This window comes from Juglans regia, chromosome 3, assembly GCF_001411555.2.
Source record: "Juglans regia cultivar Chandler chromosome 3, Walnut 2.0, whole genome shotgun sequence".
In the NCBI taxonomy this organism is placed as follows: domain Eukaryota; kingdom Viridiplantae; phylum Streptophyta; class Magnoliopsida; order Fagales; family Juglandaceae; genus Juglans; species Juglans regia.
The window spans coordinates 1,770,967-1,842,169 of NC_049903.1; the positions used below are offsets into that span (position 1 = coordinate 1,770,967).

General features: G+C 35.7%; 7 protein-coding genes and 2 pseudogenes across 10 annotated transcripts; 1 reads left to right on the forward strand and 8 right to left on the reverse strand.

The window, feature by feature from the left end:
- Positions 1-6,995: 6,995 nt before the first annotated feature.
- Positions 6,996-8,090, reverse strand: LOC109009914 (NDR1/HIN1-like protein 26). The gene has a single exon (XM_018990582.2). The coding sequence runs from the start codon at positions 8,007-8,009 to the stop codon at positions 7,248-7,250; it is 762 nt and encodes a 253-aa protein (XP_018846127.1). The 5' UTR covers positions 8,010-8,090; the 3' UTR covers positions 6,996-7,247.
- Positions 8,091-10,097: 2,007 nt separating this feature from the next.
- On the reverse strand, positions 10,098-11,284 carry LOC109009913. Its single transcript, XM_018990581.2, has one exon. The coding sequence runs from the start codon at positions 11,044-11,046 to the stop codon at positions 10,192-10,194; it is 855 nt and encodes a 284-aa protein (XP_018846126.1). The 5' UTR covers positions 11,047-11,284; the 3' UTR covers positions 10,098-10,191.
- Positions 11,285-16,913: 5,629 nt separating this feature from the next.
- Positions 16,914-20,350, reverse strand: LOC108982159 (exocyst complex component EXO70A1-like). The gene is made up of 6 exons (XM_035688025.1): positions 20,146-20,350; positions 18,866-19,625; positions 18,715-18,776; positions 18,236-18,377; positions 17,934-18,024; positions 16,914-16,933 (listed from the first exon to the last, which is right to left on the reverse strand). The coding sequence occupies exons 2-5, from the start codon at positions 19,093-19,095 to the stop codon at positions 17,970-17,972; spliced, it is 489 nt and encodes a 162-aa protein (XP_035543918.1). The 5' UTR covers positions 19,096-19,625; positions 20,146-20,350; the 3' UTR covers positions 16,914-16,933; positions 17,934-17,969.
- LOC109009910 lies at positions 20,342-29,092 on the reverse strand (annotated as a pseudogene).
- A 2,111-nt stretch (positions 29,093-31,203) lies between these two features.
- On the reverse strand, positions 31,204-33,971 carry LOC109009915. 2 transcript variants are annotated; one of them, XM_035688014.1, is made up of 5 exons: positions 33,490-33,941; positions 33,209-33,388; positions 32,847-33,054; positions 32,674-32,719; positions 31,204-31,780 (listed from the first exon to the last, which is right to left on the reverse strand). In XM_035688014.1, exons 1-4 carry the CDS (start codon positions 33,694-33,696, stop codon positions 32,685-32,687), a joined length of 630 nt encoding a protein of 209 aa, XP_035543907.1. In that variant the 5' UTR covers positions 33,697-33,941; the 3' UTR covers positions 31,204-31,780; positions 32,674-32,684. The 2 variants fall into 2 exon arrangements, with proteins under 2 accessions (XP_035543907.1, XP_018846128.2); XM_018990583.2 differs by lacking the exon at positions 32,674-32,719 and having other exon boundaries at positions 33,490-33,971.
- Positions 33,972-38,121: 4,150 nt separating this feature from the next.
- On the reverse strand, positions 38,122-39,642 carry LOC118347905. Its single transcript, XM_035688047.1, has 2 exons — positions 38,542-39,642; positions 38,122-38,460 (listed from the first exon to the last, which is right to left on the reverse strand). Exon 1 carries the CDS (start codon positions 39,402-39,404, stop codon positions 38,640-38,642), a length of 765 nt encoding a protein of 254 aa, XP_035543940.1. The 5' UTR covers positions 39,405-39,642; the 3' UTR covers positions 38,122-38,460; positions 38,542-38,639.
- A 1,464-nt stretch (positions 39,643-41,106) lies between these two features.
- Positions 41,107-43,983, reverse strand: LOC109009912 (protein CHROMOSOME TRANSMISSION FIDELITY 7). The gene is made up of 6 exons (XM_018990579.2): positions 43,700-43,983; positions 43,056-43,326; positions 42,803-42,898; positions 42,590-42,658; positions 41,838-42,190; positions 41,107-41,353 (listed from the first exon to the last, which is right to left on the reverse strand). The coding sequence occupies exons 1-6, from the start codon at positions 43,858-43,860 to the stop codon at positions 41,200-41,202; spliced, it is 1,104 nt and encodes a 367-aa protein (XP_018846124.1). The 5' UTR covers positions 43,861-43,983; the 3' UTR covers positions 41,107-41,199.
- A 4,370-nt stretch (positions 43,984-48,353) lies between these two features.
- Positions 48,354-52,124, forward strand: LOC108982172 (annotated as a pseudogene).
- A 3,920-nt stretch (positions 52,125-56,044) lies between these two features.
- LOC108982174 (receptor protein kinase TMK1-like) lies at positions 56,045-60,378 on the reverse strand. Of its 3 annotated transcripts, XM_018953469.2 has the most exons (4): positions 60,263-60,378; positions 57,523-60,003; positions 56,987-57,077; positions 56,655-56,789 (listed from the first exon to the last, which is right to left on the reverse strand). In XM_018953469.2, the coding sequence occupies exons 2-4, from the start codon at positions 59,882-59,884 to the stop codon at positions 56,762-56,764; spliced, it is 2,481 nt and encodes an 826-aa protein (XP_018809014.1). In that variant the 5' UTR covers positions 59,885-60,003; positions 60,263-60,378; the 3' UTR covers positions 56,655-56,761. The 3 variants fall into 3 exon arrangements, with proteins under 3 accessions (XP_018809011.1, XP_018809013.1, XP_018809014.1); XM_018953466.2 differs by lacking the exon at positions 56,987-57,077 and having other exon boundaries at positions 56,045-56,789; XM_018953468.2 differs by lacking the exon at positions 56,987-57,077 and having other exon boundaries at positions 56,045-56,789; positions 57,523-60,077.
- Between the last annotated feature and the right edge of the window lie 10,825 nt (positions 60,379-71,203).

A 71,203-nucleotide genomic window follows, 5' to 3' on the forward strand; every position in this document is an offset into this window, starting at 1 on the left:
ATCACATTATTTAAAAAATTGATCTGTTCTTCAACATAAAAAGTTCTCTTTACGTAGCCGCCCACTTTGCTATATCATAATGTGATATAATGTAAATTAATATATATATATATATAATACCGACAAGCAAAGCCGAGTTTGCAACACGCACTCACCGTCCAATTAATCCGATGCAGATAGACTTTCAATTTCACATAGTTTTGGACAGATTCTCTTATAGCAGAAGCTTTTGCAGCACTGACAACAACTATTTTTAAAATTGAGTTAGGCTTGACGAAGACTACTAAGATGCAGTACCTCAGTTATTTTGATTTGTTAGGTGCGTTCGGAACATAAATTACTTTCAATTTATTATTATAATTTTTTTAAATTTTAATATAAAATATAAGAAATAATTTAATTTTTTTAAATCTTAAAATAATAATAATATTAAAAAATAATATTCTAATAATATTTTATCATCTCAACTCAACTCACTTCAACATCCAAACTCACAAATCTCAGACATTAGAGTTAATATGCAGTGCTTTGAAGATTGTTCTATCAGACATATCAAAAGAGAAGGAAATACAATTGCACATACAGTACTAGGAAATAATGCTCGGACTGTATCGTAGATATGGAGGAAACTCCTCAATGTGTAATGTCTCTTTTATAGAGAAGTTCATCAATGAAAAGTATGTTTTCACAAAAAAAAAATAAAAAAATAAAAATGTTTTGGCCGAATTGTCAACACACGCTAGTGTGAAATTAATAATTATCTGTGAGTCCAGTACTTCCTTTTTGAATATTGAACGTGTAATCTTTTTCCATTCAAATAAGTGGCCCACACGCTTTAGGAAGTTAGGATGCAGGTACTCGATCGATCACGTATATATATTAGCTAGATATATAATCTGCTACATGATCTTAAATGTTATTGATCACAACTAACTCGTTTGTTTTAGTAAAACATTTCATCTCATTTTATTTAATTATTATAATTTTTTTAACTTTTAATATAAAATAAAATAAATAATTTAATTTTTTAAAATTTTAAAATATAAATAATATTAAAAAATATATTCTAATAATATTTTATTTAATTTTTTAATTTTAATTCATCTTATCTTATCTCATTTTATCTACAAAAATAAACTAGACCTAATATAAATATTCCATATAAAACGATCCTGTTCACAAATATTATATTATATATATGATTCATCAGCATGCTGCGAGTCAAGTGTATACCAGCAAGGCAGTACTATTGTCGGTTTCCTTTTTCATTAAGTTTTTTTCTTTGGACGAATCCTTTTCCGATGGGCAAAAACCAGTCAAAAAAATCATAGATTATTAATCTCTACCTAATTCATACGTGAAGGCTTATAATAAACATTAATCTTGACTTTGTACGTGGAATATTTTATAAGTAAATCTCTTACTTTGTCCGAGATTTTCCATCTGATCAAATGATATGGCATTTAATTTATATAAATAGTCATCAATTTAAGAGTGTAAATCAATCTCGTCCAGTCCTGCCTGATGGATTGAAATTCAATCTATCATTTTTCTTGGACCAGATCGAACCGAATCGAGTATCCATAGAGACTAGACTAGACCAGTAGCTATTGATTCGGTCCGGCCCAATTATTTTTTATTTTTTTCTTCTTTTTTGTCAAAATATATATAAGAATTCGGTCCGGTTTGATCTAAAATTTATAGATTTCGAGATCGGACCGAATTTGTTCGGTCTGTAATTTATGGAACTAAGACTGACCGATCAAGAGTTCAGTCCGATTCTATCCAGACTGAATGGTTTGGTTCGATCAATTTTTCCGATTTGGACCAAAGTCCTTACACCCTTAGTCACCGTGTGAAGGCTAAAATTAATGATCTTGTTCCATCTGGTACTAACTAAGTTATTTATATATATACACATATACATATATAGTTACATAAGTACTGCTAACATACAAGAGAGATGGGGCTAATTAATGAGCACCACATTAGAGCATTTTCATTGGATTAATTAAAAATTAAATTCAATGAGTATTTAGCTATTAAAGAGTAAAATATGTTCATATTGAATTAGTCAAATTCTAAATATTTGAAATTTAGCTAAAGTGACTTCCAAAAGTTTTTTCAAATTTAAAGGTTACTATACTTACATTAAATACATATTTTATTAATTATTTCTCTCTCCCTTTCTTTCTATCACATATTTTATCACAATTAATATATTAAGTTGATTTAGTGATATATTAATTTAATAAGAACATGATTATTAATTAACATATAATAAGTAGAATAATAAAATATGATAAAATTAAATAAATTAATAATTAAAAAAATTAAATATTTTTGAAATTATTGATTATTCATTATCATATAATGAATAAATATATAATCTAATGTAAAGATTTAATGTGAATAACTAAAATCAAATTTATCTTATATTATTTTATTATTATATAACGAAAAAATAGCTATTCCAATGTAAAAATTTATATGAATGAAATAATTAAAAGTTAAATTTATTTTATATTCATCAAAACTATCCTTTAATTTTAATTAATCTAATGTGAGTGCTCTGATTATAAAGTATCCCCATTATGATTGTAAGCATATAGGAAAACAATCCACGTCACACGTATAAAGTTAGCTAGAGCATCTAAGGTTGGGTAGTCGTGATCATGTAAAAGTGAGTTTTGTACCCTCCAGACTCCAACAAAATAATAATAATGTTAAAAAATATTATAATTTTTTTAAATACATTTAGCATGTGCATTGAATATATACTCTATTTTTTATAATACATGATATATGTGTTCTGAGTGTCGGTAGAGGTAGACCCCCTTGGCCGGGGTGAAAATTATCTATATACCCTTTTACCAACATAGTAATCCACATCTGTTAGGGTCGACCTTTTAATTAAGAAAGTTTCATTTTTTTTTTCAAGCTTAAACCTATATGTATTTGACCCCTTAATTAATTATATACGATAGCACGCGCAAGTGTCACAGTCAAATACGAAAGGGGGGAAATATAAATTGGGGGTATAAAATATAAATTATAAATTAAAACAAAAAAAAGTAGCAAGTAATGTACAAATAGTAATTTTATAGGATGAATTCATTGAATTGATCCACGACGCAATGGTCCGAACAGCGAAAGTAAGGAAGGAAGGAGAATAATTGGATTTGGATAAGCACAGAAGAGGAAGATGAAGCCAAAAGGATATCCCCTCCACATGATGCATGTGGTGGTACTGTTTTGGAGGCTATGGCTGCTGCCCTAAACACCTATATATACATAAATATATATATATATATATATATGCACTGAAATTGAAGCTGATTCTTCATTCTTATCCCCACCCATTGCATGTCTGCTAGCTACAGTGATAAAAAGTCCCTACGAAGATCTTCTTCGAACCTCCAATTTAACTCTTCGATCATTAATTCTGCTTCAACATATATCTTCCTACCTTCCCGTCACTGGCTTTACCACATCCAGCTTGGACTTTATATTACTGTTTTATCTTTGTTTTTTTTTTTCGTTTTAAAACCCATTTCCTACAATATTCCCTGTACATGATTTTTGTTTGATTGGGCGCGTCTTGTACACATTCTCTTGGTCAGTACTGTAAGTCATGAAGTCAAGTAACTAGGGTCGGCGGTCCCTTCTGTTCTCTGAAAGTTTGGGTAATGGGGATTGGAATAAAGGCCGGTGGTATCGATTAGAGAACTCTACAGTGGTGGGGAAAAATTCCAAGAAAACAAAAACAAAGTATGAAAAAGAAGGTATCGATCGGAAAATGAAATAAAGGGATTTTTTTTTTTTTGATAGAATCAAACAGTGATATCTCGAGGCCTGGAATCGTGTAGATCATGTTACCGTCGCCGTGATTATAAAGGCAGTAGAAAGTGGGTGAGAAAGGAAGGTGGAAAGTCAGCTTCAGGTCTTATTTTGATAATTAGTATAATGAACAGTGCTTTCAAAGCAAGACAGCTAGATGCATGGGGCCTCCTAACAATGACATCCACGTTCTTACCAAGCTTGAGAAATATTTCAATGCGACTACCACACCAACTTTCTCTCTCCGACTCTCTTCATGTTTTCTTTAAAGTCCACTCGAAATGAATTTTGTGTTTGAATTTCCTAAAAATTAATACGTGGAATAAAAAAATTGTTTGAAGAAAAAGCTCTTCAGTTGAAAATTATTTAATTTGGTATTTTTTTTTTATTCAATGGAAGTACTTAAAGACACAATGCATGATCAAAAGAAAGAGGGTGAAGGGACATTTATATATATTAATTTCTATGTGATACACGTTTCCTGGATGCGATTGGTATTTTCCAGCATCATTTGATTAAACAACATTAGTACATGATGAACACAACTGGGGAAAATGGAAGTTTCCAATGAATTGTTTAGCCTTTGTAAGAAACATTAAGGAACAAAAACCTAAAACTATGCAAGTGGCCTCTCTCTCTCTCTCTCAACATCACCCACTTATAAGAATCTTTAATCATGTTCAATTAGGACAACGTAAGATGGTCCCCCGCATTTGGTGATTGGGGAATCTTATCAGGTTTGTATTATAACGCATAGGCTTCTAGTTATATATATCCAAATTAAATAAAGGTGAAGCCAGGTGACATTTTCTAATTAAATGCATGATGCTAATCATAATTCCAGAGGCTTTAAACATTTTAATTAATTCATGTGGGCTTTAAACAGCATGCATATCAAATTAAGCTCTAAGTTGGGAAGTTTTGTCTATCAACATTAACCCAATGTTTTGGTCTTATCCCTCAGTAAGGTTTGTTTTGCGTATTGAGAATTAAGTACACAACTTCTAGTGGGAATCTACCTCTAACAGTCTTCTCACCTTCAGAGAATAACCGAATGATAATCTACCTTTAACGTCGGTCCATTTCTATCCAAAGATTAGTACATGCACATCCACATTTCCAATTCAGACCTTACCCACCCAACCCCTTTTAATCAATAAGCGTTTCATTACAAGTAAAAAGCCCATTGAGTGAACTTTCGCGCATGGAATTGGCGTTTTCAGTGCGAAGACTACTGGCCGGAACCGGGAGGAAAATCCAGATGGTTGACCAAAGACGTTACTGACTGACGATAGGCATTACTTTAGGCTAAAATTAAGAAGAGGTTCAAAAAGGAAAAAAGTATGAAACTCCTACTACGTATAGAGGGATTGAGATCCCTAATGTTTCAGGGCCTTCAACACTATATATAAAGCAATGGAACGATAACTCTCGAATTATAAATCATAGGAAAACCTATATAGAAGTAGAGAAGAAAGATAGAAACCAGCCACTTACATGTTCCGAGCTGCAGTAAAATTAAAAGAACCATTCCATAGCAAAACATCTTTCCTACTCGCAAGATAGAATCATTCGCAGCCTCTTCATCCACCAAGTAAAAAGAACAATCTGATTTTTCTTACATTGTCAGAACTGGATGATGTACTTAACCAAAGAATTCCATTTGTATAATACGTTCTCGACACCAGAAACAAATGACTGAAGATAATAATCATAGTTTATTCCCCACTTATTAATGCAGGGTGTCAACAGGAGGATTGACAAACCCAATTGGCGGTCCGGCCTCTAAAAGCAAATGCACAATAGAGGAACTTCAGAGAATGGGATCAGCTTGAACTTCAAGGTTCAGAAGACAAGAGTATGAAATCTACAAAACCTGAAGGTATTTTCATGGAAATAGACATGAGTCATTCAATGCGGATCCAACCAATCTATTGAGCTATATGGCTAATGGCTATATGAAAAACACGCTCTAGTTGCATTCAGCACTGGATCAGCTGTTTCGTGTCTCTGATAACACTTACCTTACAAACCTCCGCAGCCCAGTAACATGACAAGGATACGACGACCACCACCTCCGATCAATCACCAAAACATCAGTAAGTGACCTCCCTAATAACATGACAAGGATCCTTCCACAGATGGATCCAAGCGAAAGTTAGAAACTGGGTATGTAAAAACTTAAGACTTGCACGACCACCTCAAATAAATGACCTCCCTTTGAAAAGCTAGGCCACCCAATAGCCTACCCTTCTTCTATTCATTCAATAGACATGCAAGAGACCATAGCCACTAACAGTAAGGCGTCAAATATGGTTGGAGCATATCTGCTAGCTTCTCTTTTTGTTTGGATTTCGAGAGCTGAAATTATAATCAAAACAGCCTGGATTATTATTTAATGTTCCATCCACCAAAAAGGCGGCAGTGCAGTAAGGAGAGAAAGAGATCATTTCGATTGTAATTTGAGCTAGCTCACACACATTTTAGTCATAGTTGATAATTTAAGGAAGAGTCATTGAGAAGGGAGACCTAAAGCGCCTGAATTCAGATTCGACAGTACTCTACGTACTGCAAATATAAGAATGGGATGATTTATTTAAGATTTCAAGTTTCTAATATAAAAAAGTGAACGCAATTAAAAGGGAATTTTTATTTATTTTTCTATTATTACAGTTAAGCATAACAAATGCAATTAAATGTAAAGCTACAAACCTACAAAAAAGGGGATAGCGTATAGTTGAAATGCAAAACTGTCCTGGCATAGAAGGTGCATCCATGCCTGGAGCATGATTTTCCCAAGGCGAAAGTTTACAATCATTTAAGATGCAAACATTAAAGACACTGTTTTCAGCTAGACCTCAACTCAAGAGTCAAGCCAGGCTAAAGCTCAAAAAGTACTGACCGGTCCGAAGACCAAGCAATGCAAAACTCAAAGTAGGAACACGAACAGTACCTTCGATTACAAACAATAATGATTTGTACAAAATAAGAGATGCCTCTAACTGATCGAATCTCCACTGAGTAAACTACGAACAAAGCCATTAACATTTTGAATCGCAGAATTGCATATTAACAAAACAGTACCGAAAACACATGCAACCCAGTTGGATTTCACGCCAGCACAATAGCATCCAACTTCCAACACAACAAATAAATGACTTTCTCAACTCAACATATATGTATTAGAGCACATATTATATACCACAGGAGATAGCACCGTTCCAGTTGAAAAAAAAAAAAAGAAATAGGAAAAAGTAATCATTTTATGAGTAACCTGTGAGATACGAAAGCAAGTGCTGTCTAATTTTATGTTTTTATCTCATTAATTTAAAACAATAACAATGTCTATCGCAGAAGACAGAAGTATGGTATACTATTGGAACCTTTATGTAGTAACTACTAGGCTGCTACTCAAGATCAACCTCGCAAGACCCGGGTTGACTCGTCAAAGATCCGGAAGCTTTACTCGGGTCGAACCCGATTTGAACCCGATCGCAGTAAACCCGAAGCAGAGATTGACTCGTTCTCCACCAAGATCCAGTCCTAAACCTCATCCAAGCAAACACTGTGATCCCGAAACCCACCGACCCACCAGCTCTCTCGTCCGAAATCTCTGTAGCCACGTCTTCACCCACGTACTGACCTACCACGCCGAGTTGGAACCTGACCCGAGTCTCGTTCCTCTTCGGTTGGAAGAAGGGCGGTAACGGCATCGTACTGATTTGGGACAAGTCCCTGTAGACAACAGAGGCCTGCAAACGGTCGTAGTAGATGCTGAGCTTGGTGTTGGGGTTACGGACCACGAGGGTTATGTTCCACGCGGCGGTTAACTGGGAGCCAGTCGTATTGAGAGGGGAGGCAGAGACCGAGTCGACCCGGAACTCCGGTAGACGGGGCTTGAGGACGAGCCAGGTGATCAAGAAGACTAGGCCGAGGATCGCGAACAGGACGGTCGCGGCGGCGATGAGACGGCAGAGGAAGGAGGGCCGACTGCCGCTATGGCGAGGGCCCACAGTACGGTAGGCTTGTGGGTAGGAGGAAGGAGGTGGAACCCCACACTGGTAGGCTGTCCCAGCTGCGACGTGGTTGTACAGAGCCGGGTAGCCGATGACCGTTTTGTCTGGGGCTCCGGTTGTTGTTGCTGCTGCTGCCGAAGCCATCGTATTCATGGAAGTAGGTGAAAGGAGGAGAAGAATGTGAAGATCAGTGATGCGAATTCGATACGGAGAGTATTGAAGAGAAGGTCAGTTGGGTGGCTATAACGGCACTCTTGTACACGTGGCGTGTGATAAATCCTATGGTTGGGTCTAACTTCTAAGTCAAATAGAAGTCCGTTGACGAGTTGACATTAAATTCAGAAGAGACAGGATTTACTGTGTAACGGTAAGCTAAGGCTGTGTTTGAATGAATTGATCTAAGGCTTCGTTTGGTTATCTAACTCCTCTTAATTCATCTCAACTCATCATTATAATTTTTTCAAATTTTAACACAAAATATAATAAACAATTCAATTTTTTCAAATCTTAAAATAATAATAATATTAAAAAATAATATTCTAATAATATTTTATCATCTCAACTCAATTCACTTTAACATCCAAACACAACTTTAATCTATCTTAAATTAATTATTAATGAAATTTATTATTTTGTTCAATCTCTTTTTGTTCACTACGCTTCATTTTTCTTCTCCTTCTTCCCATACAATATCCCATTTTTTTTCCAATTAATGAATCTCTTCGGCAATGTTATTTAAGTTTTATTCCCATAGATTGCAAATTTTAATTGTAGGGATTTTTCTTTATATAAAAAAAGATGAAGCCAAAAAGGTAATAAATCATAAGATTAAAGGTAAAATAAGGAGAATTGCGGTTGGGGCTAACGTTGCCAGAATTCATGAAACGAAAGTACAGTTGTCAAACTTTCCTATTTTCTTCTTTTGCAATCAAACAAGCAGTATTCTAAATAGAAAATGATACCATGTCCATGACTTTGTCTCTTTATTTAATATTTACAGATATTTAAAAAATGTGAAAAATAAAAAATAAAAAAGTGGCATTTAGGCTAAGGGGCAGTACGCTAGCCGACAAAATAGCAGCTCCCATTCTAAACAAAAAATTTTCACAATCTTCTAATACTCTACTCTCCATATTTTTTTTTAATTTTTATTAAATATTTATTATATAAATAATTAATAAATAATTTGAAATAATTTTAAAAAAATAAAATCAAAAAAAATTTTAAAAATTTTAAAAATTAAAAAAATGTGGAATGTGGAGTGTGGTGGAGGTTGTGTAGCAAAACTCCATTCTAAATATGATTAAAGTTCCTCAAGTAAAAAAAAAATAGATTATTTATTATTGTGATCTTTATAAATATTTGGCAGCATAAAATCATAAATATTGTAGAATACTGTTAGTTAACGTTTCCTCTCTCTAGAAGAGTTTTTTTTTCTCTACAAAAGACCCAGCCATCCCAGCATCTCCACCCAGTGGGGGATGAAGCTTCGGCTCCTCCCTCCCTCCCCCTGTTCAGCTAATGCCAAAAATGTACATCGATTTTTCTTTTTCGATTTTTACTTAATTTTCCATTTACAGCACCAAGATGCATTGATTTGCTGCTTACTGGCCTCCTATAACCACCACGCGTCCTACCATTAGATTCTTCAGCCGCCAAATCTATCGGATGACAAAAGAAAACTGACTAAACTATAGGCACATGCATCTCACGCACAGCTCACAATGCGCGTGAGTCTCACCAGCCACCATGCCATATGGAGTCTGCTGCCGCCAAGCGCACGGCACACGTGCCAACGTATCAACCCATCTTCCGATTGTTATTTCTCTATGTTCCCATTTTTCCTAACCAATGATCAAGATAAAGTGGTTGTGAAAGTCTAGCTTCTTCAGCCAGTCCAGACCAGCAATATGCAGCACATGATAATCTACTACAACTTTTAGTCGTAATTTTATAATCCGTTTATCAGACTATGCAAAAACTACTTCAAGCAAATTCCCCTTATTGGGAAATGGGTGGGAGCCAATTTTTTTGCTCCAGATCCCTCTTTTTTTATTTCTCTTGTGTTCCATTTGCTTGTTTTGAGATGACTGTTGAGAACTCCCACCCTATTGAATCTAGTATCTTGTAACTACTTAGTTTATCTTTGAAATGTTTGTTTTAAAAAAAATATATATTGTAGATCGATCCTATTTCATTTGTATGTATCTCTCAAAAGTCACTCTGGACAAGAACTGAGAAAAATATTTTTTGCCTTAAGTAGCGAGATATAAGGTGAAAAAAATCAAGAATAAAATGAAATAAAAATTGTATTAAAAAAAATATCTTATAATTGTCACACATAAACCGCACAGACCCTAGACTGGCCAGCAGGAAACGTTCCGTTGCCAGAGGCACCCACAAAACCAACATTCAGTTCATCACAAAAAACTCTGAGTGTTCTGTGCGTCGTCCACAATGATTTATGTCTGAATGCCGTCGGCACCACCATCCTGAAATTGAAGGTCATCGAGCCTGCGTTTTGGTCAAGGCTAATCTCCTTCAATACCAACTTATCCAGCACTGTGCGTGGATCCGACGGGTTATTCCTGGATAGCTTCACATGCAATACGCCTTGTCCCTTTGTATCCAGGAACAAAGGCTCCCCATACGAGGACGTCAAAAGTTCATCGTTGTAAAAGAGAAAATTCTCAATTTCATTCAAGTGAACTTTCAGTTTATGGTTGGGGTTCCAAACAGTAACGTTGGCTTCCCATGTAGCCTTCAAATCGAAATCCTCGGAGGCGTTGAAATTGGAAACGGTGAACGTGTCTATTCTGAAAACTGGGAATTCTGGACGTAGAACAAACCACATGACGAGACTGGTCAGGAACGAAAGGACTACGAATATAACCACCGCCACCAAACAACCACGAAAGAAGCCTGAGCCGCTCGAGGGATGGGATGACTGGGTATGATAATAGGCTGCTGGCGGTGGTTGAGAATTATAAGGGTAGGCAGCGTTGTTTGCATTGGGAGGGTAACCATGATAGGGTTGCCCATATGGGTTCGGGTATGGGTACCCCATAACGGGGGTATGACTCGTCGGAGGTTGGGGATGACCGTTGGGAGCAGTCGGAGTGTTGTTCTGGTTCGCATCCGAGGGCTGACCAGGTTCTTTATCGGGCTGGTCTTCGGAACGAGAAGCCATGATTAGCAATGATCTAGGTTCTCCGGTTTCTGATCTTTCGTAACAATAATTGAAATTTTCCAACAAAATGAATGGGAAATCAAAGAGAATAGAGAAGAAGATTATAAAATGCGGGAAGCGCGTCTGCCCATTGCATTTGTAGGGTTTTTCTATGTTAAGCAAAGCTGGCGAGAAATGGAAAGCAGACGTTGTCGATGAAATTGATTAATTTGATTTGGCAGGTTGTTAAAAGAGAGAGGACAACAGTTTTTCCTACGAAGCTAGCGATCCATACATGGCATTACCGTCATGGAGCTTTACATGATAATGATTGCCGCGGCCGTACGCTAAAATCCAACAAAACTGATACAAACAAGGATATACAACAAATGTTCTGTAATTCGTTAGATATTCGTCTGTCGGCAGCTGGCCCTGTTAATTCAATGATTTCTTGCCGCAGTTATTTTATTTTAGACTAGTGCTACTTTCACAAATGAGTAATGATTTAAATATAATATTATAAAATAAGATATTTTTGTAAAATTATATTATTTTTATAAGATGTTTTATAAAAATATTCTTCATTTAAGATATAATTGTATAAAGTATTGTAAAAAATATTATGTATAAATTATTTTCCTTACAAAAATAACAAGTCAGAGAGACATTTTGTTTACAATTTATTAATAAAATATTATTCGTATCAGAATAAGCAAAAAATATAAGATTTTCACAATTCTTTTCAACTCATATTATTTTTTCTCATCTAATAATTATAAATTTCTCAAGTTTTCATATAAAATAAAATAAAAAATTTAACTTTTTTAAATCTTAAAACAAAAATAATATTAAAAAAATATTTTAATAATATTTTATTTAATTTTTTAATTTTAATCTCAATTCTTCTTCTCTTATCAATAAAAAAGCATAAATCTTTGCCGTCGTGAAGAATACGATTAATACACCTGGCGCCTTGTGAGAGACAAATGACAATGCACATGGGAGAGGGTCTTCCTTGTAATACACAAAGCTCGGAAAAGGTTGAAAGAGACTCTTCAAGTTAACATCGCCGTTCCGTCGCCGTCCAATTTGGTAAACAGCTGTGAGTTGGGGACATTAAGCTTCAAGTTCATATTCAAAGTGCGTGCAAACGAAGCACAGACAAAGAGAGACCATGAGTGGAGATTTCTAATTATTTATGATCTTTTATTTTTCATTGTACGTTCCAGCAACTTTAATATATAACTTTCCTGTTTAGAGCCAATTCTCGATTCACATTCATAAATATACAGCTATCGATCGGTGGGGCCAAGTAATGCGGGAAAACAAAACATTACAAAGAGTTCTGCGAAGGAACAAATCATATACGAATATCAGCATATTTTTAAAGCGCTGTATACAATAAGAACGGAGATATTTCCAGAATATTTTTACTTAGGAAATCGGAAAATGTGGCGATCAGAGAGGATGCTGAATGTAAAAATTAGTTGAGACGAGCGTGGTAAGCACCAGGCACGGCAGGCAGTACGAGGAAACCAGTCCAGTACTTTTTTTAAGTTTCTGTCGATCCCAGACTACCTCTTCTCTCCTAATTTTCTCATCTCTGATCTTATCTCTTTCAAAGATGGATCTAAAAATGAATTTGGCGGGCACCCACAATAACACAAACGTATTAATATTCTAATTATATTGGGAAACAATAACATAAATCAGAAGGGGGAAAGAACGAAGAAAAGAGAAAAAAGTGTTGGAAGTTAATTTGTAATTTTGCATAGAAGTTTCTGGAGAAAATAACTTATAGTATTTCATATTTCCAGATAAGACTTTTGATATTCTCAAAGTTGACTAGATGTTCAAGTATAAATATATGTAGTTGTCAGCCTATGGTGTAGAAGAGAAAAAAAACGTTTAAAACTGCAGGTGCAGCAGCTCTGCATAAGTTAAAAAAACAGAGTTTTATTAATATACTTCACACCTTGCTTCTTGCTTCTTGCATACGCCAACAAATTTTGGTATCAGAGCAGGCTTATCCCACGCCTGAGTTTTTTCCAGTTAGCAACACTCTCCTGCAAGTCTCCAAGGCAGCAAATTGTGGAGACACCTTGTTTGCCTATACATCAAACCAAGTCCCTATTTTTAATGGAGAACACTATGACTACTGGAGCTCTCAAATGATGAAGATATTTATCTCCCAAGATTCTTTGGGAGTCGATAGAAGAGGGTTTCCAAGACCCACCAGTAGCTGGGAGTTCATCTTGGACAGAAGAAAATCAGAAGCAGTACAAGGAGGATATGAAGAGAAATACTACTCCCTTAAGGATTATTAATCAAGGGGTAAGCAAGTCTATTTATCCCAGAATATTGGGTGTAAAAACAGCAAAAGATGCATGGGAGATTCTACAAAAAGAATTTCAAGGCTCAAGCAAGGTCATCTCCATTAAGCTTCAAAACTTTTGGAGAGACTTTGACAACTTGGGAATGAAAGAAAGTGAATCTGTCAAAGATTTCCATTCAAGAGTTGCAGAAATAATTAATAAAATAAGAAGCTATGGAGATACCATTGAAGAAAAGAAGATAGTTGAAAAGGTTCTTAGAATCAAAAGTTTGAACATATAGTAGCAGCAGTAGAGGAATCAAAAGATTTATCAAAACTCACCATATTTGAGTTGATGGGATCCCTTGAAGCACATGTAGGAAGAATGAGCAGATTCTCAAGTCAGCCTTTGGAGCAAGCATTTCAGTCCAATCTTAATGTCACACAGAAGGATTTCATCAAAGAAAGAAAAAGAGAAGGCAGCAACCAAAAGAAAGATCAATATGGAAAAAGTCGTAGCAACTTCAAAGATGGGCAGAACAGAGGAAGAGGAAGAAATGGAGAAAAATATCAGCAAAAAACAGGTACCTCCAGTAATCAATGTTTCATTTGCAAAAAATCTGGTCATAGATCTAAAGAATGTCATTTTAGATGCACTAAATGCAAAATTCCTAATCATTCTAAACGAGGTTGCTGGTACCGTGATAAACAAGAAAAAAGTGATGCAAATTTTGTGAAAAATAACCAAGAGGATAAGCTATTTTACTCTTGCATGAATGCTGAACTAGAAACACAAAACACATGGTTTCTGGAATGTGGTTGCAGCAACCATATGGCAATGAATTCAGATTTTTTTGTGGAGCTTGACCGCAGCTTTTCTTCTCAAGTAAAGCTTGGAGATGGAAAGTTAAAAAAGGTTGAAGGTAAAGGTATCATTGCTGTCCACACTAATGGAGGTAGTAGAAAATTTATTCATGATGTTCTTTATGTTCCATGTTTATCCCAAAACCTCCTTAGTGTTGGTCAACTACTCAAAAGGGGTTATTCTTTACTATTTGATGATGGTGAATGCACAATATATGATAAGAAAAACAATTTGACTGTGGCCAAAGTGGGCATGTCTCAAAATAATGTTTTTCCTCTTAGCATGTCATCAAATGAGAAAATGGCATAAGTGAGAGTGTAGATGAATCTCGTCTTTGGCATCTAAGATATGGTCATTTGAATTATCAAGGCCTTCAATTGTTGACGCAAAGAAATATGGTGCTTGGCCTTCCTTCAATACAAAAAAAATGACAATATTTGTGAAGGATGCATTTATGGAAAAATGCATTGCCTTCCATTTACAAAGACAGCTTGGAGAGCTCGTGTTCCTTTAGAGTTTGTGCACTCTGATATATGTGGACCAACTAAAACTCCATCTTTAAATAACAAAAGGTATTTTCTTTTGTTTGTTGATGATTATACAAGGATGATGTGGATCTACTTTCTTGATCAAAAATCAGAAGCTTTTTCATTCTTTCTTCAATTTAAAGCTCTGGTATAAAGGCAAAGTGGCTATGAAATGAAGACAGTAAGAACAGATCGTGGTGGGGAGTTCATTTATAAGACATTTATGCAGCATTGCAAAGAAAATGACATTCAAAGGCAGTTGACAATTCAAAGAACTCCTCAACAGAACGGAGTTGCTGAGCTTAAAAATCAAACAATTGAAGAAATGGTTAGGAGTATGCTTGAAGGGAAAGCACTTCCCAAAAAACTTTGGGCTGAAGCTGTCAACACAGCAATTTACATTCTCAATCGCTCTCCAATAAAGGTTGTCCGTAATAAAACTCCATTTGAAGCTTGGCACAAGCAAAAGCCATCGGTAGATCAGCTCAGAGTGTTTGGATGCATCGCATATGCTCACATTCCCTCTCAAGAAAGAGAGAAGCTTATGAAAAGGGGAAAATTTTATTTTTATTGGCTATAGTGATGAATCTAAAGGTTATCGCCTTTTGAATCCAAATACAAACAAGTTGGTAATTTCAAGATATGTTATTTTTTATGAAATGGCGACTTGGGAGTGGGAAGATAATCTCCAACATACCACAAATTTCGAGCTTCCTTCATCAGAAAAGACTCAGGAAAATACAAGTTCTCTGCAAAGTCCAGATTTTGTCCAAACACCAATACATGTCACAACACCATCAAGATCTCCAAGCACATCCTCAACAAGTCTAGATTCATATGATTCAGATAGTCCTCCAAGAAAGGTACATTCATTGTTAGATGTGTACCAATCTTGTGAATTTGCATTTTTTGCTTGTGAGCCACAAACTTTTGAAGATGTTGTAAAAGAAAGTGTATGTACAAAGGCCATGGATGAGGAAATAGCTAGCATTGAAAGAAATAATACCTGGGAGTTAGTGAATCTGCCCAACGAAAGAAATGTGATTGGTTTGAAGTGGATCCATAAAACCAAGTTCAATGAAGATGGCTCAATTCAAAAGCACAAGGCACGTTTGGTTGCAAAAGGATATACACAGTAGCCTGGAGTGGATTTTCCTGAAATTTTTGCACCGGTAGTTCGCATGGAAACAATTAGAACTATTTTGGCTTTAGCTGCACAATTAGAGTTGCAAGTGTTTCAACTTGATGTTAAGTCAGCATTTTTAAATGGTGAATTAGAAGAAGAAATATATGTAGAACAACCAAAGGGCTATGTGAAGAAAGGTGAAGAAAACAAAGTGTACCGACTTCAAAAGGCATTATATGGCCTAAAACAAGCCCCAAGAGCATGGAACATCAAGATTGATAGCTATTTTCGCCAAAAAGGATTTCAAAAAAGCAAAAATGAGCCATCACTGTATGTTAAGCATGAAGGCAGGGAGATTTTTAATTGTTTGCTTATATGTTGATGATTTTATCTATATGGACACAAGTATGAAGATGGTTGAAGATTTTGAAATAGCTATGATGAAAGAATATGAGATGACTGATTTGGGATTGATGAGATACTTTCTTGGCATTCAAGTAAGACAAACAAAAGGTGAAGTTTTTATTTGTCAAGAAAAGTACATTGAGGACTTGCAGAAAAAATTTCATATGACAGGATGTAAGCCAGTATCCACACCTATGTCACCTAATGAAAAACTGCAGCAAAATGATGAAGCAGAGAAAGCAGATGCAAAGGCTTACAGAAGCCTTGTTCGTTCCTTGATTTATCTCAAAAATACAAGGCCAGATATTGTTCATTCTGTTAGTCTTATATCAAGGTTTATGAAACAGCCCAGCAAGTTTCATCATGCAGCAGCAAAAAGAATCATTCGTTACTTGCAAGGAACAAAGAAACTTGTCATTATGTACATGAAAGAAATTGACACCAAACTCTTTGGTTTGACAGTGATTGGGCTGGATCACTTGAGGATAGAAAAAGCACATCAGGCTACATTTTTTGTTTGGGTTCAAAAGTTATTGCTTGGAGTTCAAAGAAGCAAAAGACAGTTGCCTTATCCTCTGCAGAAGCCGAATACATTGCAGCAACAGATGCCACATGTGAAGCTGTATGGATAAGAAGGATACTTTCAGCCTTGAAGCAAAAGGTTGAAGAGCCTACGGTCATTTGTTGTGACAACATATCAGCAATTGCAATGACTAAAAATCCCATTTTTCACGGAAGAACAAAGCACATTGAACTCAGGCATCACTTTATTAGAGATCTGGTTAATTAAGGAGAAATTCAGTTGAAATTCATCAGTACAAATGATCAACCAGCTGACATTCTCACCAAAGCAACTACAGTTGACAAGTTTGAGCGATTCAAGGAGCATTTAAAAATTACAAATTAAGGCAGGTTTGGGGATGAGATGAGAATTTTATGTTTTGTTTTAGTGTTTAAAATATTATATTTTGGTATTATTATTATATTGGGATTTGAAAAAGTTGAATTGAAATTTAAAAAAGTTGAATTATTTATTATATTTTATATGGGGATTTAAAAAATATGTAATGATGAGATAAAATGGGATGAGAATTTTGTATCTCATCCCACCCCTCAAACCTATCCTAAGAAGGGGTGTTGGAAGTTAATTTGTAATTTTGCATAGAAGTTTCTCGAGAAAATAACTTCTAGTATTTCAAGATAAGACTTTTGATATTCTCAAAGTTGACTAGATGTATCTAGAATTCGCTTTCAAGTATAAATATATGTAGTTGTCAGCCTATGGTGTAGAAGAAAAAAAAACGTGTAAAACTGCAGGTGCAGCAGCTCTGCACAAGTAAAATTAAAAAAACAAACAGAGTTTTATTAATCCATTGTTATCTTTTCAATAAAAAAATATACTTCACACCTTGCTTCTTGCATACGCCAACATAAATCCGAATAACATAAATCAGAAGGGGGAAGAACGACGAAAAGAGAAAAAAGAAGCCTCAGAAGATGGAGCATGAATATACCCCATCTAATATATATATATATATATATATATATATATATATGTATGTATGTATGTATGTATGTATAGAATACAGTTAGCTATAATACGTCTAGATTTTAAATAAAAAAGAGATGTCCTACCATCCATTTACCGCTTTTGTTAATTCCAGGTCTTACCCTCAAAGAATTTCACCCAGCATGCGTTCAAGATCATCAGGATTTGAATCTGACGTACTTCTGTGGGTTCTTCCCATTCTCAATCATAGGCCTGTAACACAAAAACACATTTGTATATACCAAAAAGTATGAGGCAATAAATATAAGAAACATGCCCAAAACGTCTAAGAAAGGATCTAAAAGCAGGCAAGAGGATTTCAGCGACAGCCAGCCCTAGTGACTCTCGCAACTCACTATCAGGAACTGTCGACTGAGATTGCCTTTGGTGAAGTTCTTCAAATTGGGTATTAAATGTCTTGAACCTGTCTTTCACAGCTGCTCTAGAAAGCTCTGCTGGCATTACCATCACATCCAAGGGGGACCCCCTCCCACTCATTAGCGGACCCCGACTGGAATGCCACCTCCTGATGAAGTGGAACACTGAACGGAAAGACATTGAAGAATCTGTGGAGTAAAACACATAAGCAGATTAGCAAAATCATTGAGTAGATTACCTCAGAGAGATGAAAGACACCTCTAATATCCGTGATAAAATATTGTATAGGCATTACTAGCACCCATTCACAGTACAGTACAGTAAGCACCATTAAAGTTCAACAGGAGTTTCAAGAGGGTTTTATATGCTGCTAGAAACAAAGGATCATGCACGCTCAATATCTAGCATACAAGTTCATGTTTCCAGGACCAGCTTCAAGAATTGTCAGGAGAAAGCAAAGACATTCAGATGCAACAAGTTTAAATAAAAAATAAAACAAAACCTTTGCCCAAGAAACCCTCTTACACTGATTTGCATCCTGCTGAGTGTACCTGAACCCAGTCATCTCCCAAAGAGTCCTTTGCGACCTGTGAATATATCCTTTTTTAGAATTGCACATACAAGTATGAAGAAATGCCCATTGCTAAATGATAGACAAGCTAAACATATAACTAACCTCCGAACCGATCTCACTATGTAATGAATGTTGTTCATAAGAAACAACTGTGTCAATCCAGGATCTTTGTACTGCTTGGATTTTCCATCCAGGTTATACTGCACCGCCTGCATAATCCTTGTGGTTATGGATGATAACTGAGCTTCCGGATCAGAATCATTGAACTCCTGAAAAAGCAGCTTCAATGTCGATTGGTAGCTGAGCACATGAGATACCCAACAGTCATGCATTTTGTTTGACCAAAGCTACTACGACAATGACCAAAGACAATTGTAGCAGTGACACAACCAAGAAACCGGAAAAGAGGTTGATGTGTGTGTGCTGGGTGGGAGCAAAACTGGTCTCCGTAGAACATAAAGGAAACTGCTTGGAGTGATATTAGAATGAAATCGTACAGAATAAAGCCCATACATAGAAACAATATAGATAAGATATGTAGGCAAGACAACTTGTCTCACAGAAGGTAACCATTACAATTATAAATTAGAGAAAGACAACCTGTAATATTACTTGCACTAAACAATCAACTTCCGCTAAAAAAATTAAGGGCCATGAGCCCAACCAGCTACAGGAAGTGGAAAGCAGAGTGATTACAACTTATTCAAAAGAAACTTTACGTAATTTATCACATAGCTGGTCAAAGGATGAACAGTTCCATCAAGTACAGCAGTTTTGGTGGCATCTTTTTCAACTGCTTCTTCAAAATCACCAAAGGTCTCCTAGGCTGTCTGAGCTAGCCGCTTCCAAAAAGTGTTTCATTCTGCTCTGGCCATTACCCACAAAAAAATAGGGGAAAAAACAAAAATGGAAAATGTGAAGTGTCATTTTTCTGAGTTATTAAACAGAAAGCAGACCGATCTGAATATGCTTTTTTTGTGATGCATTGACTCCCTACCACAGTTTTTTTAGAGACAGTAATATAAATTTGATTAAAAAGCGCTCAGAAATGCAATACTATTTCATGGATAAGTGTGTGCCTGTCTGTATTAGCCTGTGAATGAATAAAAGAAAATAGTGAAATTTGACAAACTAAAATATTACACTACACAGCTAAGAGAAGGCATAACAATCAAAATGGATAAGCTTTAACCAGTAGAACTGGGGAAGCAAGGCAGCAATTCGAAAGTTTTTTTAGATATAATCCCCAAGTTATGAGGAGAAATTTTTATGTTTGTCGGTTGACAATTGAACTAATTAATTTTCATATGCTAATGTCGAACAGGATTTAGTATGATAGATGATTCAGTAATCATGGTCGGGCATAGTAAAATTTCTCATACCTCTGGCTGGAGTTCTCTCATTATCTGATACATGTCTAAAAGAACAAACAATTTTCGGTGATCTCTTGCTCTTGGAAATAGCCTCCCCAAAACTGAGGAGCAGAGACACACTGTTTGCAGTGATGTCGGCAAAACACTGATCCCTGAGAGAATCAATGCCATCGAATATTTGGTCACAGACTTTCTTTTCCCCAGCAAAGAGCAGCATGACCTGTTACATGTATTATTAATAGTTATGAAACCAACAGAAGTGCCAGTTCAGCTACAAATAAGTACTCACAGCAATTCGCATGTAATATATCCAATTGCCAATCCTCCAAAACCTCTGACTGCATTTTCTGGACATCATCCTTCACAAGATTTCCACACCTAATTTTCTAAGACTGTTCCAAAACCGAAGCATGAGTGTCCCTGATATTTTAAAAAAGTATATGATTGTAATCAATTAAACCATAATTCTTTTTTAATAATTAATACCTATTAAAAAGAGACGAAAAATTATAGTAAGCGGAAGAAAAAAAATAGAAAAAGCAAACTGTATCATTCCCTATGATAACAGAACACGTAATCACCTCTTAAATAAAAGAAACAACTGCCTCGATTTATTTTTCATTTGGAAATGAAAAAGGTGATATATATCATTTTTTTATAAGTGATATATATCATACCACATATCCGAAAATAAAGAAATCAACTTGAGTTGTGCAAAAACTCTATTTTCCTTTGCCATTCTACGAGTCTCTTCCCTTTTACATGTGGCATTGCCAACTCATTTGGCAGCATCCACTAATAAACGTTAGAAACATGTTTCAACCCTGAGGTTTTCACAAAAGCAGAGAACCTCACCAGCCTTTGTTTTATGAAAATTAGGCACAAGGCTTCAAAATGTAATAGGCATCCCAACTTCAATGTTATGATGGTTCCACCAACCATAAACTTAACAGGTGCATCATGTGCAGTAAACAATAGGAAAACAAGGTATACTGTTATTTTCTTTAGACATTTAATGACAAATCAAAGCTTATAGGTTGTCCATTCATAACTGCTTTCGTCCCACAAAAGATGAAAATTTAGAAATGGTATGTAGCTAAATGAAAAAAACATACCCATTTATATTTTCATTTGGAAGATCCCCTATATTTTTTTTTATTGGCACCAGGTGGACAATAACAATGTTTCGACTAATCAATTAAGAAATTGTCACTTACCGAAAGGTTTCAAAGATCAATTAAAAAGCTTTCATCTAAATTGTTTTCCTTTTCATCCGAGTGCATAAAGAGGAAAATGATGAGTTGATTTGCATCTCAGCTTAGAAATATCATACGCAAAAGTGAGGCAGCAAGGATTTAAAATTATCATAAATTCTTTACGGACCTATCCAATAGTACCATTACTGATCAAAAGATTCAAAATAAAACTGGTTTGAATAATAAAATAAAGTACACTTATGTGCTACTTGGTAAACCCAAACTCTAAAGTGAGTTAAATAGTGAAGTTATAGTACAGTCACTCGGCAGTTGGTAAACATAAGTTCTTTCAAATATCGTTATTTATGCTTTAAATCCTTCCATTTATTATTATTATTATTATTCTTATTTGTTTTTATCATATCTATTAAGCAATGTTGTGATTGCCAAATATAATTTATATAACTAGTCAAAGAAGAGAAAAGTCAGGTACCAGACCTAGTCTTCCCTGACGAAAAGTAAGAAACAAGAATAAAACATATAAAAACAAAATTTTGCTGGTTATATCTATCAGTCTTTACAGCTCAACACAAAAAAAATTTCATGAAGATGCCAAAGAAATAGTGAAAAGAATTATGTAACTAGAGCAGTTCCTAATATGATTAGAACACCATGACAGGTAATTGCAACACGGGGAAGTTTTGTTGGGGAAATCAACACAGCGGAAGGGATAAAAGCGGTAATAAAAGAGTACACTCATGCACTCAGTGACACCAAGAATTTAACGTGGTTCGGCAACTGCCTACATCCACAGAAAAGAGCTTCACTAATAAATAGTGGCACACAAGAAAATATTACAGAGGAGGAGGATCACACTCTACTCAACTCAACTCTCTTCTTTTCTCTCAGAGCTCTCTCGGCTCTCTCTCTTTTCTTTTCTTCTTTGGGTGTGTTTGATGCTCTCGTCTGAAGCTTCAATTTATAGGCGCATTACTTCACGTATGAACGCATTTATTGTTGCATTCATTAGGTGGTTGGGCGCTGGGGGTTGAGGGTTAAGCGCTGAGCAGTCAACAATGACTGCTCAGGGCATGGACTTCAACAATTCTCCCCCTCCATGCCCATTTACCTATATGTTCTCCATCCCAGCTATGTCTCTGCATAGCTCAAGCTTCTCACTTGTAACCACCTTCGTCAGCATGTCTGCTGGATTCTCTTTCGTATGGATCTTCACAAGCTTCAACAGCTGTTGTTCCATCGCTTCGCGTATCCAATGATAGCGGATGTCAATATGCTTGGTGCGGGAGTGGTACATTGAATTCTTGCTCAAGTCTAGAGCACTTTGACTATCACAATGTACCTTGTAGTCCTCTTGACTAACTCCTAGTTCTTGGAGAAAACGCTTCATCCACAGCATCTCTTTCCCAGCTTCCGCTGCGGCAATGTACTCTGCCTCTGTTGTGGATAAAGCAACACACTTTTGCAACTTGGACTGCCAAGAGACAGCTCCTCCTGCAAAGGTGAAGAGAAATCCCGAAGTAGATTTCCTGCTATCCAGATCTCCTGCCATATCTGAATCTGTATAGCCTTCCAAAACTGGTTTAGCTCCCCCAAAACACAAGCACATATTCGATGTACCTTTCAGGTACCTGAGAATCCACTTGACTGCTTCCCAATGATCCTTTCCTGGATTTGAAAGGAATCTGCTCACCATGCCTACAGCATGAGCAATATCTGGTCTGGTACAAACCATTGCATACATCAGGCTTCCTACTGCTGAAGAGTAGGGGATTGCTTCCATTTCTTCAATCTCTTTCTTTGAAGAAGGACACGAGCTCTTGCTCAATTTGAAGTGGTTTGCAAGTGGAGTTTTGACTGGCTTAGCATCTCCCATGTTGAAACGTCTAATGACCTGTTCAACATATTTTTGTTGTGATAGCCACACCCTTTTGACTTTCCTATCACGAACAATCTTCATGCCCAAAATTTGCTGTGCTGGGCCTAAGTCCTTCATGTCAAAGGACTTGGATAGTTCCTTCTTTAGTTTGTTAGTCATGGACCTATCCTCACCAACGATTAACATATCATCAACATAAAGAAGGAGTATGACAAACTTGTCATTCTGGAACCTTCGAACATAGACACACTGATCTGCAACAAGTCTCTTGTAACCATGACTCATCATGAATGAGTCGAACTTCTTGTACCATTGCCTCGGCGCTTGCTTGAGGCCATAGAGACTCTTCTTCAGCCTGCAGACTAAGTGATCTTTCCCTGGAGCTGCAAACCCTTCTGGTTGCTCCATATAGATCTCCTCCTCCAAATCTCCATGGAGAAAGGCTGTCTTCACATCCATCTGTTCGAGTTCCAAATTCAAGCTGGCTACCAATCCGAGTATGACTCGGATCGACATCATTTTCACCACCGGAGAAAATATCTCGTCAAAGTCGATTCCCTTCTTCTGTTGGAATCCTTTGACAACCAATCTGGCCTTGTGCTTCATCAGCTTTCCTTGGCCATCTTTCTTCAGCTTGAATACCCATTTGTTCTTTAGGGCTTTCTTTCCTTCAGGAAGTTTCACCAACTCATAGGTCTGATTTTTCTGCAAAGAACTCATCTCTTCTTGCATTGCCTGCACCCATAGGTTTCTATCAGCATGAGTTTGAACTTCCTGGAAACTCTCTGGCTCCCCCTCATCAGTAAGCAGAATATAGTCTGATTCCGGATATCTCCTCGACGGAATCAGTAGGCGGCCTCTTGCCGATCTTCTTGGTTCATCAACCAAAGGAGGTTCATCACCATCTAACCCTTGTGGTGGTACACCAGCTGCTGGTGGAGAGGATTCTTGCTCCCCCTGCTCGACACCCTGAGCTTCTTATTCTGCTTCTGGATCTCGATCCTGCATTTTCTCATTATCTGTGGAGGTCTGTAATGGTGCAGGATTTAGAGTATCGGAACTAAGCTCTCTTGATGAAGCTTCAGTTCCTATGTTCTGGTTTTCATAGAACACAACGTCCCTACTTCTGACAATTTTCTTTGTCACTGGATCCCATAACTTGTATCCGAATTCTTCATCTCCATATCCAACAAAGATACATGGAGTTGACTTGACATCGAGCTTCTGTCTCAGCTCCTTGGATACGTGTGCAAAGGCTTTGCACCCAAACACTCTCAGGTGAGAGTAAGAGACATCTTTTCCAGACCAAACCTTCTCAGGAATTTCAAATTCCAGTGGTGCAGAAGGTGATCTGTTGATCAGGTAACAGGCAGCTAGAACAGCTTCACCCCAGAATGGCTTTGGTAACTTGGCCATACTGAGCATGCATCTTGTTCTTTCAATGATGGTCCGGTTCATTCTTTCGGCTACACCATTGTGCTGAGGGGTATATGGGACCGTCTTCTCATGTCGAATACCGCGATCAGCGCAGTATGCAGCGAACCTTTTGGAGACATATTCTCCTCCGTTGTCCGTTCGCAGGCACTTCAACTTCTTTCCCGTCTCTCTTTCCACTAGGGTGTGGAAATTCTTGAAGTGCTCGAAGACCTGATCCTTTGACTTCAAAACATATACCCAGACCTTTCGTGAAGCATCATCAATGAATGTCACGAAATATCTGTTACCTCCCAATGACTCTTCTTCCATGGGACCACATACATCAGAGTGTACCAGACTCAACAACTCTGATCTTCTCTTCGTAGAGGATTTAAACGAGACTCTACATTGTTTGCCAAACAAACAGTACTCACAAGGGTTTAACGCTGTTCCTTTGGCAACTTTGATAAGTGCCTTCTTTGCAAGCGTATTAACCCTTTCTCACCCATGTGTCCGAGTCTCTTGTGCCACAGATTCGGTGATGCCTCGTCTTCCACTGCATTGAGGCTATCAGAACCGATCTTCACATGGGTCTTGTACAACGTACCGCAAATATGTCCTCGGGCGACAACCATGGCACCTTGTGACAGCTTCCAAGTGCCTTTGCTGAAGTAGCTGTCATAGCCCTGTCGATCAAGGGCTGTCCCGGAAATCAGGTTGAGCCGAAGGTCAGGAATGTGTCGAACATCTTTCAACACCATGGTGCAACCAACGTTGGTTTTTATCTGCACTTCGCCAACACCCACGATCTTCGAGGAACTGGCATTCCCCATCCTTACCGTACCAAAGTCTCCTGCTTTGTACGTAGTGAAAAATTCACTGTGGGAAGTGGCGTGGTATGATGCTGCTGTGTCTACCACCCACTCAACATCATGGCTTGCAACGTGCAGACACGTCTCGTCACTGGTGGAGAGTATTGCCACATCTCCAGAAAGAGTGACAAGGGTTTCACCATCTTCTTTCTTCAGCTTACTGCTTTGACCTTGCTCCCTTAAAAACTTGCGGCAGTGTTTCCTCATGTGGCCTTCTTTGCCACAGTGGTAACATTTCATGTTACCCGTCTGCTGGTTCCTGCTACTGCTGGACCTTCCACGTGGTTGAGGCTTCCCTCTGTTTCTGCCTCCACTTCTCCCTCTATCATTACCTTGAGGCCTTTCTCTACTCTCGGTGACAAGGGCATGAGTTTGATTCATGCTTGTCTCTTTTCGTCTGGCCTCCTCATTAAACAGGGCATCCTTAACCATCGTCATGGTAAGTTTGCCATCTGGAGTAGAGTTACTTAGGGAGACCACCAGCGTCTCCCAACTGTCTGGTAATGAACTGAGAAGTAGCAGGGCTTGTTCTTCATCGCCAAGATTCAGGTTGACGGACCCGAGCTGGTTAACTAGGTTTTGAAACTCGCTAGTATGCTCGGCAACAGAGGTATCGCTTTTCAACTTCAAGTTAACAAGCCGTCTCATCAAGAGGGCCTTGTTTCGAGCAGTTTTAGCCTGATACATATCCTCTAACTTTTTCCAGAGGTTATATGCATCCGTCTCCTGGGCCACGTGGTGAAAAACACTATGGTCAATCCATTGCCTGATCTGACCAATAGTCTTCTTGTGCATCTTTTTCCACACTTGATCCGTAACTTCATCTGGCTTCTTCCCTTCATCTTCCAAAGGGTCAAACAGATCTTTACAGTTCAAGAGATCCTCCATTCGAGGTCTCCAAAGACTGTAGTTTGAGGCAGTCAGCTTTATCATGGCGCCTGATGCTGAATCCTCCATGGATTTAGACTGTTCTAAATACAAAATACAAGTACAGGATCTTTGAGGTGGAATATCACAAAACGGACAGCACCGTTGTGTCCGGAACGTCTGATTTTGTTGGAAACGAGTCTTGTTTCGTCAAAATCGGACTCAGATAGCACAAGGAATGAGCAAAAGAACCAAAACAGGAACTCTGTCGCGCGTGAAGTGCGTGGCGCGACAAACAGCGCGTAGGCGCGTGTAACTCACGCGCCTGAACTCCTCTGGTGCGCGTGGAACGCGTAGGCGCGTGTCTCTCACGCGCTTTATGGAGTCAAGAACACGTCAGGGCGCGTGAACTTCACGCGCAAGTCTTCTCTGGAGCGCGTGTGGCGCGTGTATGCGCGTGGGAATCACGCGCTAGAGACTCTACTTGGCGCGTGGGACGCGTGTCGAGAGTGGGTCTCACTCTCCGATCTTCAGACGGCGCGTGGGAGCGCGTGCGGCATCCGTTTGGCCTCTGGTTTCCACAGCTTTTCTTGTCTGGATGAGACGAACACAGTGGTATGCTCAAATTTGAAAACTGAGCTACACACTAAAACCGAGTTTTCTTTAAAAAACTTCTTCCAACAAACGCTCTGATACCACTTGTTGGGGAAATCAACACAGCGGAAGGGATAAAAGCGGTAATAAAAGAGTACACTCATGCACTCAGTGACACCAAGAATTTAACGTGGTTCGGAAACTGCCTACATCCACAGAAAAGAGCTTCACTAATAAATAGTGGCACACAAGAAAATATTACAGAGGAGGAGGATCACACTCTACTCAACTCAACTCTCTTCTTTTCTCTCAGAGCTCTCTCGGCTCTCTCTCTTTTCTTTTCTTCTTTGGGTGTGTTTGATGCTCTCGTCTGAAGTTTCAATTTATAGGCGCATTACTTCACGTATGAACGCATTTATTGTTGCATTCATTAGGTGGTTGGGCGCTGGGGGTTGAGGGTTAAGCGCTGAGCAGTCAACAATGACTGCTCAGGGCATGGACTTCAACAAGTTTTAATAGATTAGGCTGATTAACTGCCCCATAAGACAAAATTAACGCAGCAGTAGTTATCTAAGAAAATGAACCTGTAATTTGTTAACTGCTGTCTGAACTCATCTTCTAGTTTTGAGATAGCTTTTGCAAGCAAGGTATTTGTCTGGTTAAGGAGGCCTCCACTACTCTTAAAACTTCTATTGCTGCTGAAAAAACGAACAATGCTTCTCAGCCGATCAATTGCTTCCAGATAACTTTCAAGGTCCTCTGAGTATCTTCGCCTCTGCCTACGTATTTATATTGAACAGAAAATCAGCATAAAAAATCAGAATTACGTGTTAAAAAGAATTGCAAGACACTCTTTTATTTCTAAAATTCTCTGCGTTATCCATGGAGACAATCGGCTCCAAATTATGTGTTGTTTGGATAGTGAGTCAAGATAAAAGTTAAATAAGTTATTATTAAAATATTATTTTTTAATATTATTATTATTTTAAAATTTAACAAAATTAAATTATTTATTATATTTTATATAAAAATTTAATAAAATTGTAATGATTGTTCACTATCCAAACGCTTTCAAATTTTGTATTCCAAAGAGATTTTTTCTTTTCTAAGTAAGATGGCTATTTTATTGATCATATAATTTTACAGCTCATGGTGGATCAAAAATCTCATTCGGCAGATTGGAACAATGCGATTCCTTTTTGCACTTGAGTATACATCACTTTCACATAAAACATACAATCTGACTACGTTCCAAAATGGTCTAAACAAAGACCATACACGTCCCCCAAAAAAAGGGACGGACTTGCTATCGTCAAATAATTAATCAAGTTTTTAGACTAAACAAAGATACGTCCATCGTAAAAAGTGGCTGAAACATTATTTATTTTCCTGTCATCACACTTACTGCTCACTCAGAACGAAAAGAGAGACCAACCTTGCATGTGAGGTCGAATTTCCCCAATATAACCTCTGCAGCCTTTGTCTTATCGATTTTCTCATGCGCCCTCCGGATCGAATGCGTTCGAATCTACCATAGCCACAGAAAATGCACACATATATAACTAAAAATCAAAACGCTTTGCATGAGAATTCATCATGTAGATCTCATTAGGAGCATTAGAGAGCAGAGACATCGCAAAAACCATTTCAACAAATTGCATTGCATTTCTCCATCGTTTAAAACATTTGTAAAGGAAAAGTGTTGAAAACATGAAACTCGTAGGCTTTTCTATCATTTTCTTTTCGCTCGCACTGGAGATTTTTTCCTCTATTTTCCTCAGCAGCCAAACAGGGAATAGGAAAAAGTGTACTTGAGAGGCGGTGGTCGAAGGAACCGAGAATGGAGATCATGTTGTCCCTGATGGTCTGGTTCTGCAGCAGCGACTCTCTGATGGATCTGCTCTAGCGCTCAAGGCCTCTATTGCTGTGGTAACCCCATTTTTCTGTAGTCACCGGATTTTGCACCACTCTCTCTCTCTCTCTGTCTGGTAGGAGAGAAAATGTAAAACGAAATACGCAAAATTTAAGAATTCGCGATTTTGGGACTGTAAATCAGTTTCCTCCGTTGTTTTTGGGACTGTCATCGGAATACATGGAGGTGATGATTGATGAAAGAAAATGGTTACTCATCTTTTCTACACACCTGACATCACTTTCTTTTTTTTTTTTTAATTTTACTTTTTTTAAACTTAAATTCTTTTACTTTATCATCTATATAACACATATTTAATTAAAAAATAATATATAGTATATGATATTTGAAATTGAATACGATGAATAGAATTTTTCATCATTATAACTTACTTATAAAGGATGGTCAATGGGCTTGCAAACTTTCAATACTCACCCTCAACCACGAGTGGGACCACCTCCTGCTTTACCCTTCACTATAATTAGTTTTAATTTCTTATTTTAAAAAATGAAAATTACTTTATTGATTTATAAAAATGCAACTTGGGTATGTTATATAATATAAATATGAAATTTTTGTAAATTTAATAGTTTACAAATATTTATATAAAATAAATGATAAAATCACTTCTTCTATAAACTTTTAAGACAAGTGACTCGTGATTTCATATAATATCATAACAGAAATATTAAATTTGAACATTAACTTTATACTATACCTCATTTAATTAAATATTTTATATGTTAAGCCACCTATTGAAAAAAGTTTGATCAACACATGAAGAAAAGTATTAAGATATAAAATAAATAATAAAATCAAAATCTTTTCATCAGTTAAAAATTATCTTTAACATATTTTTAGGTAACATTATAAGCATTTACAATAAGCATTTTAGGCTTCGTTTGGTTACTAAACTCATCTTAACTTAACTCAACTCATCATTACAACTTTTTTAAATTCTAACATAAAATATAATAAACAATTCAAATTTTTTAAATTTTAAAATAATAATAATATTAAAAAATAATATTCTAACAATATTTTATCATCTCAACTCAACTCAACTCACTTCAACGTCCAAACATAACCTTACTATACTGCACAGAATTGAGAACAAAATTTTCCTAATAAGAAAATTCCTAGATGTCACAACTTCGTGTTAATAAACCGAATCTGCTTCTACACGCGGAGTCCCATGGAGTTACGTACTGCTAGAGCCACCGCTGGTGGCTCTAGCATATATTTTTTTCTGTTTTTTTTATCAGTTATTTTTGACAAAAAAAATTTTAATACTTTTAAATATTTAAAAAATAAATAAATTTAAAATATTATTAAAAAATACTTCTTTAATCATAAAGTAAAAAAAATTATTAAAAAATATTTTATTAATCACGAAGTAAAATAAAATAATAATTTTTTAATTTACTTCGTGATTAAAAAAGTATTTTTTAATAATATTATAAATTCTTTTATTTTTTAAAAATATTTAAAATTATTAAAAAAATCAAAATAAAAAAAAAAAACTAAAAAAAACACATGTTAGAATTAGCGATATCTCCCAACGATGACTGTAGCATTATTCTACCCTCGTATGCATTTAAGGTAAACGAGGTTGGCTGTCTCCTTTCTTTGTTTAGTTCATGAGCAAAGAGGTCCACTGCTGCGCAAACTAATAGCATAGGATGCCCATGTCTAACATAATAGATAAGGATGGCCGAAGGGTTTTTTTTCAGAAAAAATGGACATATTACAATTGGATAAATCTAAAACTGACCTAAAAAAGTTTACTTTATTAACTGTAGATCTTCCTTTATGTGAAAGACTTGCGCGCACTATCTAAGCACATTACCCTTTTCTCAATAAGCATGCTGATTAGATGAAAATTGCCAAGGGAAAAAAGGGGAAATTTTGGGAGTCGCATTTGATTCAAAGCAAAAACAAAGAGGAGTTTGATTTTCAAGTACCATTCCCATGCAGAATGGGCCATTATTGTTTTCCTCTTGTCTTTCACCCAAGAGTTATGGGAATGGTCCATTCTGCATGGGAATGGTACTTGAAAGTTGAAAATCAAACTCCTCTTTGTTTTGCTTGAAGAGTTATGCTAATCCACCGAAAAAGTGGCCCGAAATATATCCCGAATAGTATATTTCATTTTTTTTTTATTTTTTTATATATTTTTTAATCATCATAAATATTTTTAAAAAAAATAAAAAATTTATAATATTATTAAAAAATACTTCATTAATTATTAAATAAATAAATAAAAGCCATGGGACACATTCGGAACCAAAGCATTTCTGTTCACCCAAAGTCTGTAAACCAAACGAAAAGGCAAAAAGAGCTTTTGGGGGGCATGTCCACTCCCCCATCTGTCATTAACATTAAATGCCACAAAAGATAAATCACTAACAAACAGAATAAAGGGAGGGTCTTCCAAGAAATATCAAATTATTACACTAATTTATGATTTTCCTACTAATATACTATTAGCCTACTAATAAACTACCCAGCTGAGGAAACAGTTCAATTTCCTACGTACAAAGACAACCTTCCAAGCACTCTTATTTATTTATTTCAACAAAAGGTAAGCATCGGGAAGAAAAGCAAACCTAAGTTCTCTGAACTTCCATTTTTTTAGCTTTACTGCACGATACCCAAAAGATTATTTTGACCTTCCATTCTTCTTTCCTTGAGCTCTACTTAATATCATCCTCAAGCCAGAAGATCACTTTACAGCAAAAACGAGTTTGTAGTAGATGAGTTCAGTAAGTCCAGTCCTGAGGCAAACTCATCTCAGGAGGAAGATAGCGATGACTTTCCCTTTGCTTGGCTACATCAATTCCTTTGAGGGAGGTCCCCGTTACCTGAATCTCCTGTTCATTTCTCATAACTGGAATAGATATATAAACATGAACTCCATCAAAACAAAGAAGATGGTGTCAGGGGATTTGGGAACGAGATGAGCCGAAAATATTGTGAATAATACTACCATAGTTTGTAAATAATAACGATAATTTGAGTTATTGTTTACCAGAGTTTTGGAAGAGGAGATAAAAAAATTAAATAAAAAGTATTATAAAATTGAAATATTATTATAATATAATTTTTTACTATTATTTTTATTTTAAAATTTAAAAAAATTCCATTTTTTTTTATTTGAAAGTAAAAATGTAATAATTAGTTTAAAAGTATTTTTGTTTAAGTAATATTTGGAAAACACGTGGGACGAGACAAAAATAATTTCCAAACATCCCTCAAAAGAACACAACCCTTTCCCCCATTTTCAGTGCATTTTGAAAAATCAAAGAGTTCTCTACATTCTCCGGCAGGCAGGATAATACAATAGTAGATACTCAACATGTCACTATCCAAACATACAAATCCAATGCAGATCACCGGACAATTCATTTCGTATACAAACAGGAAACAGTAAAAGCACACTCATTTGTTTCTATTATTACTTGCATAAGGAATCCGATATGAAATGAAACGATGGTAGGTACACAAAAATAAAAGCAGGATGCACTTATGTCTCACATTGTTTCTTTGATCACTTGCAAAAGGAATCCGATATGATGTGAAACAAAACGTTTGGAATTAGAACTTCATGTTAAAATCAGCCAGTCACCTGGCGTCTGAATTTGTAAGACACAGAACGGGCTTCACCAATTGAAAAAATAAGGGTTTCAAAACCAAGAATAATGTCAAGAACTAAATACAAGCCCAAATGATGCCTGTACAAACACCATGTACAATCAGACTAATTATTAGTTGATTACCCACCTATGCTTTCCTTATTTCCCAGCAAACCCTTCATGCTTTACCTCCACTGTTTGAACGCAAGTGCAAAGAAAAAAATAACCCATAATGCAGATTTAAAGAAACACACAAGCGTAAAACAGCTGGAAGTAAACAAAAAAAGATAAAAAAGTTCAAGCGTAGGTTTGATAACTCACCCTTTCGCTTTCTTGTATCACTAGCGACGGCACTTGTGGTGGCGGAGGTGTTCAAAATACGGGGAATGAAGACACCTGTCCCACCAGACTCTTTTACGAAGCCACCACTAAGCCCAAACCCAGTACTTCCCTGAAACGGCAAAAGGCGATTTTGAAGGCGGTTTTGCCGATTCCGCAGGACCCTCGCGCTTAAGCCGTCAACAACAGCCTAGAAATGACGAACATTAAATTCTTGTTTTAGAAACTTGATCTGAAGCCCTCATTTATTAAAGCAAAAAGCAAAAACTTCTAAAGACGGCTAATAAAAGAACTGGTTTTTCTAAACAATCGGTTCTTGTTTTTCTTGTTTCATTTTTCTTTACCTTAGGTTGAGATGGTTGCAGGAGCTGGTACTCGTAGAGCAGTTTGTTTACGGGAGAGTAGGGCCTGGCTCCGCACCCGCATAGACCGCGACTGGTGTTTTCATAACCGCCGTTGGGGCTCATATATTCCTGTGGCACACGACTAATCGTACCGAACTTTTGAACCTCTGGTCTGAACCACTGCAAAATACAAAAAACAACCAAAAGAAGTGTTAGATAGCCATGCAAGTTGGTTCAATAGCACAAGTATAAACACTTAAAAGGAAAGGGAGTGGAGGGACCTCCAAGTTTGGGGACAGATTGCGGGGAGCATTGAAAACGCTTCGGCGATGCTGGAGCAACGCGAAAGCAGCGAAACGTTCAGCGAGGTCGTCCACGCAAGATAAGTTACGGTGGCTGAGACTGGAAGCCGGCACTACTTCGTTGAGAAAAATATCGGAGGGAAGCCACACTTCTCCATCGTCCAAATTCGGAGGAAACTCCGCCATACAAAAAGGGCTTGCTTTGGGGGATTACAGTCACAAAATAAACAAAAGCTAAAAGAAGAAGCAAGGATTTGAGTTTTCTTGCAAACGAAACCCAAAATAGCAGAGAAACATCGGGAAAAATAGATAGAATTCCAAGGTCTGAGACAGGCTAGAGACTTGAGACTAGAGAGGGAGGGGGCTCTGCTTTCAAAACGACGTTATAAGTTCGTCTCTTTTATCTAGAAATAAATAGACAAAGGAGAAGAAACATTGCTAAGGGCCGTTTGGTTCGTGTTGTCTTATCCAAAACAAAGAAACCGATTTTATAGTAACTACGAAACGAATCAGACCTCGACTTTTCAAAACCGTAAAACAAACATGGTCTAGGGTTCCTTTCGGCCGAGACAGCCGTACTTATGTCACGTGACCACTCGGCACTCACCTTTTTTGCCTCGGAGCGGAATCGGGGGCCGTATAGATCGGCTCCTCGCTGGCCACTACTCGGTCGTTTGCTTCAGTCCCGAGCCCAAAACTCTCCACGTCTAGGAATTAGGCTGTGTGCGTTACGGAGGTGAGCCATGAGACCATTTGAACACGTGTCTCTTTCATAGGGCGAATATAAGAAGTATGTACGAATAGAAGCGTGAGATAAAAGCCTGTAAAGTTTGATACGTTGGCAGGGAAGAAGATCAACGCAACGGATGCGACCTGCCATGGACTCGATAAGGAGTCGTCCAGTCGTCCTACGTGATTACACGTGTCAGCCCGGAGATGACTTCAGAAGATATTCTACCAATGATACATCCAAAGGGCACTTTTACTGTGTTTACTATGAGCACCCTCCCGGATTGGAAGCCGAGGCGCAACATACAAGTATTTTAGGGTGCGTTTGGAACTCAAACCACTCTCAACTCATCTCAACTCATCATTACAACTTTTTCAAATCCCAACATAAAATATAATAAATAATTCAACTTTTTCAAATTCCAAAATAATAATAATATTAAAAAATAATATTCTAACAATATTTTATCATCTCAACTCAACTCAACTCAACTCACTTCAACATCCAAACACAACCTTAAAGTTTGCCGTAACGAGAGTATTGATAATAGACTAGTTAAATGTTAATGTAAGTCTAAATTTCAGTTAGACGTGAGAAAAAAATTTTATATTAAATTAGTTAATGGTCTAAAACTTAAGACTTGATGAATAATAAATTTTAAGTCCTCTCCAAATATGACTAGTTACTATTTACAATAGAAAGCAATATTTAATTATTTCATCACTTTCCTCTATTTTTGAATGGTAAAACATGTATGGCATGCACATTATTTCTATTTATTGATAGAATAGACACATTATTTCTACAAAGCATGAAGATCTAAGAAATATATAAATTGTATTTACAAATAAAAAAATAAAAAAAAATAATATTATATTATTATTTTAACTTTATAATGGCTAGTCCAATGTGGACTCACCTAGTCAAAAATTGATATTATAACTAAAAATTAAGATTCTAGCCAAACTTTAGATTTGGTAATGACTAGACCATTGCCAATGCTCTGAAGTATGAAAAAATTTAAAAATTAGCCTCATATTTTTATACACCATTTAAATATGAAATATAAGTATAAAAAAATAAAATTATATATTTTTAAATAGTATGTAAGAATATGAAATTTCTGTATAGCACAACTCATGAAGTATTTATAAATATTATGTAAATAGTAATATAATAAAAAAAATATTAAATAATAATAAATAATAAATAAATGCTTCAATACTTAAATTATATTAAAGAGGCAAGTGTTACATAGAAAAGAGAAATAATAAATTATCGCTAAATAATAATTTGTATATAATTATGTAATAAAATAATATTTTATTATTATTTTAATATATTTAAATTCAATAAGATTATTATATTTAAAATTATCTACAAATTATGAATAGATTGTTAGCCCTGTCAGTACTTCTTTTATTATCATTTTTTTAATATTTTTTTATATAGTCACCATTGAACCGACCTACTTTTTGCTCCATAAATAAATAATTAAAGGAATCCCTTTAAATCAAGAAAAATATTATAGACATAGGAACTTCACACGCTAATGTGTCACACTGTGTGCCACGTCTCTCATTTTTTCTTTCTTCTTCTCTTTGTCCCCCCTTTCTTTGTGCCTCTCCCCTCCTCCCCATCCTCTCAGCCCAATCGAGAAAATAGAGAGATCTCGTACCTATCGATGAGGGGCGACAGCAACGACAACGACATTCCGACTTTGGTGATGGAGGTGAAGAAGATGATTGGACTGCAGTGAAGGGCAATATCATTGAGGGTCGAAGAAGGTAAGGGGTGCAACAATGACGTCAACAATGGGCAAAGAAGATTCAATAAGGATGTTGTGGGAGGCTAGGCAGCAATGTCAATGAGGGGTTTGGAATGGGGGAGGAGAGGAGAGACGTGGCAAACGCTACATCAATGTGTAAGATCATTTTATGGAATTAGAATTATTTTATATCTCTAGCAGCCCTCTTAAATTAAACACTTTTTAGTTTTTTTGTTTTTTGAAAAATCAAAGGCTTATTAGTTGAAAGTATAGATAGTATATGTGCTTCAAAAACTATTACTTATAATTTGGTTTACCTGAAATAACAACTGAAAATAATTTTATGGTTGAGTTTAGACAAACTGCTAATAAGACTTAGAAGCTAACTAATTGAGGTTGCGTTTGGAAATTAAACTAATCTCAACTCATCATTACAATTTTTTCAAATTCCAACACAAAATATAATAAATAATTTAACTTTTTCAAATCTCAAAATAATAATAATAATAAACAATAATATTCTAATAATATTTTATCATATCAACTCAGTTTAATATCCAAACACACACAATCTACACAATTGTTCTCATATTAATAGATAGGGTTGTAATCGAGCCGAGCCGAGCCGATTTTTGACTTGCCGAGCTTAGCTCGACTCAAAATACTCGAGCCCGAGCTCAAGATTTTTTTTTTAAATTTTTTATTCGAGCTCGACTCGATAAGCTAAACATTTAACTCGAGCTCGAGCTTATCCCACAAACGAGTTTGAGTTGAGCCGAGCTCGAATTGTGATTTTTTTTTAATAAGATTTAATAATTAATAAATATTAAATTTAATATTAAATTTATACAACTAACAAGTAGAATCTCTATTGAATTATAAAATTTATAAATAATTAATATATAACTAGTTGATATTTATCCAAAATAACAAGATATTATATGTCTACAAATATTATTAGTATATACACTTAATATGATAGCATATATCTATTTCATATATAGTTCCCGCATACTAATATATTAAATTATTAAGTTTTATCAATTAATTATTATACAAATTATAAAATATACTTATGAAGTATATTCACTATATAGATATAAATAATTAGATTACATATTATATATTTAATTATAAAAGTAGTTTGCTTATATTATTAGTTACTACATATATATATGTATATATATTATTAGTGTATATATATACATAGGTGTGTATATATATTTATCAATATATGATTAAATTTTAATCGAGTCGAGCTAACAAATCAACTCGAGAGTATAAACGAACAAGCCTTAATGAGTCTTCGCCAATTCGAGTCGAGTTTCGTCGGATATATGTCATTTACAATTCGAGCGAGTATCTACTTGCACGAGCGAGTTTTTTTTTTTCACGAGTCAAGTTCAATTTTAGTTTAACCAAACGAATAATAAGCGGGCTATCTGTTTATCAAACAGATTGATTCATTTACAACTCTATTAATGGGATTGTAAGAGTTGAGCTAGCATTTATAATAAATCCATATGATTTCATTTAGATCCGTTAAAATTTAGAGATGAGTTGAGATAGTTTTAAAACATATATAATTTCATTTAGACCTTATTTAAATTCAGAGATGAGTTGAAATGATTTTAAATTAGTTGAATAAAATATTATTTTTAATATTATTATTATTTTAAAATTTTAAAAAATTAAAGTATTTATTATATTTTATATAAAAATATAATAATAAGATAAAACAAATTGAAGCGAATCTCAAATACAAATAAGTCATTAATGATCGTAGATATTAGCGGGGACTATCGTTCCAAATACACGTGAACAGACACATAAATGTCAGATTAACGTGGTTTGACTAAAAAAGAGGATTTTTTTTAATTGCTTGTACGGAATAACTTGAGGGGAAAACAGAACAAAAGAACAAAGAAAAAAGAGAGAAAAAAAGGGTGCTCTAATTTTCTCTCTTCCAGGCTTCCAGCAAGAAAAGTATAGTGGACCGCATGGTAACATAAGAATGGAACTTCCAATTTGCCCAGTGGGAAGAGTAGGAGGCCCTCATCCAATCTTAATAGAAGGAAAGAAAGAAGTCTCAGAACGAATAATATTAGGCATATTTAGGTATATTGAACCTGTCAATGGTCATTCAAGCAAAGCAAAGGTGTGTGAATCATTGCACCCAAAAGGAAAAGAAAAAAAAAAGAAGACGACATATTCCATGCCACACATAACCCACGTGGGTACACCAGCTTGGAAACACTCACAAATGTAACCCGTCCGTTACATTCAGCAAAATCTAAACGGTAACAGATAATTCAAGGGTCCATTATAGCATTCCTTTCTCATTTATTTCAATCTCCACAATGACACTCTCTCTGTCTTCAATTTGAAGACCCAAAACGGTATGTCGTGGGATACAGAACAGTCCTTCTACTGCCTACCCCACCCTCTCGTCCTAATAGGGAAAAAAAAAAAAAAGGCTATAATCATATATCGTCTATAAAGTATAAACATTTCCGTTAACACGGCAGCTTACCTCACTTGTGGTATGCCAGCTTCGTCCTCCTCCTTCCCCCTTCTATACATCAATCCTTATAAACACTCCAAGGGCAAAAAAGACAAAAGATTCAAACTTCAAGAGGATCCTTTGACGGGCCGGGCAATCGGACCCGCCGGAGACCTGAACCCTACAGTCACAGTATCGTACACGCACCCATGAAACCCAACTTCGTCTCCTATTTGCTTGGCTCTCATACATTCCTCGCACTCGACATCAACGACACCGTTTCTTGCAACCCCTCTCTCGCCCACACCACCGTTATCTTCCTTCTCCAAAGACAAGCCGCTCAGACCCATATTAATCAAATACCTCTCTCTTTCCATCTGCAGCTCCTTTACCCGCTTCTCGTATCCGTCCCGATCCACGATCGGGGATACGTAACCTGGAAAGGCTTGGCCCTCAGTCCCGGCGTCCCGCCGCAGGAGCATCACGTTTACTGGGACCTTCTTGTTCCTTCTCTGCACAACGCTCATCGAAGAAGCGTAGTATTCTTCCTCCTGAAATTCCTTCCGAGTCCTTCGCTTCCTCTCGCGCCTCGATCGCTTCAGGATCACCAGGAAGAAGCAGTCCTTCTCGCGAGAGATCGCCGCAAAATTGACCTTCCCGGTGATGGGGATCTTCCGAAGCGTCTCCGACCGGTACTTCACTGCGAGGTAGACCGAGAACTGATGCGGAGAGATTCCGATCTTGCGGCTCAAGATTGATTGGAAGTTCTTGAATCCCAACGACGGGTGAACGACGACGTCGCCGATGCTCGTCTCGCGTTCGCCGTCAAAGAAAACGACAGGGAAGGAGACGCCGTCGGCGATCCCCACCATTCTCGATTCGATCTCTGGCATGACTACTTCAGATTCCGCAAGATTGAGACGGACTGCCCAAGGGGGCTTGTAACGGAGTAAACAGGGAAAAGGTGCGGACAGGGGTTTATATAAAAGGTTCAGAGAGAGTGGTGGGGTTTTGGGTGCAAAACGGTAAATATATTAAGGCGGTGGGGGATATTTATGGAATGATATTTAGTACCATATCAAGTAATCCGCAGCTTGGCGCCCAAGTTAACCAGTAAAGTAAAACGATGTGTATTCTTGCTATCAAGTGGGAAAAGTTCCCTATTTCATCGGTCGAGCCGATCGAAATTGCATTTATAATCAGGTAAATTTTCGCGCTTGCCATAATTACATAAATATATATATAATTTATTGTTGAGAGAATATTATTTATGAAGGGATTTTTGTCCCTTTATTATTGACATGCTGACATGAAATCTTCAATTTCAATACAAGGAATAGGAAATATAGGCCTTATTTGAATTGAGATGGACATCTCAATTTATTTTATTTAGATTAACTGTGTTAAGATGATAAGATATTATTAAAATATTATTATTTTTTTAAATTTTAAAAAAATTAAATTATTTATTATATTTTTTATTAAAATTTAAAAAAATTATAATGATGAATTGAGATAAATTTAAAACCAAACCAAACCTTAATCATTACAGTTTTCTTAAATTTAATTAAAAGGATTGTTCTATTTGGATGAATCGCATCGCAATGTCTATGAGTTAATGTCCCAAATACCGTTTGGAATGGAGTAATAAATATTCAATGTCTATGAGTTAATGTTTCCTTATCTTGTCACTACTTTTATAGTTATATATGAATAAATTTTGTTTATGAAAAAGTTCCCTTATAGTTGTCTAACCAAACTTCATGATGAAAGCAATTAATGATAGCAACACATTTACCTAGCATGACTAAGCTAAGCAGAACAGTAGGAATTAGGAAACCCTTCCACCAGATCAATCCATCAGGAATAGTTTCCCCCCTGAAGAAGAGTATATTGCAAAAAGTCTCCCTAGGAACAACAAGTTCCATCCGCCACCATGCTGCGTAGATTAGCTTTTACTTGAAACGGCAAACGTATCAGACTAACATTTTTTCATCCCAAATAATTAAAAGATATGGTCAAAAAAGTTTCACTTGCAATGTGTATCATCTCACATGTACATAAACTCTACAAAGGTGCTCTAGAACTAACTTGATGAATTTACTAGAAATCGCATGAAACCTGCGATTCACCTGGAGATGAATTGCAGAATAGTAGGAATTCCAAACGAGAAGATACCTTAAAAGTTCACAAGAACTTCGAACTTGACATAGATATAATATATATAAGTCAAGGAAAAATACACAAATTACCCTTAAATTACGACCCAATTTACAATCATCCCACTATCAATTTTGGCAATGATTACTTTAGCATAACTTTTATTTAAATTCTTTTTTAATTTAATGTTTGCCTTTTATGAGTTCCTTTAAAGGTAAATTGTCTTTTTAGAGGAAAATGTATAAATTGGATAATTTGGAAGGTAATTACAAATTGAGCAGAGTGGATTGGTTTTATCTCCTACTGAAATCCTTGGCACCCAACTTTGTGATTTGGACAACAGCCAGATAATATTTGGTTAACTAGGAAGAACTAGAAGTTGCACGATTCTCTGAAACCTAGAAAAAAAGAGAAACTCTACTTTCTGTAGTTTTGAATGATTTCCACAGTACAGCCTAATTTCAAATCAACTACTGAAATACGTTCCGTTGTTCTCAAAGTGATGGAACTAAGCCGACATATTTATAATTAAATTACTCTCGATGAGTCCAGATTGTTGGTTTTGTATACCAAGAAAGATCCAGTGCCAATATACCTGGATGCCAACGCCTTTCCAGCTGAGGTTGGTTGGGAGAATGCCAACTGAGAGTGTTCAAGGACAAAACCCATGCAGAAACTTTTCCTGCAATACGCACAAAAGTAAGAGAGCAGCCCAGTGCAAAACACATTGGCAACCCATTGAGAAAAAGCAATGAGTCCCGTCTTCTAATTCAAGGAATGCAAATGATGAGAAGATTAAAGGCTTTATTATCCTTTTTGGGAAAGAGACTCGGGCAATACATGTACAGTCTTCACACATTTGTCACCAAAAAGAAAAAAAAAAAAGTGTGAAGCTCTGAAAGAAACCTAATAAACCCTACTTATTACATTACAGTAACCAAAAAAGAAAAAGGAAGATAGCTTTTTAATCATCCAAGGTTCCAACTACTGCCTATAACCACAAGAACAGGGCATATCCGATTCATAATTGTGATTAAGATGGATAGGCCCAAGTCATTTAGTAGATCTAGCTACCTTTATTTCGCTCACATGAGTTGCCTACATTTGAAGGAAATAGCATATGAGACCCTAATAGCCTTAAAATTGTAAAATGCCCAAGAACTTACCTCACAGCATCCAGTAATTGGCTGGCTATGTGTTTTCTTCTGTTTGAGGGAGTGACCCATACAGCCCTAATTCCACAAACCGCAGGTACAGCTTTATTTTCACAGAAAATTGCTCCATTGAGATGACCATCCACCACCTCAGAACAATCAAGAGAAGGGACTCTTTTATTTATTTCCCTTTTCAAACTAATAACCCCAAATTGGAGGGTGGTCAATTTCCGGCTTGCTATTCCCTTTGTAGCAGTACCATCAGATCGCCCATCCTCTGAGCATGTGAGAAGTTTAAATGCTTTTTTTATCGGTTCTGCAAGTAGACATCCTATAATCCTTTGAGAGGAAATAAACAGATACACCTGTCATCATATAGGTGGCAACACCAAAGAAATGTAGTCAACACCTCAATTCTAAATTTATTAGATATTTTAGTTAGAGGCATCATCTCCTACTCTAGCATTGTTCAACTTCAGATAGCAAACAGCAAGAATCAAATGATGAGAAGCCAATGCATATGGAAAGCCAGTAGAAATCTTAACAAAAATCCACCAGATGTAAGCTGAGACGATAAGGCATTCTATCATTGCAGAGTTACATGGAGCCATCAAAAAATCTACATAAAAAGTTTACGTTATTCAAGATGCATGCACAAAATTCATGCGTTTATCAACTTTTTTAGAAGGATTCAGTTACTATTCAAGAATCTTCAAGAAATTTCATACAGAAGATCCGGGAAACAAATCTTCTGAGACAATTACCTTACAGCTCCTATGGGAAATCCATCCACTTCCAAGCTCTGTCTCCATCATCTTTACCACTTCCTCAACCTGCAAATACAATAATGTCTCAATTCAATACTTGAGGAACACTAACCGAAGAAGTCTCTATGTGCACACCCACCGACATAGCCTGACAAATTGTAGACCATCTTATTATCAATTTCTAACCATCAAAATTAAATAAATACGAACCTTGTTCCTATGAGCTGGAGGGTCACAATCTAACACCAAAATGATTCGATCCCCTTCAGTACAAGGCATATGAATAACCCTTTCATTGCACCAACCCTGTAGATTACCATAGGAATGTTAGATTACCATAATACATGACAATGTTAGAATACTTTGCAATATGATGCGGTGGCTTTATAATGTTACTTACAAAACCATAGTATTCCAACGCCAAATAAACACAAATGGACTTGAACTTTAGCGATATATATACCTTGAACGGGATCCCATGGGTATAGTCCCTATGAAATGCCTTGTGAGCCTTCTCATCGTCTTCCTCTCCAGCAGCGTACTTGAGCCCACATTCGGAACATGTGTGTAGGATAAAATCAGACTGACCCAAATCTAAATGGAACTGCGCATAGCTTCTCTTCTTCTTCTTGTTAATTGGTCTTCCAGATGCCGTTGATTGCGGCTTTAGACACGAATCATCGCAAATGGGTTTCTTCAGCGTTTGGCTGACTGACCCTAAAGTGCTGGATTCACTTCGTTTGACAACACGCCCAACCCCAAAAAGAATACCAGAAATTTCGTCAAAATCAATATTGTCGAGAGTTCAACGTTTATTTTCGAAACAAACTCATCTGCGGAAATAAATTCGCGTATTGTTTGGTTGCTGAGAAACGGTGGGAAAAATGAATGTTTAATTTTCTCTTCGTGAAACAACTCAGATATCAAGATCACCGCTCAGCTGCATAACTTAAATAATAAATGTTATTATCTGAACAAGTATTTTTCACCAACTTTCTCAGCAGCCAAACAAACGGGCTCGTCCCAATTAAACGGGCACGACAGATGAAGATCCAGTTTCTTGGACTGAAACCATGAAAATCGAAACACTCAGACATCGTAGAATACCTGTGTGGTTTTTGAGCTCTACGCGAGTACGTACTGAAAAAATGATGTTCTTTCTTCTCCCAATACGTCAATTCGTCGTCATCGTCGTCGCCGTCAGAAATCAGCGACTTGGGTCCAATAGAAGCAGATGGTTTGAAGAATGAACTGATCTTGGATTGCATGAATAAAACGAATGATGCCTTTTGGTTCTTTGGATTGCTGCCTCTTCGTGTTTTCGTTTATGGTTTTTGGCCGTTTGGCGTTTTGGCTTTGGGGCGCCATCTGAATTTGGTCAATTAGCTTTCTGCAGGTAATTCCCGCCCCCTTTTTTGGTCGAATGGTCTAGGGTGGCAAATTAAATTAGGGCTTGATTTTGTAATCAAAGTATCTATTTTATTTTGAATAATTATTATAATTTTTTTAAATTTATATATAAAATATAATAAATAATTTAACTGTTTCAAATCTCAAAATAAAAATTATATTATTACAATATTTTATCTAAATTTTAACAAAATATTTCATCTCATCTGAATTGCATAACCAAACGAAATCTTAATCTATACCTCTACAATTTTAATAAGAAAAACGCTACTTAGCTCCTCAATATTATCGGTTAAAGTTATCATTTGAGTGTTTTAATCTCTTAATTTTAATTCTTTTTACTTAGTGGTTAATAGAGTAATTATTAATGAAATTATTTTTTTTATTTATTTTTTTCTTAACGAATAAAGATCCTAAAAAAATATTTAAAAGAAAATGACAAAAAAAAACTATAAGTTTGTGCTAGCACTAGCACCATCCTTTAAAAAAGCTTATTGCAACCAAATTGAGGAACTGCCACGCAATCGTTTCTCACGTCGAAAAAATAAAACGATACGTTTTGTTTGCAATTAAAGTGTGTTTTCTAGAGAGCAATCAAGAGTGGACTATGTAGCAATTTCAGTGAGTTGGCGAAAAAGCTCCGACGATTTAGGGAAATTTCGTGTAACTGTCATTAACTGCTTTTCACCTTAGTTCATCTTGGTTCAAGTTGTTTCTTCTATCTTTGCATGAGAGTGTATTTCTCTCTTAATAAGAGTCTTTTTTATAGTTGAAGTGCTTGGGTATGAGTTTCAGTTCATGAATCACAATTGTTTGTTGCTTGTTCATCGATTTTTCATTGCAATGATGGAAGATATTTATGAGAAATGGAAGGAATTGTCATTGTCTGAACACGAGAAAACAACGGTTAATTTATTTGATCATTGGGACTTGAATAAAACTTTTGCAACAGATCAATGCTTCCTTTTCAAACTTCTAACTGGGAAGTTTTACAACAAATAGGCCTTCAGGACAATGATGTAGAACTTATGGTGCCCTTCTATTAGGTTCAAAATTTATGATATGGATGATAATTTATTATTGGCTTCTTTTGCAAAACAAGGAGAAAATGAGCGTATTATGAATAATGGTCTATGGATGTTCAATGACAATTTGGTGGTATTGGCAGAGTATGATGGTTCGTTACAGCTGTCAAAGGTTACTCTATCTATGGCTTATTTCTAAGTACGGTTCTATGATCTTCCAATGGATGGGATGAATGCTAGGGCAGCAAGGAAGATTGCAGAGACTTTGGGTCCAGTTGAGGATATCGACTTAAAGTAGTCTCAACTAGGGTGGGGAGAATTTGTACGAGTAAGGATCTCATTGGATATTAATCAGCCATTACCACGTGGTAAGAGAGTTTCTATGGGAAGCCAAGATTACGCATGGATTCATTTTAAATATGAGAGGTTACCACAATTCTATTATTGTTGTGGTTTATTTGGGCATGGTGATCAAAATTGTTTGTTATGGAACAAAAACAAGGAGAAGTTTGAAACTGATGGATTTCCCTATGGTCCTTGGTTACGGGTTGGAGGAGAATTAATTCATAATAAACCTATAGGTGAATTTAAACAGAATATGACTAAAGGATCTTTGTCTGGTGAGGCAGCGCTTGCTGAACATGATGGTACTCCATCTTTGGCGAAGTCTTTGGTGGGCTTGAATTCCTCAATTTTTCCATCACAAGAGGTGGGAAGCAATTACAAGATGTCTCAAAATCGTCGTTGATAATGCCTGATTCAGTGGAGAAAATTTTGGGGCTTAAATCATGTTCAAGTGGGCCTTGTTTGGAGCCTGGCCTAGCGTTACCTTTTGAAGCCCTAGCAGAATCACAACTCTGTGTTAAGCCTAAATCGCGAAGGGGGAAAGGGAAAGCAGTGCAGCTTGGCGATCGAGTTCAGCGAGGGGTATCACGGCAAGTACTGGTAGTTCCATCCAAGTGGCACCACAACCACGATGATTCCGTCTCACTAACTTCGATTACTTTGAGTCCTATTAAGAAACTAAAGTGTATTGATGAGGAAGTTATGGTGGAGATTTCGATTATATCAGCGGAGGCTGAGGCTGAGGTTGAGGCTGAGCCTCCAAACGCCACGAGGATAAAATGTTGGAACTCTCGAGAGCTTGGGAACCCTCAGGGAGTTCGTGTACTCTGTGAACCCTCGGGGGAGTCGCCAATGGTGTTGGCCTAGCCCTTCTTCGCTCACTTGGTCTCAAGTCCTCCGGCGACCAACTCCACGTCCTTCTAGCCAACATGGACGCCAACAACAATGTCACATTCGAGTTCAACGAGCTTGTCCCAGACATCTTGCCCGACATGAGCGAGCAAGTGCTCATCAACCAGGAGTAGATCTTAGAGGTTTTCAGGTCCATTGACTGGGACGATAATGACTACATCATGGTAGCCAAACTCGCCGACTCCATGGCCATAATGGGTCACCCTTTGATGTACCGCGAGCTCTTCAAAATGATGTGTGAGGCCAACACCACTGGCAACAACATCATTAGCTTTAACAAATTCTTGACCCTCGTGGCCAAATTCACCTTCGATTTTCTTGCCTTGCAGTCGCATAGAAACATGATTGTCGTGAGAGATAATGGATGGTTTGACTTGGTCTCATTGACCATAATTTCTCTATTTTTAATTGATTAATTAAATTTTCTGTCTCTATGGGTTTGGGCATTTTTCTTCTGTCTCCTTCCTTTCTGTTGAAATGGGTTTCCACATTTGTGAATGCAAATTTCGGTCCGATGTCTTCTTCCCGAGTTTCATTCGAAGAATGAGAAATAAAAGATAGAAATAACGAAATACTTCTTCTCGAGTTTCACTCAAAGAACGAAAAACTTTAGTAATGCCTCTTTTCACGTGTCTTCTTCCCGAGTTTATAGATGCTAAAGTGGCAAAAGGCCACATCAGTCAGTTACATACAGTTGCACACACAAGTTATATGTAGCAAAATTGTTTTAATAATGCGCAACAAAAGTATATGGCATCACCTATACACAATATTTAGGGTGTAGGAAATAAAATTTTTCACAATAGCACTTTTAGTCGTGGAGTTTTCCTAAAAATTGATATTATTAAGATGTTATTTAATGTTTAATAAACATGTAACTAAAAGACTTTTAAAGTCAGTTAAGGTGAGTTTTTAAAATTCTACCATTAGCTACAAATGCTTTTCAACAAAAGCTTTAATTTTGTATTTTTTAAAAAAGTAGATTTTCAATTTTTTTTAAAAATAGTTAAAATACTTTTTATAAATTTATCAAACATATTATTTTTCCAAAATAGCTTTTAGGAAGCTAGTGGAAATACTCCACTATTATTTATAATTTATTTATTTTTCTACTATTTACTACTATTTAATATCTATCATTATTTTTTAATTATTTTTTATTATTATTCATAGAATATTTGAAATTACCTCACTATTCAAATACAACCTTAATTACCTGTTTGAATTTGGATTTGGTAAATTGGTAAAAACTGCTTTAAATTATTTATAAAAAACTTATAAAACACCGAATTGAGTTTTTTTTTAAAACTCCTATGAATAATACTATTTTTAAAAAAAATTATTATAATTAACTTTAAAAATGTTTTAACTGCTTATGTACAAAACAGTAAAAACCTTTTAATAGTAGAGTTTTTTGAAAAGTTCTACAATAAAAATTTTACTAAGAAAAACTAAACTATATTTCATTATGTAAATAACGAGTGAGTACATTTGGATGTTAAGATGAGCTGAGTTAAATTGTAAATAATAATATTTGTGGATTCTATTGAGATGAATTTAAATTTTTATGTTGAAATGTATAAATTAAGTTGAGATGAGTTTAAGTCATTTATTGAAAATTAAAAAAGTAGTGGATCGTATCAATGATTGGTTTGATATGATTTGAATTTAATTCAAAAACCATAAAAAAATCATAAACTCACGTCTCATATCTCATGTCAAAGTGAATTTATTTATACAATGAAACATTTTTGAATGGATGCCTGGACAATGAGACGAGGTAAGAATTTTGTGAATAATAGTAAGATAATTTAAATTTAGTATTTATTGAATTTTGGAAAATGAGAAAAAAAAATTGAATAAAAAAAATTATAAATTATAAATTAAAAATTAAAAAATTATAAAAATATTATTTTTATTTTAAAATTTTAAAAAGATTATTATTTTATTATTTTTTGTTTAAAAATTTAGAAAGGTTTTAAAAATTAATTTGAAAATTTTATAATAATTAGTTTAAAAATATTTATATTTAAATAATATTTAAAAAAAAATGTGTTGAAATGGATGCGATGGGTAAACTGTTTCCAATCATCCCCGTCGTGACTCGCATTTCAAACTGGGCAATTACCAATCGGCCAGTGGCTACAAACTACAAAGTACAGTGTTCAACACAACATGACCTATGAGCCTGACCTTTTCCAACAACCCATCTTTTATTTTTTTAAAATTTGACGACATTTAATTATTAAAATGAGTTGAATTGAAATAAAAATTACAATTGAAATAAAATATTAATAAAATATTGTTTTTTAATATTATTATTATTTTAAAATTTTAAAGAATTAAATTATTTATTATATTTTATATTAAAAATTAAAAAAACTATAATAATTAAATAAAATAAATTTTGATGTATTTGGACTGGCCAATGTAGCCAACTTATCTCCAGAAAAAAGTCCGCCCCCAACGTTCCACACACTTTGACCCCTCGAGCAATGCGGCTACATCAGCCGTAGCAGCAGCAACCTCAGGTGGCGGAGGCGGTGACGGCTACGTCAACGCCGGTTTCGGGTCCCTCTCTGTCTGCGGAGGCGCCGCCGAAGCTGGTGGCTCTAGTCATTGACAGGCTGGGCCATGCCGCTCACCTCATTGCTGACATCGGGCTCGGTGCCGACCGTCTCTTCGAAGCCCTCTTTGTCGCCGCCCAGTCTCACCAAAGCACCAAACCTCTGCAGTTGTTCTTCAAAGAAGATGCCTCCATGCATCAACACCTCCAAGAGCTCCGATCCGTTGGTACGTATCATAGCACACACGGTCCTGAGTCACAATTACAGTCCCTTTCTCGCTCCCTAGGGTCAGGGTTTAGGAAGAATCTTCTTCCATTGTAATCAGTTTATTAGCATTGTAAAATCTTCTGACTATTTCTTAGCCACTTTCGGTAGGAAGGCAACTTGAGGAGTTTGGGGTTCTGGACGAGTCACTTCGGTCTCAAAGTAATTCGTGGGGCTGCACATGCCCCTGGTCTGTCCAGACGGTGCTGTGGTTGCATATGCTTGGAAACGCCAACTAGCCGGCCAGGCTGGTGCTTCTGCGGTCGACAGGACGAGGTTTGTTTTTATTTCAGTTCTGCCGGAGTGACATTTGTGAATTTTTTTATTTTTTTTACATTGACAGGTGATTATTTATGTGGAGATTAGTTCTTGTTTTTTTGGGCAAACATTTATGTAGGGTTAGTTGATGTTGAAGGATTCTTTGAAAAACTACATGTATGATTTGATTGAACGTGGACGGTTACTAGGTTTTTGATTGACTGAAATATTGACTTGTACTGGTTTTGGTCTTCCTAACAAAATTGTTTGAGGAAAAGTAAAAGGGATTTGCATGTTTATCTTGCTCTACTAAAGATGCAGCAATTGTTTGAAGAGTTCATCTGATCAATGTATTGCTTAACACATTGAGGGATTCTTCTAGCCTTCAACAATTGTATTCAATAAATTTCTCCTGCTGGTTGATGTTTGTAGCACATGCTATGGCTTTAAGATGTTTTTTAATCTTTTCAGGTTAGCTCTCAAGGCCCTCACTGATCAGAAAAGACGGTTTTTCCCTCACCTTGATGATGGATTAGATGGTCAGAGTATCGAATCCACTTCAAAGAAACGTTGTGGTCCCCAGGTACAGATGGAAAATCATCAAGAAGAGCTTAGTGAGTATAAGACTCTGTCAGATGTTTTGAATCATCTGGAAAAAGAAGTGCCAAATTTCAGAGTTTTCACTTATGAACGATTGGACTGGTTGAAAAGAGCATCTTCGCTGCCCTCTTCAGCAAATGTGACTAACATGGAAACATCTAATGAACACAATTTTCGCAGTTCAAATAAACTAAGACTAGGATCACTGAGTGCTGTAGCTACAGAGAAGACTGCTGTAGTTGAGTTGCTGTTTCCCTCCATCTTCAAAGTTATTGTATCGCTTCATCCTGTTGGTTCTATTGATCCTGATTCAGTTGCTTTATTTTCTCCAGATGAGGTAATAAAGTCCTTTTCTTGAAAAATATAACGTGATATTCTTATTTAATAGTGTATTTTCTAGATCTCTAGTTAAGTTTAAAATATTATGCAAGAAGATTGTGATTTTGTTAGGAAGTAGGGAAATTTTCATTTTATACTTCCAAACTACCGGATTGTTTTTCTCGTATTGCACCACAAACTACCAAAACCCTGATTTGCATCCCAAGGCCTAAAGTACAGCATTTCCTCAACTTGCACCACGTCCATTTTGCCCAATTAACTTTGATGGAACCCTAGATTTCCTAAGTGAATTGTCTAAAATGCCCTCTCTGTGAGGATTCAATTTGTGTAACTGCCCTTATGTTAGAATAAAGATATAACATGTAACATTTTTAAAAAAAAGGGGGTCACTACTAGAGTCTTAAAAAATTATGCCAATTGCAGTGATCCTATGTGTTTGGGGTTTAAAATCTGAATATTAGTTTGTCGCATGAGGCGGCTGCTTCATTGTCTTCAGTTTGATTTCTTGTTGTATACATAAGGTTTGGTCATGATTTGCAGAGTTAGTCTTTTTTTCCCCTGCAAGAAGGGAATTTAGATATTATGTTTGGTGCTTCCATTTGTTGTTGGAGTTCCTAAAATGAAGTAAACTGAGCATCATGTGCCTTAAAATGCTTCTGTGGTGCTCAGCTTCACTTGTATATTGGAATCTAATTTGAAGCTTTTAGTTGTTGTTCCCTTGTATATCATAGATGGCTCAGATGCTTGTGTTTCTTTGTTTTATCTTGAATTTTATTTTTATATTTCTTGACCCTCATTTTTTACTGTTACTTTTGTGCTTTATAATGTGGGTCGTGGCTATATCTTGCTGCAATTTATTTACTTTCTAGCATTCTTTGACAGGGAGGCAGCTACATACATGCTAGGGGGATTTCAGTTTGTCATGTATTTAGATTGATTATGGTAACAGCCTTCGCCGCACATTTTATCTTTTCTCTGAGTTAAGGTGGTTAAACCCTTCCCGCTTATTTTAGTATTGTCCTATTGCAGGAGCATGCTGCTATGGCTCTGCAGTATTTTCTTGGAATTCAAGCTGAAACAACTCTACATTCTCTTCTGGTACCATCTGTTTTGTACTTGCAGATTTACTGGGCTAATTAACCGCGTAGTATATACTTATGGTAACGTTTAAAAATTCATAACTGCCTGCTTTTGTTTTGGCAGAAGTGGATCTGTAGCTATCAAACTTTATTTACCAGAGTTTGCAGGTTCGACTTGCTGTTTTCCACTTTTTCAGATTCGTTTGGTAATGTTGATGTTTTGAACTTTATTCTGTTTCAAGTGCAGTAAGTGTGGACGGCTGCTATTGATGGACAAAAAATCTGCTTTACTGTTACCTCCAGTTTATCGTCCCTACAGGCAGTTTTCTTCATTGGAAATTTCATCCATCCTACCCATTCCCTCAGCAAACGTAGGAGTTCTGATCTTGCTCAGGCTTATCATGTTAGTTGCTTTTTAGAGGAAGCTTAGTCCACGTATTGTGCTTTACTTGTATGTTGCAGTTTTCATCCCGTTTTCTGTTAATACTTAAGGTGTCCTGTTAGTTGTTGCATAATCTAGTAAGAGAAAAAGTGGAAAAAAAAATAATTGACCAAATCCTGTAGATTGTAAAGTGAATTTTCATATTGAGTTTTTAAATAGTGTAACAAATGTGGCTGCTTACATGCTGCAAATTGCAATGACTGCATGCAGCACCGGCATCGGATTTACTGGGCTGTATAACTGTTTTAAGTTTGGATATTGATTAGAAATAGAGATTATTTATGTATTCTATCTCCATGAGCTAAGGTTTAACACATAAAAGGGTTGATGGTTAAAATCTTACTCTAGACCAAATTTCAACAACCCCTTGCTCACCCTCGTTTGGTTATGTAGATCAGATGAAATGAGATGAGATGTTTTGTTGAAATTATTTTTATAATATAATTTTTATTTTGAAATTTGAAAATGTTAAATTGTCTATTATATTTTATGTGAGATGAAAAAATTGTAATGATTATATAAGATGAGATGAAATAGTTTGATTTTGTGTAATTAAACGATCTCTAAGTAAAAAATATGTGAAAATTAATAATAAAATAATGAATAATAATAGAGTATTCTAAAAATAGCTGAAATATTTTTAGGATCCAAACTTAGCTGGATTTGAGAGGCATACTAGTAGGAGAGGATTTATCGAACGATGTAGCGTAAGACGCAAGGAGATGGGAAACAAAACTTTATGATAAAAATGTTTGTGGATCTTGGGCTGCGTGGTTAGGGTCTAGTTTTTGGACACTATTCATGTGGTTATTTATCGAACGGTGTAGCATAATAAAGCTATCACTGTCACAACGCTAAGAGATGGATCGTTTTGCGGCTTTTGCCCACCCGATACTGTTGTGAAAATACAGTGATAACAAATAAGTGAAAGTAAATACAAGTAGATCAATTATGAGAAAAGTTTACAGTCGGATGGATTTAAAACCTATTTTCGTACCAACCAATAAAATCGCGATACGTAAGCATCTCAAACACATTTCTCCTATGCCCGTCAACACCAAAACTGTACTCTATCTATTTCCTTTCTCTCCCTCTCTATTCCAGCACCAAACCAGCACTCATCCTACACCAAACCTGCACTTAATTGTAGCATAAAAATTAAGGAAAATGCGAACCCTGCACTCTCCATTGGAGCAAGATGTGGCGGCACTGATAAAAAAGAATGAACCTGTTTCGATCAAAAGTAAGTTTGGCCAAAGACCCATTTAGGAAAAGTTGAATAATACACAGAGAATCCAAAGGTGTGTCAATGTGTGTATGGTGATGCTCCTTGCCAAAAACAAAACGGTATGGGTTTCCTCAGTTTTGGTGGATAAATTGAAGAAAATTTGAAATAATAACTTTCATGAGAAACTATAACAATTAAAGGTCTTTAATTTATGGAATATGCTCAGAAGCAACGTCAAGATGAGAACTTTGGGGTTGACTATGTAATCAAGACAATACTTTTGGGTAAATGTCTGGTTAAAACGAAGTTTGGGAATGAGTAGTGAGTAGGGCCTGAGGTTCGGGCAAGATGATTAGTTTTGGTGTCGGTTGGCATCAATTCGTGATCATGCAACCATGAGAGAAAAAAAAGGAAATAGATGAGAGTGCAGGTTTGGTGCAGGAAGGGAGAGGGAGAGAACAAAAGGCAGAGTGGGAGAGAAAGGAAATAATGAGTGCAGATTTAGTATTGTGGGTGCAGGAGAAATGTTATTGCGATGCCTACGTGTCGCGATTCCATTGGTTGGTATGAAAATGAGTTTTAAACCCATCCGGTTGGAAGGTTTTCTCATCAATTATATGACACAAAATTAACGTGATTTGGCAACGTGCATACATCCACATAATTGCAGAGGATCTTATTATGCTGAAAAGTCACAAAATATACTTCAGAGCGAAATCTCACTGTTCATAACACTCAGGGCGTACTAAATTGTTCATTAAGTATATATTTATAGTGTCATATGACGGAAATCCTAATTTCGCTTTTCTTCATTATTCGTTCGAGCAGATTGTCGAGCGAGATCTTTGTCTGATGCTTACTTGAGCTACTTATCAAGCAAGACTTGAACGAACTGTCTGGTTGAGTCTCGTTCGAGGCACCTATTATGTGAACTTTTGCCTGACGCTTTTTTTGACTGTAAACAGTGCCATAAAATGTTTTCGAGGGTGTTGCCTATCGGCCCAAGCATGCGCTCCATGGCCCAAACATCCTTTAAAATATGCCGAAGAATCATAATACATCCTTATCAATTCGGGTCATCAAATCAGGTCATCATACCAACAAAACCAAGTTCCACAAATCCAATAGATAACGTAAGTAAGAGAAGTTCTTTTTTGTGCCAAAAATAAAAAAGAAAAACAAAGAGTGGTACTTCTGAAAGTACTAGTGGCAGTAATCCCATGCTTCGAGTGAGGAAAACAAAGGATAGAAAATACATGATTTATTATATTAGCCTTGCTACTCATTACACCACATTTTTTTTTTTTTTAGTTTTATTCTTCTAAATTAATTGAGTTATTATTATGAATACAATGAGATTTATTTCAAAAAAAAAAAAAAATTAATTGAGTTATTCTACTCATCATCCATACACCACATATTTGATAAGTAAAAAAAAAAATTAAAAATTAAAAAATCATGTGTAATGTGTAGTGTAAAAATTATGAATATAATTTTTCTTCTTTTACACAACATGATATCTCCTACGCACGAGCATAGTTATCCATATTTTTACTGTATAACAGCTCATATATACATACATATATATGTTACAAGTGCTTAATTTGCGATGATCTTGTTTTCTACTTTACATTAAAACTAGGTTGTAATCTCTGATGCACGCTAAGTACTCTCTTCAAAGTTCAAATGCTTATTTTTATTATGAAATTCAAAATCTAGTATGAAATATATATATTCGCTTTATATAATAATAATAATAAATCTGGTAAAAAAATCTTCCATTTTACTTTATAACACCATTAAATTTTAGAAATCCTTTTGTAAAACTAAAATTAGTCAGAAAATGAAAAAAAAGAAGGAGAATGAATTAAATGGAGCGTTAATAAATGGAAGGTTGCTTTCACTCGAGTAGTCTTTCGAACAAATGGTTGATTAAGATGTGTGTGAGTGTTTTTTAAGCTACCAGATTTGAAGATGGCGTTTGGCGTATAGTGGTGGGTTGAATTTTTCGTCTTTAGTCAAATAAATAAAAGAAAGAACAGGTATGTGACTTGTGAGTCGGCAGGCAGGCATGCATGCATGCATGATGCAGCAGTCAGATAGATAATCGCGTGCGGAGAGAGAAATCTCCCCAGCCAGTAGGACAGATTCAGCAAAAACGATGAGATAATTAATGTGACTACGTGGGAAGCACAAATTCAGCAAAAACGATGAGATAATTAATGTGACTACGTGGGAAGCACAAATTCAGCAAAAACGATGAGATAATTGATTAAGAGAGGATAACCAAAAAGATTACAATTGTTGCGACTCGTGAACCCTGAAATATGTGGGGTCAGGTTCTATTGCTTTTCGGTTTTCATCACCCTTTTCACTCAAATGGTTCCAGTTTGAGTGGCTCATAATGGCATGGCCATTTATGGGATTTGGGCCTACCTCTGTATTTTGCTCCCCTGGCTCTCTCTCTCTGTGCTGTACATGCAGGTGAGGCTCATCTCATTCCATTTATGAATGTTATTGGCATTGCTAGTTAATTGGACCAGCCAAATTACTACCCTGCCAAATTACTTAGTCCCTGGTGTGTTAATGGGTGTTGGTCAGTGTTTGAAAGGACACACTAGGAAGCTTCACTTTTACCAGACAAATCTTGACGCATTTCTTTATGTGTGTTTCGAACCTAAACAACTCAGCAGCTAAGTTTCCGGCTCACTCCGAAATTGATATATTCAAATATATATATGTACATGACATTTCTTTCAGCATCCATAGCCGAAAAAGACGCACGTGATAGGATACTTGTATGGAATTTGTACCTATCAAGGGTGAAGAACTGATTTTCATGCACCCAACTCCAAGGATTGGAATTCAAACGAGAATTTCAGACGCTTTTGTGACATAAGCAAGCATGTAGCAATGCCCACAAATGGAGAATTTCATCTTGTCCAATAGAACAGCAACACTTCTATGCATCTAACATATCAAATCTTAGAAAGTAGAAATCAATATATAATTAACAGTTCAACATTTCACAATCATTGTTCCTCTCTATCTACATCAACAATAAAAAGTAAAAATTCACAGTTGAAAATTCAAAGCCTAAACTTGAGATCTCAGGCACCTGAAATCTCCATTTTTATTGGCCACAAGTCCAACGCCGGCACTTGAACGTATTGCCTCTGAAAAAAAGATAATATGCTACCTACACCTTAGAAAAAAGAACCTCTTTTACCGTCCATCAGCAGAAGTGAAAGACTCGGCAAATCCAGTAGGTCTTGCTGGGATACTGTCTTTGCTGTCTTCTAGAGCCATATAACTCAAGTCCTTTCCTTCCTGCCAGCCCTTCACCATCTGATTAAGAGGAAGACTGTAATCAATTCCAGAATATTCCTCAGTGTCATCATCGAATGGTTTCCATTTTTCCACAAGTGGGGCCAACACATTCACGGCATGGCCCATATCTGGCCTTTGGAGGGGTTCTCTAGCAGTGCAGTGCCCAGCTAATTCAGCAATTATGGAGATGCTCTCAAATGTTTCTTCTTTTACATCTAGGGCTGGGTCAATGGCTGCCATCAGTGTCTCCTTATCTGATTTTATGCGCCAGAACCACGCAGCTAAGTACTGGCTCTCCTCGGGCCTGTCCTCATCAAGTGCCATCAACCCGGTCAATAGCTCCATTAGCACGATCCCAAAACTGAAGACATCAACTTTGGTTGTAATTTTTCCCGTCACTGGACCAATCAAATGATCGCAGTTGGAGTTAGTAAGACATGTGCATGCACTAATTTTGGGATAATAGACAATGAAATTGCATGGTCATTCCTACTTATACAAGAGATAAGTAAATATGCATCTGTACATTTCCAATCATCTGCAATTGAGTTGACTACTTAGGTAGGTGACTTCTTGTGCAAGAGATGTTTTTTACCTCAGTTGGAAGGGCTCTAATTCGTTTACCAATATTTCATTTCTGGTTTGGGCACCAAAATTTCGCTCCCACTCAAAATTGAAAGGAAAACCTAACATTTCAAAATCCCTTTAGAAACTTGCACAAATTGCCAATCAATTTATAAATGATCAAGATCGAAACAAATGGACACAACAGTTTGAAAGTAATGTGATTTTTGGAAATAACTTTCAAATTCCATTTTGTATACTTAAAGCATATGGAATATCCTCATTATCTATCGGATCCAAATTGATTTTTGCAAGAAGTTTTCTTATTAGTGCCATAAGCTCAATGAAATGTAGCCCTCTTGATCCACCAATGGGGGTCAGCTATGTCCATATTTAGGGTATAAAGTTCCAAGTTGAAATTTGTTATATATTCCTAAGTGAGCTAAAATAGCTTCTATAAACACGTATTCCTTCAGGTATTAAGTACTAAACAAAGAAGATCACTGCCCTCTTATTCATATCAATTTTCAATGCAACAAATTGAAAAGCAATTAGTTTGAAGGTTACCGGCATATTCTGGTGCTAAGTATCCAAAAGTCCCAGCAAGCCTGGTTACCACGGATTTCTCACCATCAGGAGCAAGCTTCACCAATCCAAAATCTGAAATTTTTGCTCTTAAATCATCCCCAAGTAAGATATTTGAAGATTTAAGATCTCTGTGTATGAAGCTCTGGTGAGCCATACTGTGAAGATACTCCATTCCCCTGGCAACATCCAAGGCAATATTTAGCCTCCTCTTCCAAGAAAGAGGCTCTAACTTTACGCTCTTCCAGTGGAATAGATGCTTACTGAGAGCCCCTTGAGGCATATACTCATAAACAAGAATTCTCTCGCTGCCTTCAATGGAATAACCCAAAAGAGATACCAAATGACGGTGCCGGACCTTCGAAAGCACGGCAATTTCAGACTGGAATTCATCCAACGCTTTGCTAGTAATGATGCCAGCCTCCATTCTTTTCACTGCTATTTTTGTACCATCATCCAATTCTCCCTTATAAACTACCCCAAAGCCACCACGACCAAGTTCATTCTCGGGGGCAAAATTATTTGTCACATTTCGAAGAACTTGAACTGATATGATTAGATTTCCAGCTTCAATGACATGAGACTCGCCCATTCCACTACTGTTTCTTCTTCCAGAACCACTCCCTGTCAGGGCAGAAGTGCTACCCTTTGTGTTGTTGGCAACAACAATCTTGACTGTGTTATCTGAATCAGATGGATCTCTCGGGTGAATTACAACAGAACTAGGAGTTGGGGCCACGTCTTTTCTCTTCTTACAATAATAGACAGATAGAGGTACGATCAGAAGAGCAACTATCGCAACAGGTGCCAAGACTGAAACCAAAATGGATCTCTTGGAACTTTTTGGTTTGCCAGACGTATCGTCACCATTAGAATTTGAGCCTGCTGTTGGGGAAGAGGGGTTTTTCGATGGGGACTGCGAACTACCAGATGATGGGCCGTTTTCTGGTGGACTGTTTCCAGCAGGGGGGGTTTCCTGCGACTGATTATCATTCAATAGAGGGTTACCAACAATGATGAGGTTCACAGTACCACTGAATTTTGGCAATGGAGGGGAAATATTGTTCCCACTTAGGTCCAGAGTTGTCAAATACTTCAAGCTAGTCCAGTTTTGGGGAATCTGACCACTCAAATTATTATTCTGAAGTCTAATTTGAGTAAGAAAACTTAGTTTTACAACCACGGGACTCAAGGATCCATTGAGATTAAACTTGGGCATGTTTATGATAGAAATCTCATTGCTGGGATTACAACTCAGTCCCGACCATTGCCCTTCACAAGGCTGATTACCAGTCCATGAAGAAACAAGAATTGAAGGGTAATTCACCCACTTGAGAAACTCTATAAGTGCCATAACATCCGGTGCACAAAGAACCCCAGGAGTTGATTGACAAAATGCATTAGAACTAAAAGAGAGCTTGGTGGCTTTGAATTTTGGTATTGGACCCATCAACTTGTTATTGCTCAAATCTAAGTTAACCAATGGCATATTAGCTAAGCTATCAGGAATTAAGCCAACAAGTCGGTTACCGTTCAGATTCAGATCCGTGAGCAAAGTCAAATTCCCGATGCTATCTGGAATCTCCCCTGTGAACTGATTACCATGAAGCCAGAGACTTCTAAGAGAGGTCATCGTTGTCACCATGTCGATTGGGCCTGTCAATCCGCCTCCGCGCTGGTCATTTAACCATAGCATCTGCAAAGCCGAACCACTAAAACTCTCCGGAATTTGACCGGACAAATAGTTCACAGAAAGTTTCAAGTTTGACAGAGAAGAAAACATTCCCAGAAAGCTTGGCAACGGTCCCACCAAATTGCAACTAATACAAGACAGATTTCTCAACTGGGGCGAGTCCTGCAACTGAGTAGGGAACATCCACCCAGTACTGGCATTCAAATTGATGTAATCCAATGCCAAGACCTCCAAACTCACAAGGCCATCGAAGAAATCGCCAGGAATGGTATCGAAACGGTTGTTGTCCAAGTAAGCATTGCGCAGATTGGACAAGCCGCTGAACGATGGTAAAGCTCCGGTGAAGTTGTTTTTCTGGAGGCCAAGGTCTGTAAGCATGGAGAGCTTGTTGAGATTCTGAGGGAGAGGGCCACGGAGACCCAGGTTTTGGACCTGAATCTGGGCGACCCTGTCTCCTTTACAGAACAAGTGTTTCCACTTAGACCCGCAAGGGTCAGCACCGTTCTCGGGCCACTGCAGGAGCTCTGGGTTTTCCAACCCTTTCTTGAACTGGTTGATAATCGCAAGGTCATTGGGGTCAGTGGCACCGAAAACCACCACGAGAAGTGAGAGAAGAAGTAGAAAGACAAGCTTTTTATGATGGGGTTCCATGGTAGATCAGTGATAGCACACCATGCTTCTTCATCGCAAATATTGAAACCCCAAATCGTAAAAAAGAAGCTTCATTTGAACCACGAATGGCGGTTTTCCAGGATAACCGTATGAAGAATCTTGCAAAACACAGAATTCAAATTACTTGGAGCATACGGAGGGTGGTGGGGAGAAGTAAACCTCACACGCAGGACTAAACCAAAGAAAAACATCAAAATTAAAACAACAACAAAAAAATTCAAGCTTGATGAATCCGCTAAAGAAAAATATAGGCGGATCTTTGAAGAAAAATTTTGCAACAAGTGGAAGAAAAATTTCGTGGATAAATTCGGTGTAATTAACGGGAATAGGAGAAAAAGTCCGGTGTTTCGTCCGTACCTGTTTGGGAATGCAGTGGTTTACGTTTCGAAATAGTGGTTTGTCACTGCCACGCACCACACTTTCCTTCGCTTCTCTCTCTCTCTCTCTGAGTACTGGTGGCATTCAAGCAAGGTGGTGAGTGACAGAATGATTACTGTTTTTTAAAGTGCGTTGATTTGTTTAGATTAATATGATTTGGATTAGTTTTAATGATATATTAATTATTTAGTCAAAAATTGACTTTATAGATATACAAAAAATCTACTCAACCTCCTACTATTCATACAATCTTCACACTCCACATTATTTTTAATTTTTATTATTTTTTTCTTTTATTAAATATTTATTATATAAATAATGAATAAAAAATTTAAAATAATTTAAAAAGAATAAACTTAGGCTTCGTTTGGTTCCTTAACTACTCTTAACTCATCTCAACTCATCATTACAACTTTTTCAAATCCCAATACAAAATATAATAAACAATTCAATTTTTTCAAATTTCAAAATAATAATAATATTAAAAAATAATATTCTACCAATATTTTATCATCTCAACTCAACTCACTTCAACATCCAAACACAACCTTAAAAAAAAATTTAAAAATAATTTAAAAAATTTAAAAAAATTTAAAAAAATGTGGAGTGTGGTAGAGGTTGTGTAGCAAAGCTGATACATATATATATATATATATATATGGACTGATACATTTTTGTCAGACCTGACCTGACCTGACCTGACGGAAGCTGCTGCTGTTCCCATTCTCTCGGCAACACCAAGTGAGCCTAATTTCCACGCATCTCTCTCTGCTTTTTTTTTTTCGTAATTAACAAATACAATATAGAATAATAAAATTGACTAAGCCCAAATTTTATGGTGGGACCAATGAACACTCTCATTAGAAAAATAATAACTTTATAATTATTTTATAATTTTATATAGAATAGAGTGTAGTTTTATAATATTAAAATTTATTTTTAATGAAATGATATGATTTTAATAATTATTTAAAAATAAATTATAAAATAATTTTAAAAGAGCGGTAAAAATATCATTACTCGTCTCTTGCTCTTATTTTTTAGGTAATAATCAAATTTTAAAATGTTTGATGAGTTTTTTCAAGTCCTCCGTACATATATTTGGAAAGGGAAAATAATAGATAGATAATAATTTTTTATAACTTTTTATACAATAATATTTTAAATTAGGAATATTTTTATACAATAATTTATAAAAATAACATCATTTTAAATAAATACTTTCATTTTAATATACGATTATATAAAGATTATAAAAAAAAAGTACTTATATCATTACTCAAATATTTTTAACCTCGCCAAAAGATTGAAAATAATAGGAATCAAATCTTTGGAAATGTTACCAATTAAAAGTCACACACCAAATATATAGGTAGTGCTAGGATCTCACGCTCACATCTTCCAAGGTTTTGATCCGACGATCTAAGGAGATATATCGACGTCAATTAATTTTGTTTAGATTAAAAGATGAGATGATTTGTAAATATTAATAAAATTTATAAATAATAATAAATAATAATGAGATTAGTTGAATTCATATCCCAATCCAAACCAAAAGCATGTTAACATTTTGTTCAAAAAAATTACCAAACTCAGTACAAAATATCCTTGCCAATGGCAGAAGTTTAGTACTGACAAAAGTAAATAATAATGTAAGAGTAATGATATATACACAACATTTTATACAATATATTATACAATAATGTGTTAAATAAAGAGTATTTTTATAAAATTATATTATTTTTATAAGATGTTTTATAAAAATATCCATCATTTAACACATTGCCATATAATGTATTGTACAAAATATTGTGAGTTAATCTTTTTCCATAATGTAATGCCAGCATGCCATAAACATGACAATTAAATACACGATTTCAAATTCAGACATGACAATTCATAACGTGAATTAATATAAGAGTAATTCTACATACAGTCGTGAAATACGTAAATATCGTGCAGTCGCTTTAAAAAAGAGTATGGTCTACTATTAAAAAATTAATTTTTTTCATGTGAGTCCCATATTTATTTATTTTTTTTAAAGCGACTACACGATGCCTGCACACTCACGACTGCAAGTATCATTTCTCTTAATACAAATCCCTCTCCACATCACACATCAACATCTCATGCAACAAAATTCATTCATCTCTACCAATGTCACGCCAACAAAATTGATCATGATAAAGGTAAATTTCATTTGTCTGTCTAAAGAGAAATATATAAAAAAAAAAAACCCAATATACAGAATAATAAAATTATTAAAAAAACAAAATGAAAAGAACGTGATGACCCTTAGTGGTAGTGCTGTAAATATATGTTAAAAAATTAAATTACGACTACAAAATAATAAATAAAATGATAAGAAGTCAAAAGGTGATGAACCTCAATGGACGTGTTGTAAATTGAGAATAGAACAGGGAACGTGACCACCGATCATGCGAAAATTGCGGTTGAAATCATTCAAAGTAACGGATCGTGGCTCTAGCATTACGGCACCTTAACCGGCACTCCCCATCTCTACGTGTTCACTATACATGAGATTACGTATCTGACCTTAGTCATGCTGGATATAATTTTAAGAAAAAATTATTTTGTAAGTGAGTTCGCGTATCAAACAACACATCGATATTGATATATAAGACATCTATTTGATAAAACGGTACAAATTAAAAATAAAAATAATTTTTATGAGATAAAGAACATTTTATTCTCTCAAAATTTTTCTTTTCAATAAAAAAAACTACGTAAATATTGATACGTAGGTTGAACTTTGACCCTTGTACCTAGCAAGATTTTGATTTTAAAATGTTTCAGATTTAACTATTGTTTTAAGAGAATGTGCAAAATTTATATATTTTAAAATTATATTTATTTTACAATCTAACGTATTATATTAAATCACGTTAGTTTATTAATTTATTTTTATGAAATCTCTTTATAGTTTAAATATTTCATTATATCAAATCATATCAATTTATAAATTTACTTCTATACAATTTTTATCTAATACAAGTATCATTCTCACTATAATATAGTATTTTATTAAAATAAATATTATTTTTCATTTAAAATCTTATCATCTAAATCACACTTGTGTGATGCATTCTAAATATTTCAAGTAATCACATTTTTTAATGATATTATATTTAATAATAAGACGAGGGTTTATAGTGAGACTCTAAGGCCTCGTTTGTTTTTATAGATGAGATGAGAATAGTTAAGATTAAAATTAAAAATAAAATAAAATATTGTTATAATATATTTTTTTAATATTATTTTTAATTTGAGATTTGAAAAAATTAAATTATTTATTTTATTTTGTGTAAATATTTAGAAAAATTGTAATGATTAAATGGAATGAATTGAAAAAAATTGTGACAACAAACGAAACCGACAAGAGTATTTTAATGAGTGAGACTATTTAGAAAGATTTTGACTACTAAATAATGAGTAACAACTAGATATATTTTTTGTCCACTTTTGGTAGCTTATTATTACTCGTACAATAAAGTTTTTTTTTTGGTTGTGAATTGGGTAGGAGAAAATTCTTTCAAATTAATTTATTAAATTGTGATTTGAACATTTCAGCCTGTATTTGAAACTCATCTCATCTCATCAGTATAACTTTCTCAAATTCTGATATAAAATATAATAAATAATTTAATTTTTTCAAATTTCAAAATAATGATAATATTTTATTCAATTTATCTAAAACTATCTCAATTAATCTTTGAATCCAAAAAGAGATAGATATTTTTAAATAGGATTAACGGTGCTAGTCCACCCTTAACTCAAATTCCTTCAATTTCTAAAAACCTTCATCTTTTGCAATTTACCTATGCTAATCTTACTCAAAAAAAAAGTGTCTCTGATCACATGCTTAAATGATGTGTGAAATCTTCTTTTTCGTTGGAAATCTTCTTTATTATTTGTACCAATTGAAATTAATCCAATCTATCGGCAACTCTTATCTTCTTAAATAATTTTTGTTTGATATCTCAATTAGTACTCTAAAGATCATGAAATATTTAAGAGAATGGGGAAAACTCTTGATACGTCAAGCAATCAACTACCCGAACCTCAGCGACTAGCTAGATTAATTAAAAGCATTGAAGATTTGTTTCCGACTGCATGGGTTTGAAATGAGAGAGTTTGGGTATGCAACTACAACTTCGGCTTAAGCTCAACATTAATATATAGTCTCAGTTTTGGTAGAAGCCTGCGTAGCTCTTCTCGCAACCAAAATGGCAGAACACTTACAAAAAGATTTTACAATCATAGAAGGCAACTCACAACTCGTAATCTCGGCAATCCAAAGTGAAAATCCAGCGTAAGAAATAAGATTTATCATTGACATTGCTAGAATACAGGAAATCAAAAAAGCTGGAGAGTTAAACAAATTGATGGATTTCAAAATCAATAAACGCACTCAGTGACACAATGGTCAACGACCAACTTTGTTTTTGGCCACATATCGGTTATAATTTACCTACTTATATTTTATATATTGACAGTGGAAATGACTTTCTCTCTAGCAGTTTGTAATATTTTTATTTTATGATAAGCAAGCTTGATTAGGAAAAAAAAGAAGTAATATATAGTCTCAGTATGTAATAAATATGGTCAGATTTTTTTTTTATAAATATTTTTATGATCTCTTATTTCATACTAAATTTTCAACAATAACTAAAAAATAATAGATTAAGGATATCTATTATCTTTTTAATATGATCATAAGATACTAAATAATTTATCTGTCGGTGGGAAATTGGGTCAAGTCATTGCATGTGCACAAGTGAGTTTGGATTCTAAACTCATCTCAACTTATCTCAATTTATTATTATAATTTTTTCAAATCTCAATATAAAATATAATAAATAATTTAATTTTTTTAAATCTTAAAATAATAATAATATTAAAAAATAATATTTTAATAATATTTTATCATCTCATCTCAATTCAACTCAATTCACTTCAATATCCAAACACAGTCTTTTCAGCAAGAGTATTCGATTGCTGTTTATAGTCAAATCCGAGTTTTGTGCGGTCAAATGCCTTTTCAAGGAGAGTTCTGCTTGGCTTTACTTTTCCGAAGGCAACAACCGAAATAGTACTTTGGAGTCTTGGACGCCGAGAATAATGATAGAAGAACAAGGGCATGTTTGGTAATTAAAATAAAATATAAAATTCTTATTTCATCTCATTTTATTATTACATATTTTTTAAATTTTTATATAAAATATAATAAACAATTTAATTTTTTTAAATTTCAATACACATTTTTCAAATTCTAAAATAATAATAATATTAAAATATAATATTTTAAACTTCAAAACAAAACATAAAATTCTCATCTCATCCCAAACTTGTCCTAAGTTACGTGATGTATAAATATCCTTTAATTATTTTAAAAAGAGTGAAATTTATTATTAAAAAATTAATTTTTTTTATATAAATATCGTATTTATTTATTTTTTAAAATAATTATACAGTACTTGCACACTCATAATTACAACTATTATTTTTTAGAATAGAATACACAGAAAAAGTAATTATATTTTAATTTTATAATAATTTTATTTAATTTTATAATTTTTAAAAAAAATTTATAAAATATCTTAACTCAAATCATTTTACTATCATTTATAAATTATTTTATTATTATTCATAAAATTTTACTATAAGAAAACTGTTTATTTGTGATCAGTTAATTACAGTAAAATGACTATTTACAGCTAAAATGAATATGTTTTGATCATAAATAATTTTTTCACCGTAATTAAATAGTCACAAAAATCTATTTTTCTTGTAATATTTACATCTCATCTCATCCTATCTTTGTACAACCAACCCTAAACCTCTTTTAAGAATTACAATTTCTCTTAATGCGTGTTTGAAAAAAGTAGACGTATGCATAGAGGTTGCCGTGTATTCCACAATCTTGCCTTTGAAAGTTCATATATTCCCTCGTCCAACCAAGCCCATGAAATTCTTATTAAACTAATCGTAATTTTCAATTCTCAGAACAATTATTTGACGTCCAACAATACTTTTTAACCAAAATTTTCAAGTTCTTCGTTATATATAATAGATATATGTATGGATTGGACCTAATATATTGACCAATCATTAGTGTACCAACAAAAAGTGGGATCCAGGTATATATTCTCATCACCTTTAATTTTCTCAACAATTTCTTAAAAATAAAGTATTATATCGCAATCTGGTAAGGTTCTGGCGGTGCAAAAGCTGGCCTTTTGATTGAGCCATAAAAGCACAGACAAAGCTGTGGTCCCATATCTTATGCTAAGCTTTTTGTTCCCAAGTGGGTGAGGGAACTTGGGTCCAAAGAGTCAAAAGTTTCGAGGCCGCTCCCTTTTTCTCTCTTTACATTTTTCTTCTTATTTTTATATGTTTTTTTTTTATTGAATTTCCCAAGACACTTGATTCGATGAGATGAAATTATTTAACGAATTAAGTCGAGAGTGTATTGCGTCGGTGCTAATTAAAGTATCCTTATTTTCGCGTAAACCAAACATTTCGTCGTCCTTAATTATTGTGATCAGGTGGTTGAGAGGAATCGGTCTAATCGAAAACGTTTGGAATTTCTACATACCATGGCTTATGCGGTGCGCTGAGCGTGAAGTCTACGTAATGGCCATGAGTCGCGAGCTTTCTGAACACAGCAGGTTTGATAACTCTGACATATAGTTCAATAAGATAGACATATGTTCTTTGAAATTAGAAGGAAAAAAAATGAGAGAGAGTAGCAATTTAATTGGTTGCCAGCTGCGTAAGGGATGTGCATAAGCCATTATACATAGCTGACAAAATATAAAATATGCTCAGAGCTTGACCTCCTTCATGCGATTCGATAACGATATCTGTTCTGTGTTTGGGTTGCATTGGGCGGGATTTTTCTGAATTATGTTTCAGTAATTTTTAGGCAGACTTATTTGAGGGTTGTTCCAATGCCTAGCCTGTAGAAAAATGAAGAACAAAAAGTATGAAAATCGAATGTAATTTCGATAATATGATGACACTCTCGTTAGAGTATTTATCTCATAAGTTAGTGATGGACAGAAGGAATTAAGTGTTTTCATTGTGCACCAATAATCTTTGTTTATAGGCTATGAGATCACACTGGTTGGCAAGGATTACAACCATTAGTAATACAATAGTTGGTAAAGAACACAACCATTAACAAGTGACCTAATCTTTTGACTAAATCAAAATATTGTCTCTTTTGACACTTTGTCAATCATCACCCCATGAGAACCATCATCATGAAGAGGGTGGCATTCCAAGAGATCTATTCATATTTGGTGATCACACCCCTTAAAATTACATAACCTATAGGCAATCACGCATTAATGATCATTTTATGAACAATTTTAGCAAAAGACATGCATGAAACATTTTATACATATTAGGTATATATATTGGTGAAAGGAAAAGAATGGTCCGCATAATAAAGTCTGCATGGGTGATCTCAGATAGAATAATTCCAACAACAAAGGACAGCTAGCTGCAACCCATAGCCAGTTGAAAATGAAAGATGAGAAGTTGGGAGGTAGAATCTTCTCCAATAAAGAGCCACCATTCTTTTGTCAATTATGACAGGTGGAGATTATATATAAGTCTTATCCAGATCATAACGTCGTTTTGACGAAGATGCTTACCCTCCCTATCTGCTAAGAACTTACACATGGCTGTCAAGTTTGGGGGGGGGGGGGCGGCGTACGTACACATACATCCTAGAAATAAATAAAACATGCGCAAACAAGTTAATTTGGGTTTGCTTAAAGGAAGGCATGCATGCAATGCGATTTATATATTACGATCATGCATATATTTTAGCAGTCAAGGCGGCCTTGTTGATAATCAAAGAACAAACAAGAAAATAGAGTTTGAACGATCCGTTGGAAAGATCAGCATGCCTAAACATCAAACATGTATAAATATATAGGACATCGAAGTCCCAAGCAGGCCATCTCCTTCGATCTCTAATATGTATAATTAGATTGCTCGTAGTCGTAATAGAAGTACTCTCTTTGGACTTTGAAGTTTGAACCCCCGGCCCCGACGACAACATTAATAATCGAAGAACAGTGGCTAAATGACTTGAGATGCCAGCTGCGCTAGCTACCTGTTGGTTGTAATACTGCAAACCATCATGCATGGGATCATATGTTTGGGACCTGAAAAAATGAGTTCATGAATTATTGAAGGATTACATGAAGATACCATGCAAGCTGTTAGAACTTGATCGCCAATGATTATTGGGTCGTTCTTGTCCTGTTGTTAAAAAAACAACAAAAAAGTCTATTTATTTGGCATTCCCTCAAAAAATGGGCAATCTTATATATAGAAGGGTTATATATATATAGAAATTAGGATACAGCCAATTATGATGGTTCTTCACGTGTTGTTAAAAACAACAAAAATATCTATTTGGCATTCCCTCAAAATCTGGGAAATATTTCTGGAAACAGATTTCAAACCAGACAAAACTTTTTGTTTTTCCTCCGAATTATCTCTGCACATGCAGCCGTATTCCGTCAGCACGTTGGTTCCTTGGGCAAAGCTGATGACCTTATTAATAATTTGAGGAAAATGTTAGGGAACCGTTTTGAGTTCCCATTTAGGCTTCCGCTTGACATGTAAAGGCCACTTGGCCTTTTTCCTCCTTATGTTTTTTGTATTTTTTTTCACTTGCCCCGCGTGCTAGCCCTCCCCTCCCCTCACCCAGCTCTCTCTCATTTGCCCCGCTTGAGATCCCTCCCCTCCCCTCCCCTCACCTAGTTCGTTCTCTCCTGCCCCGCGTCTCCATCTTCGACCGTCTCCCCTCCCCTCCCCCAGTTTAGCTTCTTCAAAGTACTCGGAAAGGGTTTTTTCCAAGGTAAATCTACAATTTTTTGGGGTCATTGTTTTCGAAACAATTGTACTTTGTTTTGGAATTTGTTTGTAGGTGAGAATCATTGTTGAGTTTTGTTGTAGACTAATGAGGTGATTTTCTGAGCACCAAGTGCTCGATAGAATGTCACAACAGTTTTGTCTTTGCGTATTAAAGGTTTTAATGATCCGACGCCACGTCCACATATTAAGGTTTTGGTATTTTGCTCAACTCATGCATTTCTCCTTGCAAGTTGCAGTTTCTAAGGCTCCTAGCAAAGCAAATCAAGACATAAATCATAATTTCTCAACATGGATAGGTGAATGTGCATACTTCTTTGATTTCCAACTTGCATATAAAGCAACTAGAACAAAAAAACTTTGTGAAAGTCGATGAAAATAGTGTAACCATGAGTCCAAAAAGAAAAAAAAAATGACTGGTTTAATGTAACCATGAGCAATGTTTCAAAAGATATAATGCTTCCTACCAACTTAGTTGGCTTAAGCAACCTGATATCTTTGTTCAGTAACATTCCCCTTTTCTTTCTTTTTTTTTTAAAAAAAGTAGCATTCCCTTTTAAATTCTTTTTAGGTAATGGTACTATGAATCATGGCTTACATTCATGGCTTTATTCTTTCTCGCTTGTTATTACAAGTAGTCACAAGCTTTCATTAATGAGAGAAAATGACATTTCAGGCCATCCATTTTAGAGGTAGTGACATAATAATTGTAAATATTGACACAATGTCTGAAGCACATAGTAACACTAGCAATATCACACGCTCAAAAAACTCTTGGCAAAATGAATACCCAATATACTTTTGTGGTATTAAAGCGTGTCGACGAACTGCGCATACGGAGGATAATGACGAACGTCGATTTTTCAGTTGCCAAAACTTTGAGGTATGTTATTTCACTATTGTTTGCTAAAAAGTAAATAATACCTTATTTGCTAATGTGCTGGTTGATTTTGCAGGCTGGATATTCTTGCGGATATTTTTGTTGATATGACCCGGAAATACCACAATATGATGAGAAGAATTACAAAATCCACGAGTGCTTACATCAATGGAGGAAAACCATGAGTGCTTACATCAACAAAGAGTTATAAAAACAGGTTCAATAAAATTCCAAGATTTCAACAGAGACGAACTGGGTGAAGGGCGGGGATGGGAGACGATTGGAGATGGAGAACTAGGTGAGGGGAGGGGAGGGGTCTCACGCGGGGCAAGTGAGAGAGAGGAAAAAAAAAAAGGCAAAGGCCAAGTGACTTTTACACATCAAGCGGGCAACCTAAACGGGATCCCTAGCATTTTCCATAATTTAATAGGGTCTAACCTAATGTTAGAGGCCTAGAGCCCACAAAGTCTTGAAATAAAGTCCATATGACGGCCCACACAGCCTTTGTCCAGTTAGCGTAAAGATTCATACCGACCCAAAAACCCTACAATCACTCGAGACGGGTACCCCCCGCATACCTGGGGTTCCACATCAGAATTAATTAAATGGTGTATTTGCACCTTTTGATTTACTTTTGAAATTTGACTCCACCCCCCACGAAGACAAATCAATCTTCACCTCGGCTCTTCACCTAGCAGAGAACACACCAATGGAACCCCGCAGAACATCTCGCATGAAAGACTGCTACAAATCCCAATCTTCACCTCGCACGGAACAGCTGTAAGTGGTTGGACCTGGAGGATGTTTTTGTGTTATAGAATGTTTCACAGTCAGAACTGGTTGGACCTGGGTGCAAAAACAAAAAATTTTAAGTCATATTTTGGAAGTGGTTGGACCTGGGTGCATAAACAAAAACTTCACCTCGCACGGAACAACTGGAAGTGGCAATCGTAAGATCAAAAAGTTTAAATCATATTCTGGACCATTAAAGACTAGGAATAAAAACAAAAAAGCTTAGATTCCTTCTGATGGGTAGCCAAAGATATAGAAAAATATATGAGCTATCTGAGCAAAGATCCTTCCAATGGGTAATCAACCGAACTAAAATATATGAGCTATTT

Excerpts from the sequence above, each read along its gene's own strand:
- LOC108982159 (XM_035688025.1), bottom strand. The coding sequence starts at position 19,095 with ATGCATGACTGTTGGGTATCTCATGTGCTCAGCTACCAATCGACATTG. Across the intron at positions 18,777-18,865 it reads ATAGTGAGATCGGTTCGGAG|GTCGCAAAGGACTCTTTGGG; the intron begins GTTAGTTATATG and ends ATATATTCACAG. Across the intron at positions 18,378-18,714 it reads TCAGCAGGATGCAAATCAGT|ATTCTTCAATGTCTTTCCGT; the intron begins GTAAGAGGGTTT and ends TTTACTCCACAG.
- LOC108982174 (XM_018953466.2), bottom strand. The coding sequence starts at position 59,884 with ATGGAACCCCATCATAAAAAGCTTGTCTTTCTACTTCTTCTCTCACTT. Across the intron at positions 56,790-57,522 it reads CTTAGCACCAGAATATGCCG|TGACGGGAAAAATTACAACC; the intron begins GTAACCTTCAAA and ends TGATTGGTCCAG.
- LOC109009914 (XM_018990582.2), bottom strand. The coding sequence starts at position 8,009 with ATGAATACGATGGCTTCGGCAGCAGCAGCAACAACAACCGGAGCCCCA.
- LOC109009915 (XM_018990583.2), bottom strand. The coding sequence starts at position 33,696 with ATGGCGGAGTTTCCTCCGAATTTGGACGATGGAGAAGTGTGGCTTCCC. Across the intron at positions 33,389-33,489 it reads ATCTGTCCCCAAACTTGGAG|TGGTTCAGACCAGAGGTTCA; the intron begins GTCCCTCCACTC and ends TGTATTTTGCAG. Across the intron at positions 33,055-33,208 it reads TGCAACCATCTCAACCTAAG|GCTGTTGTTGACGGCTTAAG; the intron begins GTAAAGAAAAAT and ends CGTCATTTCTAG.
- LOC109009912 (XM_018990579.2), bottom strand. The coding sequence starts at position 43,860 with ATGCAATCCAAGATCAGTTCATTCTTCAAACCATCTGCTTCTATTGGA. Across the intron at positions 42,659-42,802 it reads CTCCAGCTCATAGGAACAAG|GTTGAGGAAGTGGTAAAGAT; the intron begins GTTCGTATTTAT and ends TTGTATTTGCAG. Across the intron at positions 42,191-42,589 it reads TTTCCCATAGGAGCTGTAAG|GTGTATCTGTTTATTTCCTC; the intron begins GTAATTGTCTCA and ends ATATGATGACAG.
- LOC118347905 (XM_035688047.1), bottom strand. The coding sequence starts at position 39,404 with ATGCCAGAGATCGAATCGAGAATGGTGGGGATCGCCGACGGCGTCTCC.
- LOC109009913 (XM_018990581.2), bottom strand. The coding sequence starts at position 11,046 with ATGGCTTCTCGTTCCGAAGACCAGCCCGATAAAGAACCTGGTCAGCCC.